Genomic DNA, 72089 nt, shown 5'->3' with positions numbered 1-72089 from the left:
TGTAAAGATGAAGCAGGAGAGCTTTTCGACAGAGGAAACAGCAAGAGCCAAGGTCCTGAGGTGATCAGTATAGAAAATTCAAGAACGAGAAAGCAAGGAAGAGCAGACTGAGTACAGTGCAGTGAGAAGGGAGAGTAGTAACAAATGTGGGCAGGGGCCAGAGCTCACAGGCCGTGGTAAGCAGTTCAGATGATAATAACTGCAATGTGAAATGAAGGTAATGTTTGCTTCACCTGTGTTCACACTGCAACTCAATTTCAATTAAAGGGCTTCCCAAACACCAAAATGAAGTTTTCTAAAATGGTAGCCTAAAGCAGCGGTCGCCAACCGGTGGTCCGCAGACTACTGGTGGTTCGTGAGGTCTGAAAGGTTGGCCACCACTGGCCTAAAGGATATTCTTGGCTGAACAGAAAACCATAGGGCAGCGAACCCTTTAGAAAGGAACCAGGATACTTCTGCGGTCTGATGAGCCCCCTTCCTCCCCAGCTCTTCTTAGTGCTAGCTAGCCTCCAACTAGTCCAGTTCACAGACTCAGACACAGACCTTGGGGTTGTTTTTTAGTCAAAGGAGACATTTATGGTTCTTAAACCAAAATGTTCTTTGAGGGGTATTTATTGCCCAATAATTAATAACTTAGCCTTGAGCAATGAGGCTACTTTGTGGTGGTTACTCAGAATAGCAACTACAACAAAAAGAGTTCTGAAAAAATACAAATGAATCCTTTGAAATAAAAATCACTATTATAAACTTTCTAGACAATTCTTTGACATCATCACAGCAGGTGAATACTATGTCTGTTAGCTTTTCAGCCAAACCCCATATACTAAAGCTCTCAAAACTCAATTAATTGGGGTGCCAAATGTTTTCTATTCTAGAACACTTTTCTTTTTTTTTCTTTTCTTTCTTTTTTTTTTTTTAGCAGTGTAGGCTTAAGAATGGAAGAAAACAAATGACTTTCCTGGGAATATGGGAAATACCATTTCCCCAACTATTAGGGTCCCCATATTCACAAGGCCTCTTTATTTGCATTGCTCTTCAGCGAGATACGCTCTCAGTATTTTGCTGACAGATGCTTTCAAGGCCACCTGTAATGGATTGTGTTTGAATAACAGGAGTACGTGTTCTGGTGATGAAAGAGAACTAAGGGGAGATCACCTTTCCAAGGAAATGTAATTATTTGTATTTTTTTTTCCTGGCAGAGCAGACCCAGGCTGATGTCTCCCTTGAGAGCTGGATGGCATTGTGAATGGTGGCAGCACTTCTGGTGGATGGATCTGGGGCAACCTTTACCCAGCAACTGATTACTTAATCTTCTGAAATATCTAAACCAAAAAATGGGAGAGTTCTCAGCAAAAACAGGCTTTTCTTCTTTCAACTCTATTGAAAGTGGACCCACTTGCCACAAACCACAGGTCTGAGATGGTGGATGGACATCTCGGGTTTCTTCCGGATTGGCCTGTGGGTTTCAATAGACCGTGACAAGTTATAGCTCAGGATTCCCTCATTGACCCAAAAAAGTTCTTTCTCTTTTGCACGTGGTTCTTACTATCGTTCGTGTGCCAGGACTCCTACCGCTAAGCCAGTGTTTCCCAACCAGTTTATCCCAGGCTCCCTAGGATGAACTGATAGTTAATTTTATGCTACTGCCCAAAAATTAGTTTGTGGAGTTTGAGTTTATAGTTTGTATTTTGAAATCGATAGGTATTTCGAATGTGCTTTTCCAAACTCCATGTGTCTCCCCCATCCTATATTGAGAATCACTGCTCTGAACTTGTGTTCTTAAACTTGACAACTCACAGACATCATAGGAAATGCCCAACAATTCTGGGAAGGGTCTGAGGGCCGATGTGAGAAGTGCCACATGAAACGTTAAGCACAGTGCGTCTTTCCTTGGTCTATAGAGCTCAGAGGTACACGTGCAGATGCTGTGATCATGTGGCAACACTGTTTGGTGAGATGATGGCCCAGGTACTCCTGCACAAGTGTGTATGAATTTGTTTAGATGATGAACAAAAGTTAAATTTAAAACATTACCGTAAAAATTTTGCAACCCCCCTCTCCCAAGACTGTCTATGAAAGTAGCTCTAATTGAGAAACACTGTCTTAAATGATTTTATCACCTTTTATCCCACACTCTATGAAAACTTAAGAATCCCTTATGAAATTTGTTCTAGAATTACAAAATTAACTTAACATCTCTTTTGCAGTCTCTAGGGTGAAAGGTTAATATATTTTGGTAATAAAAAAGCAGTCACAGATGACTGACTTTTTTTGTCCAATTCTACATTCTCAAGTCCTTAAGGAATGATATTAATGTGAACACCTCAATTTGAAGCTTTACTCATGTTTGTCCCCTGCCATTATAAATAAAGGTACATGCTATTCACTGAGAACAAATGGTTGATGTGATTTTTAAAATTCATATTGAAATGACAAATAATTTGAATATGTCAACGTTAGCCTATTGAATAATGTTTAGGGTTCAATCATTTTTTTTCCATTTCACGTTTCATGCTTCAATTTCTCACCAAATGTCCTTGTACTTTTGGCTTCCTCTCCCTTCCCTTATGGACCCTGGCCACTCCCTTCGACAAGCCTGTGGTGGGAGGTGCATACGGTTACTCACTGTGCAACTATGAATGCCACCCCCTGGAGGTTGTGCAGTGTGCAGCCTGCACAGCCCCTGATCCACTGCAGACCACTCACCTGCACTTGCTTTCACACCTCTGCGTCCTTGCTCATTGTGTTTCTTCTCTTCTGCTCTACTTTCAAATTCCTCCTTCAAGACCTCATTTACAGATGATCCCCCCTGTACATACCCTCTCTTCTCACTGCTTTTTTTTTTTTTTTTACTAAAAGCAGCTATTATTCCCTCTTCTATAATCCTAAAGCACTACGCATTTGGGTACTTGACAACTCTCCTCAGGTTGTACTGTAGTTGATCATCTGTACTGGTCTCCTGCCAGACTCAGAAATACTGTACTCGAAGACAAGAGCCTGGACTCTAATGTTGTTGCATGCCCAGTTCCTAGCACAGAAGTTCTGTGTTATCAAAGCAATAGCTGCATGTGGTTTAACGTGTCAAATGATACCAAAGTCTTTCCTCTCTATCCCTCCCAAATCCTAGTCCTTGCTACACATTTATCAGTTTCATGGGTATTTAATCCTATTATAAAATATCGTAAAATGGATTAAACATATTAGAGTGTAAGCAGGCAGAGTCCTATTTAAATGAACAGCTCGGTATCTACCTTCTGAGTTAAGAAATAGAGCAACCATACAACAGTGTTTCTAAAGTACTGACAAAGTGCCTGAGAGGCCACGTGCCCCTTCCCAACGAATCCTTGCCTTCCTCCACAGAGCAGTCTAGGTCGTGTCTGCTGTACTCATTCCGGTGCTTCTCTTTATAGTTTTACTCCTTACAACACCCCTAAGAAATACATTTTAGTTTTGAAAAGCACAGAGAAAGATAAGTATCACATGATCTCACTCATGTGTAATTGAGTGAACAAAGTAAACTGATGAACAAAAATAGGTCCAGAGACATAGAAGCATGGAACAGACTGTCTAACCTCAGAGGGAAGGCGGGGGAGGGTGGGTGGGAAGAGATCAACCAATGAACTTGTTTGCATGTATGCATAACCGATGAACACAGACAGTAGCATGGTAAAGGCCTGGGGTGGGGGTGGGGGCAGCTAGAAGAGGTCCATAGGGGAAAAGAGGGGACATATGTAATACTTTCAACAAAGATTTTTTTAAAAAAAGAAAAGCAATAGCAAACACCACCGTAACTGTGTAAGAAAAGGGCAATATCCTAGCAATCAGATGAATGACCCTGAGAGGAGAGAAGTTGAGCAGAGGCTCAGCTTCCCTGGAATTGATCAGAGGGGTGGTCCTGAGTGAGTCCCTAGGAACACCGGGCACCCGGTTGGGGAGGCTATTGTGTGAGCAGGGAATATATGGTCAATGGAAGTGGGCTGCTCTGCACTCTTTGCTTCCATGGCCACCTCCAGCTTTCAGGATCAGGTCAGAACAGGTGCCTCTTCTGGGGTGGGGGATACTCCCACGCCCCCTCAGCTGGCTAGTGTGCACTATGAATAGAACTGTCATTAGCACAAGGCAAGCAAAGTACAGATAAGGATCTGCTTCAGGCTCATTTGGGCATTCTGTCCTCGTCCAGCTAACACTCAGGCAGATATACACCTGAAGAAATTAGGGGCAAATGAGCAGATTGTGTCTTTCTCTTTTTTAGTCTTTTTCATTTCAGAGGACCATATATCCACCATAGGTTTAAGAGAGAGTGAATGGGAAGTAAACTTTTTGAAACCTTGCTTGTCTGAAAACATTTGATGCTGGTTTGACGGCTCCTAGTGGGAAATTATTTTCCTCCAGAAGTTTGAAGACACTGCTCATTGTCTTTTGCTTTCAGCATTGCTGTTAAGAAGTCCGAAGCCATTCTGAATCTTTTTTTTTTAAAATTAAATCTTTATTGTTCAGATTATTACATTTGTTCCTCTTTTTCCCCCCCATAACTCCCTTCCTTCCAGTTCCCACCCCACCCTCCGCCCTCACTCCTCACCCACTGTCCTCATCCATAGGTGCACGATTTTTGTCCACACCCTTTTTCCTCCCCAAGAATAGTCAGTCCATTCCCTTTCTATGTCCCTGATTCTATTATAATCAACAGTTCATTCTGTTCATCAGATTATTCACTTGATTCTTAGATTCACTTGTTGATAGATGCATATTTGTTGTTCATAATTTGTATCTTTACCTTTTTCTTCTTCTTCCTCTTCTTAAAGGATACCTTTCAGCATTTCATATAATACTGGTTTGGTGGTGATGAACTCCTTTAGCTTTTCCTTATCTGTGAAACTCTTTATCTGACCTTCAATTCTGAATGACAGCTTTGCTGGATAAAGTAATCTTGGTTGTAGGTTCTTGGCATTCATCACTTTGAATATTTCTTGCCACTCCCTTCTGGCCTGCAAAGTTTCTGTTGAGAAATCAGCTGACAGTCGTATGGGTATTCCCTTGTAGGTAACTGAGTTTCTTTCTCTTGCTGCTTTTAAGATTCTCTTTGTCTTTTGCTCTTGGCATTTTAATGATGATGTGTCTTGGTGTGGTCCTCTTTGGATTCCTTTTGTTTGGGGTTCTCTGCGCTTCCTGGAGTTGTAAATCTATTTCTTTCACCAGGAAGGGGAAGTTTTCTGTCATTATTTCTTCAAATAGGTTTTCAATATCTTGCTCACTCTCATCTTCTGGCACTCCTATAATTCTGATGTTGGTACGCTTGAAGCTGTCCCAGAGGCTCCTTACACTATCTTCATATTTTTGGATTCTTTTTTCATTTTGCTTTTCCGGTTGGGTGTTTTTGCTTCTTCGCATTTCAAATCTTTGACTTGATTCTTGCGCTCCTCTGGTCTGCTGTTGGGAGTCTGTATAATATTCTTTATTTTAGTCCGTGTATGCTTAATTTTTAGTTGGTTCTTTATCACAACATCGAGGGTCTCATTAGATTTCTTGTAGATCTCAATAAGTTTATTGGCGGCTTCTAGACAGTTCTTGTTCTGAACTCAATATCCTCCATTGACAATTTTGTCCTGTTTCTTTGTCTCCGCATTTTTTATGCTTTCTTGGTGCACCCCCTAGTGGTCTTTGTGCGCAGTCTTGTTGTAGTTAAGCCTTGATTGTTGTAGTTAATACTAGGGGGATTTGACCTCCAGGCCAACTGGCTGTGAGAATCAGCTGTGTCTGCAGTGGGAAAACTTCTGTCCTCTGGGGAGGTGCTAATCTAGCCTTTGCCTGAGACTATCCGGCAAATGGCTCTGCGCAGGGCTTGGGCGGGGCGGGTCGCAGGGGATCAACAGGGCGGGCGGAGGGAGCAGTTAGGGCTGCTCTCAGTCCCGTCCCCAGAGGCTCTGCCTCTCAGAGTCCCAGCAACCGCTGCAAACCTCGGAGCAAAAGCTGCCCTCGAGTTCCGACTGATGCCAGACAGTCCCGCTTCTCCCGTTTGAGTCTGGGTCCCTAGAGACTCGCCCAGAACTGGAGCTCAGAATCTGAGACTCCCACCCGATTGAAAATGACAACCTCGGAGACCAAGATGGCGGCGTAGGTAAACACCGGAGACCGCTGCCGCAAACAACCATTTCAAAAATACAACTAAAAGACTGAACGGACATCACCCAGAACCACAGGAAGGCTGGCTGAAGAGAGACTCTACAACTAGAAGGAAAGAGAACAGCAAATCGAGGCTCAGAGGCGGCGCAGTGTGGAAAATACAAAGGTACCGAGGTGCACGCGCAAAGCGGGCTGGTGGCTGAGGGCGCGGTTGTCGTTTTCTGCCGGGAGTGAGTCTCAGACTCTGGGCTCCAGATCCGGGCGAGTCTCTAGGGACCCAGACTCAAACGGGAGAAGCGGGATTATCCGGCATCAGTTGGGACCTGAGGGCAGCTTTCTCTCCGAGGTTTGCAGTGGCTGCCGGGGTTCTGAGAAGCAGAGCCTCTGGGAACGGGACTGAGCGTGGCCATAACTGCTCCCTCCGCCCGCCCTGTTGATCCCGCCCCGCCCAAAACCTGCGCACAGCCATTTGCCGATTGCCTCAGGCAAAGGCTGGATTAGCACCTCCCCAGAAGGCAGACGTTTTCCACACAGCTGATTTCCACAGCCAGCCGGCCTGGTGGTCAAACCCCTCTAGTGTTAACTACAACAATTAAGGCTTGGCTAGAACAAGACTGCGCACAGAGACCACAAGGGGGTGCACCAAGAAAGCATAAAAGATGCGGAGACAAAAAAACATGACAGAAATGGAGGATATGGAGCTAAGAATCGCAATTTTGAGGGCTTGCCATAAATTTGTGCAGAGCCTCACGAAAACTAATGAGACCCTCGATGCTACGATAAAGAAATTAGAAAGTAAGCATACACGGACTGAAATAAAGAATATTATACCCAATAGCAGACCAGAGGAGTACAATAATCAAACCAAAGATTCGACAAAAAACACCCAATTGGAAAAGCAAAATGAAAAAAGAATCCGAAAGTGTGAAGATAGTGTAAGGAGCCTCTGGGACAGCTTTAAGCGGTCTAATATCAGAGTCATTGGAGTGCCAGAAGATGAGAGACAGCAAGATATTGAAAACCTATTTCAAGAAATAATGGCAGAAAACTTCCCCCACCTGGTGAAAGAAATGGACTTACAGGTCCAAGAAGCGCAGAGAACCCCAAACAAAAGGAATCCAAAGAGGACCACACCAAGACACATCATCATTAAAATGCCAAGAGCAAAAGACAAAGAGAAAATCTTAAAAGCAGCAAGAGAAAGAGGCTCAATTACCTACAAGGGAATACCCATACGACTGTCAGCTGATTTCTCAACAGAAACTTTGCAGGCCAGAAGGGAATGGCAAGAAATATTCAAAGTGCTGAATACCAAGAACCTACAACCAAGATTACTTTATCCAGCAAAGCTATCATTCAGAATTGAAGGTCAGATAAAGAGCTTCACAGATAAGGAAAAGCTAAAGGAGTTCATCACCGCCAAACCAGTATTATATGAAATGCTGAAAGGTATCCTTTAAGAAGAGGAAGAAGAAGAAAAAGGTAAAGATACAAATTATGAACAACAAACATGCATCTATCAACAAATGAATCTAAGAATCAAGTGAATAAATAACCTGATGTACAGAATGAACTGGTGATTATAATAGAATCAGGGACATAGAAAGGGAATAGACTGACTATTCTTGGGGGAAAAAGGGGTGTGGGAGATGCGGGAAGTGACTGGACAAAAATCATGCACCTATGGATGAACCCAGTGGGTGGGGAGTGAGGGTGGAGGGTGGGGTGGGAGCTGGAAGGAGGGGAGTTATGGGAGGAAAAAAGAGGAACAAATGTAATAATCTGAACAATAAAGATTTAATTTAAAAAAAAAAAAAAAAAGAAAATGACAACCTCGCCCTCAGCCGCCAGCCCGCTCTGAGCGCACCTCCGCACCTTTGTATTTTCCGCACTGCGCCTCCTCTGAGCCTCGATATGCTGTTCTCTTTCCTTCTAGTTGAAGAATTTCCCCTCAGCCAGCCTTCCTGTGGTTCTGGGTGATGTCCGTTCCATCTTTTAGTTGTATTTTTGAAGTGGTTGTGCGAGGCAGCAAACTCCAGTGTTTACCTATGCCGCCATCTTGGTTTCTCCTCTCCATTCTGAATCTTAATCCTTTGTGGGTGACCTATTTGGTTATCTTATTTTATATTCTAGAAGCTTAGAAAATCTTTCCTTTGAGCTCTGTGCGCTGAACTACCACAGTGCTGTGCCTTGGTGAGGGTCTATTTTCATGTATTATGGGGGCTACTTGGAGGTTTGGAGGGCCCATTGGAAATCCTATTGGATTACTTTGTGGATACTTTCCTCCCCTCCATTTTCTCTGTGTTCTTTCTGGAACTCCTAGTAATCAGATACTGGCTTTCATGGACTTGTCCCTAATTTTTGTTTTATTTTCTTTCTAATTTTATCTTTTTTTCCTGATGGGTTAACTCATCCTTATCTTATCATTTTTCTATTGAGTTTTTAATTTCTGATATCATGTTTTTAATTTCCAATAGCTCTTCAATGTTATCCAAATGTTCCCTTTTTATAGAATTGTTTTTGTTTCATGAATGTAGTACCTTATCTCTCTGGTGTTATCGTGATCTTTTTGTTTCCAATTATCATTTTTTTCTTCTTTCCACGAGTTCTCAGTTATTTCCTTATTCATGTTTTATAGATGCAATCACTTATTTTATCTCTCAAAAGATATTAATTACAGTTGAGGTTTTTAAAAAAGCTGTCTTCTGATTCCTGGATTCACCCTCTTTTCTCTGAGTCCCTATTTTCTATGTCTGCTTTACATTTGAAGGCCTCCCAATGTTCTGCATTGAACACTTGAGATCTGGTTGTCTGTAAATATTTAAGAATGACACACAAAACACTGGTTGGAAGACCTGTATGTTTGGATTGGGCTTGTCAACTGGTGGACTTCACCCAGAGTCTTTGTTGAAATGTTACTTTCTACGCAAGGCCTTTCACATGCCTCTTGCTTATTTTTCTCTAATTTATTTACCACCTAATATATTGAATGCTTTACTTACTTATTTTGTTTACTGAGTGTCTTTACCCCTCAAATGGAGGCCCCTTGAGGCCAGGAATTTGTGTCTGTTTATTTACTGCAATATCTACAGCATGCAGAAGACTACCTGCATATAGTAGGCACTTGATAAATATCTGTTAGGTGTTTGAGTAAATTAATAAATGAATGAATGAACAGTCAGGTGCAGATCCCCCAACTGTTAGTGCCTGGACATTTTTCAAGCCCTTCAGTTTCTCCTACTCCTTGGCCAGAGGGTTGGGTCTTCCTTCAGTTCTGGCTGCCAAACTGGGGCGGGGGGGGGGGGGGGGGGGGGGGGGAGGAGGATTTTGGCAGCCCCTGGTCAGTGTACAGACTCTCTCAGAATCTTCTGTTTTCTGTTGGCTTCTTGCAAAGTAATACCATGTGAAATACAGGGATAGAAAAGACTATAATCCAAGAGAAACTGGCATAAGAGGTTGGCAGAGGAAAGCAACAAGAATAACAGGCAAAAAATGCATAGCCAAAGCGCCACTCCTGCTTGCTTTAAAAAGCAAGTGACTCACTCCCCTATGCATGTCTCATTTTAGTAACTGCCTACAGTCTGCTGCTTCCAGCCTGGCCCCCAATTCAAGGTTGTCTGTCCAAAGATGGCCCTTAAGGAGAAACACAGCCATGGGTACTAAATGGGCCTGTGTGGCTGAGAGCAGTGAGTATTGCTGGCCACTATCTTGATATCTGAATGTAAGAGAAAGCCATGCTCCCTAATTCACTGCACCATAGAAAGTGTTAGTGGTTCTGGAACTATGTGAAAGAACTTGACTCCTGATATATTTGAAATAAAATTCCTTTCTTAAATAGGACTATTTTCTTGTTAAATACATTGAACATTGAAAGGGGCAGAATTTAATCTTACTAATTAGTGGAAGAGCATTCTAGACTGGTCCTTTTAAGCACAAGTGGTATTTAAACATGGGCTTCTATCTATGCAGAGACTTATATTTCCTGTGTCCAGGTGACTTTTCTGGCGAGCCGTGCAGAATTGAAGAAAGAAGGGGAGCCAACGAAAGCGCAGAAGTTTGTGTAACTCTCTGGGCTGCACCTAGCACACCCGGGGTTTCATTCCCAGTGGCTGTTCCTGCCTAGATGGGCTTCTCCCTCCCAGCCAGCAGGACTGCCGCCTCGGGCAGCACCCACAGCCGAGCTTTCTGGGAGGGAGCAGAGCAACTGCCTTTTCACTTTTCTTTTGTGTGTCTTGTGAAACTTGCACTACTTCATACATAAAATTACAAGTTGTTTTTAAGGTAGGAATTTTGCACTGTCTTTCCTTAGGAATCTTCCAGGTCACCCTGAGGAATGGGTATGCATGCTCTTTAACACAATCTGCCCCGGGTTCTAACCAGAGGTGTCAATGGGTCCTCCATTCCCAGAGGATCCATCTGGGGAATAGGGGGCCAACAACTCCTGGGAAGGCCAAATTAGCTCAGCTCGAAGCTGTGGCCACAAAGTTGTCCCCCAACATCTAGAATGCATGCAATTAGTGACAGCAATCATGCACGGACAAGAGGGAAGAACTAGGATAATTTTGTTATTATAAGGTACTCACACTACCTGTGAAGCAATGTATTATTTGAAAGTGGACTTGTATTAATTGTAAATGTATACTGCAAACTCTAGGACAACTACTAAACAAATTTTAAAAGTTAAAAAATAACATGCTATGAAAGGAGAAAAAAATGGAATCATATAAAATTCTCAATTAAAACCACAAAAGGGAGAAAAAGAATGAAACACAAAAATAGGAATAATAAATAAGGGCAACAAATAGAAAGCAGTAGCAAATAAGGTAGATATTAATCCAAGCATATGAATAATCACTTTGAAGGTCTAAACACACCAATTAAGAGAGATTGTCAGAGTGGATCAAAAAATAAGACTCACCTAAATGTTGTATACAAGAAATTCACTTTAAATATAAAATGCATATAGATTAAAAGTAAATAAATGAAGAAAGATACACCATGCTAACACTAATCAAAAGAAAGCAGGAGTAGTTATATTGATTTTAGGCAGAGCAGACTTCAAGGCAAAGGAAAGTTACCAAGGATAAAGAGAGCTGTGCTACATAAAAATGAGGGAATAAATTCTCCGAGAAGACATAGCAATCCTTAACATGTATGTGCCTAACAAAAGAGCACCAAAATACATGAGGCAAAACCTGGTAGAACTTCAAAGAACAATAGATAAATTCACTATGATAGTTGGAGACTTCAACACCCCTCTATGAGAAATGGACAGATCCAAAAGGCAGCAAATCAGTAAGGACATATTGACTCACCAGCACCTTCCATCAATGGGATGTAACTTTATAGACTATAACCAACAATAGCAGAATACACATTCTTCCCAAGCTCACATGAACTATCCACCAGGATAAACCACATACTGGGCCATGACAAATTTAAGAGGATAGAATTCAGACAAATTTAAAAGAATAAAAATGATACAATGTGTGCTCTCAGGCTACACTGGAATTAAGCTAGAAATCAATAACAGAAAGATACCTGGAAAATCTTAAAATACATGAGGATTAAACAACACTTCCAAAACACACAAGTCAAATAAGAAATCTCAGAAGAAAATTTTGATCTAAATGAAAATGAAAAGAGAATTTATCAAAATGTGTCCAAGATCACACGTGAGAGGCGGAGCTGGGATCGGAATCAAACCGGGCAGTGTGGTTTCATCACCCTTGTATTTAGTTACCCCACCAGACTACTCTCCTGCACTCTACTGTCTAGTCTTCTAAAGGAAATAATACATGAAGCGTGCCTGGCATTAGTAACAGTGCAATAAGTGATAATGTTGAAACAGTAAAGAATACCTCAATTTCCCAGGGCCTCACCAGCCCATGGAGTTCATACCAACAGTAACGACAGAAATTTCACTTGATCACACCTCTGCTTGCATGACCCAGGTCCCTAAGTCTCTCGAAGTTACTGCTGGGGTGTCTCACCTGGATCTCCTGCCCTCCCACACTTGCCCCTCCCTGAAGGCCCTGCCCTTTAAGTCCCTTCTGCTGTGAGTGTCCTCCGTCCCTCTTCACAGGGCTAAACGCCCTGGGCCCGAAGCAGAAATGGGCCATCACAGTCAACACTGTCATCTTGGAGACTAGCAACTCTTGTCAACTGTGTGCTGACGTCTCTTAAGCAACTATTATGTTTTGGAAATGGTGCCAGAATACACACATACACAAGATACAAGCAACCAGTATGTCCAGACTGGTAACCTATAGCAACTCAGGAACCCCTGAAGTCTACTAAGTCCCATGTAAGATCAGCCTTTCTTACCATATTCATTAAAAATAGTGAGGGTTGTAAAATAGAAAGTTTTGTTGTTGGTGGTGGTGTATAGCTTAGGAAAATGCCTAGGCAATTCTTTACAGTATCGATTTACCTTATTTAAATGGTCTTTACATTTGAATTCTTGCCAAGGAAATGTCCTAACTTTTACTTCCATTTGGCCAAGCAAAGCACTGGAACCTCCCCTGGGCATTGCAGCATTGGAATCTGCCCTCCTAGCATCACCAGGGGTTCTATTTGTGGCCTCTCGGGGGTTTTGACATGTTTTAATTCACTTGAAGGCAATTCGCTCTTTGGAGGAAGTTTCTGTAAATTGAGAAAACCTCCCCCACTCCTCCTCCAACCAAGGGGACAGAAGACCCAAGAACAGCGATGTGTTGTCACCTAGCTGACCATGGGGCCAGACTCAGACATGAGATTTCTATGAAAATAAAAACCACCTACATAAATTTTATGAAAACTGGTACTGGGGGAATTGTAGTTATTTTCCTACAGCCTGAAAGTTACTAAAAGTGAAGGAAAAGCAAGATACTCCAATCAGGAGGAGGAAAGGAAAAGCACTCCGAAGCCTGAAGCAGACCTGTGTGCGGGGGCAGTGGCTGGTCAGTAATTTCCTGCTGTCTGTGATAAGAAGTCCTAGGGCTCACAAAACTGGTTTAACCAAACTTTGTCCTATAGGCCCTTTGGCTTAAAAGTTATTTACGACTGTGCTTCAAGATTGCTTCCAATTCTTAAGGGCAGCTGAATCTTTTTTTAAAAAGCAGAAAACGAAAAGGTCGACAATTTTCAGGCAAAAAAAAAAAAAAATAGTGTATTCTGAGATAGTAGCTAAATCTGTCATTGTAAACAAGACAGGCACTAAGTCATAGATGAGAGCCTATGCTGCCTTTAGGAAAAGGGTTTTGGTTTGTTTTTGAGTTACGGTACTCCCCTAAGGATCTTTCAGGCCAGGTTTCCCACAAAGGAGGAAGGGCTCAGATCCCATCTCCTTTCCACTTAATTTTAAAAGTAAGTAATATATCGCCGTAGCTGGTTTGGCTCAGTGGACAGAGCATCGGCCTGCGGACTGAAGGGTCCCAGGTTCGATTCTGGTCAAGGGCATGTGCCTGGGTTGCGGGCACATCCCCAGTGGGGGGTGTGCAAGAGGCAGCTGATTGATGTTTCTCTCTCATTGATGATTCTAACTCTCTATCCCTCTCCCTTCCTCTCTGTAAAAAAAATCAATAAAATATATATTTTAAAAAAATAAATAAAACAATAAAAGTAAATAATATACTGTGTCCACTAAGTTGCATGCTGTTTTCCTAAATGGGAGCAGATAAGAGAGCTCTTTGCTTTGAACATGTAAAAGAAAAAATGTCGCCGTAACCGGTTTGGCTCAGTGGATAGAGCGTCAGCCTGCGGACTGAAGGGTCCCAGGTTCGATTCCAATCAAGGGCATGTACCTTGGTTGCGGGCACATCCCCAGTGGGGGGTGTGTAGGAAGCAGCTGATCGATGTTTCTAACTCTCTATCCCTCTTCCTTCCTCTCTGTAAAAAAATCAATAAAATATATTTTTTAAAAAAAAGAGAAAATGTCAGTCACTCTCATACTAATGCTGATCATTAGCTCATTGTTGAGCATTTATCTGAACAGTAGGCCAGACAATTAAGGTTTTGAGGACATAGCCTGCTGTATGCCAGGGGAATCATTTGCATGCAGTTATGGAATTGTTTGCATAAAGTCAAACACGATGTTTAATACTGGAAGCCATTTCTGCCTCATTGTGTCCAATAAGAACTCTTCTGCGCCCTGAAATGCATCTTGTTGCCCAATCTCCAATTGAGACTCCCCCAGGGACCATTTTGTACATGTTCTGCACCCTCTCAATGGCCCAACACTTAATCACTTTCCCATTCTATGGTCATCAACTCCCCAGGCAGCCAGCTGCTCTGGTCACCCCAGGTCCCATGACTATTAATTCAAGCTACTCCTGAGACAGGGCACACAGAGCTTCAAGTGTGAGCATACTTTTCATTTGCATTTACAAGTTTTGACTATTCCAGCTGAGGCAATCTGGCCTTTTCAGTGCCATTTAACACAAAGCCTAAATCAGTCCCTGTGCTCAGTGGAAGGTTGGAGAGGGGTTCACAAAGAAAATCAAGACATGGTCCCTGCTCTCAAGATATTGCCCAGTAGTGACCACCAATACCTAATATGCAATAAGTACCACAAAAGAGCTAAGAAAGTGCTAGCTGGTTTGGCTCAGTGGATAGAGCCTGCAGACTGAAGGGTCCCGGGTTCGGTTCCGGTCAAGGGCATATGCCCGGGTTTCGGGCTCGATCCCCAATAGGTGGGTGCAGGAGGCAGCTGATCAATGATTCTCTTTCATCATTGATGTTTCTATCTCTCTCTCCCTCTCCCTTCCTCTCTAAAATCAATTTTAAAAAAGAGAGAGAGCTAATAAAGACACATGTAGAAGCAACTGATTCTTCCTAGGAGAGTCATAGAAAGCAAAAGAGAGATGATTTTTAAGCTGGGCTTTACAAGATATGTAGGAGTCTGCAAAGTAGACAGGGAATGGGAACCCAAAGCAAGCCATTGGAAGTGTACGAGGTGTGCAAGTATATAGATAATCTGGATAACGGTCCCGAATGTCCAAGTAGAAAAGATGGGATAGGTTATGAAAGGCAATGAGGACTGTGAAGATTCTTCCACAGGCAATAGGTGTCTTCTAGGAGAGTGTGTTCTCAGGTCAAATTTGTGTCAGGAACACTATTCCAAAGCAACTGTGGAGGACTTTATGGATATAGTAGCCTTTACTGACAATTTGGGAACCCCCTGGGGAGAGGTTGTAGTATATAGTACATAATCTATCCACGTGTTAGGGCTTCCTGGTCTCGGCTCCTCAGCTCTGGGAAGTTCCAAATTCTTCTCCTATTTTTTTTTAAACTTTTTTTTTTCTTGAGGATGATCCGCAGCGGGTGTGTCTTTTTTTTTTTAACTTTTAAATAGCCCAGATAGCATGGCTCAGTGGTTGACCAGTCAGGGTTGTGGGCTTGATCCCCAGTGGGGGGCATTCATGAGGCAGCCAATCAATGATTCTTTCTCAGCATTGATGTTTCTCTCTCTTTCCTTCTCCCTTCCTCTCTAAAATCAACAAAAATATATTTTAAAAATACTTTTAAATATGTTTTTAAATTTTTATGTATTGATTGATTTTAGAGTGAGAAAAGGAAAGAGAGAGAAAGAAAGAAAAAGAGAGAGATATATAAACATCAATTTGTTGTTCCACTTGTCATTGGCTGATTCTTGTGTGTGCCCTGATGGGGATAAAACCTGCAACCTTGGCATATCAGGACTACGCTCTATGAGCTACCCGGCCAGGGTAAAAGTTCCACAATCTTAAGTCCATTATGCAGAGCCAACATTCAAGCCTGCAGAAGGCTCATTTCTATGCTAAAGAATTATCAAAGCACTTTTTCTAAATAAAGGCAGTTATATTGTTAGGAGAAATGGTGGGAACAGCTGCTAAATATAATTTTCTATAGAAGTTATAACAAATTTCTTTCATCACATGCATATGAATCATCTACAATATCAGCAATAGTCTAAAAGTTTTACACACAATGGAAATTTTCTGTGAAACATAATTATACTTGATAAACACAAGGCAGTATTCCCAAATTCATTCCAGCATTTCAACATCCAAGATAAAATAAGGATAGAACACTAAGGTAAACTTATTTTTTTTAAAAAGGTTTATTTGTTACAAAATGTTAAATACTAAAGCTAAAAACATATAAATTCAGATCAGGCTATATTAAAATACACACATATCCTTCTTTGCAAAATTATTAAAGATTGAATTAAACAGATGCTTTAAATAAAATAAAATACTCTTGAGGACTTTTTTGTATAATTAACTGTATCAGTGTAGTGTAGTTTTAAAAAATAATAGTTGAAAAGTTTATCTGTCTTGAAAGTCAAATTTATTCAAATCTTCAGTTTTCTGCTACTGCCCAATACGAAGCCACCATGCTGGCTTGGACTAAATGAATTTCGGTTATGTTGCTGAAACTTCTATATTACAAGCCTGCTTTCGTACAATATGACACAGAGTAGCCGGAAGTAAACAAAGGGTTACATAAGGTGAAAACCTGGCCCAGAAAGAGAAGGCCTTAGCTCTACCATACAGTATCTTCTCTAATTAAAATGATTGGTAACTATATTGAAGCAGAGATGAGCACAGAGCACACATTCATCTAGAAATAATCTCTCAATTAAAACCAAAACCAAGAGAGTACTCATTTTTCCAAGATAGCTTAAGAGTATTTTAAAATGTCTGGCTATTTTAAATTGAGTGAATTCAAAGATTTTAATCTAGATTTGAAAACTAATTTGATTACTATTCTGAACAGCTCTCAAGAGCCATAACATTTGTGTATTTGAGTCGCTCACACAGGCGGTAAAGAACTTTTATAATAAAAACTACATGCTGAACACCAACAGAGCATCAACTTCCACACTCAGCTCCAGTCGAACAACCTAAAACCTGTATGTAGTCCATTTAAATGTTAAATAGTATTTGCAAGAATACATTTTGCTTTAGAACTTCTATGTTTCAATTTCCTAGATTAAAAGTTACTGATTTAGAATTTTAAGTGCTCTAATTCATATAGGGGTAAGAATATGCTTATGAAGAATAAAATGCTGTCACTGCATTTTAAAAGTTCTTGAATGTGAATGAATTTCTGGAAATCCACTACAGTGTCTATTCTTTACCATGCTAGTGCATGCCCTCTGGGACTTGCCAATAGTTGGTTAGCTCAAGTGACTAAAATTCAAAAGACATAAAATGCATTCCAGTAATCTTCATCAACACAATTCAGTTAAAATCAGGTTTTTTGAGAGAAATATTTAGAGAATTTTTATTTTTCCTCTCTGACAAACAACTCTATGTGATTCTAATACTATAGTATCCAACTGTCTAATCAAACCTTTGAACAGTTGGGAAACTATATGTATTCTAAAGTAATTGAAAATTAAAAAACATATATATCCAATACTGAATTGTATTACAGATGAAAATAATGTCAACAATGACACAGTAATCTGGTTTTCTCTCTCTCTGCTTGTGTAATTATTTCTGTTGACATGAAACACAAGAGAAACTAGAATTCTGTCCTCTATCCAAGTACCATTTTCTCTACATGGAACAAGTATTTCATTTATATCCTTTCTTTTAACTTACTGGGTAATCTTGAAGGACAAAATTCACGCTACTCCTCATCAAATAGCTTTGCGGTCCTCAAAAGAATTCAAATAATTCAAGCCACTGACATCCTAATTTTAGTAAATACACTAAAACAAAAACATCTTGAGCCTTCGATAGCAAATTCTCTAAAAAGCACATTTTTCTATGAGCATCTTCATAAATACATATAAAAGTCATGCTGGTCAGTCACTTTTACCAATACCCTGGTCCTACAGAATGATCAAGAAAGTACTGGCTCGTCTGGGACAGAGGCACAACTCTGAGTGTCTTAAAGATAACACAACACAACGCATTTCTCACTCGCTAGTCGAGGTGGCACAGAGGCCCTGGGAGGAATAGATTTCCCCAAAGCTCCCAGAACCCCCACATGCCCTCTTCCCTCCAGAAAGCTTCCTTCTCTTCCCTCAATATCAGTGCCTCTTTTCTGCTTTCAGGAACAATGATGTTTGAGCAAGAAAACATAGTACATATCCCACTACAAGACAGACATAATTTTGGAGGCCCAGCACAAAGTGAAAATGCGGGGCCCTTCCTCAAACATTGTTATGAATTTCAAGATGGAACCAAGCAGGGGTCCTTCTAAGCTCTGACCCTATACGACCACACAGTGCCCTGGCCATACAACCATCCTGCCTTAGGTTTCCTGCCCAATCTGAATCCCAGGGAAGAGACAAGGTGGCTCAGTTGGGTTGTTCAGATAAAAAACAGATTTTTTTCATGATGGTTTTAACACTGATGTGAAAACAGGTGTCATTTCACAGTCAAAATGTCAGGCAAAATTCGATTCCTAGAGTCTCTGATTGATCAGTCGGCCCCTAGATTTTTCATTATAGAAATAGTCACACTGGGTCTTTACATGCCCTTAATTTTAACAAAGCCATTAATCAGACACGATGAAATTTCTGTATTAATCCTACATGATTTTTAAAACATTTTAACATTTCTTAACTGGGAAAGGTATTAATATTGCCAAAGCAACAGGTCATCTTAAAGGGAATAAGTATCTGCACAACAGCTTTATACACTTTGTGAAGCCTTAGATTTAGCTTGTGGTATATTTTGTTCCCTTTTAAGATCACAACCATAGTTTTTTCAAGGAGAGCTAGTAAACACATTAAGCTGTATGGTGACTCCCCCCCCCCACACACACACCCATATATATATTTTAACGCCCATGTTTCGGTCACAAGACTTTTACTGGTACCCAGAGGTATCCCATTCTTCGTAATGATAATAATTTTAAAAGTGTGTGTACATAAAAGCGCCAAGTTACATGACTAAGCAGCGACACTTCCGGGAGTGAATATACTTCCTGTATTCCGCAAGCTGCTTCAAGTACAGATTCGATGGCCATCTGTGCTTTTCAACAAAACTGCGTTCTTCCACTAAAATTTTTAGAAAAAAGAATGTTAATTGAATATATTTTATTTGGGATCGAGTTTAGATATGAATTATTGGGTTCCTGTTGAATGGATGACATCCAAGCTCTTCTATATACTCCCTCCTCTTCCCTCAAGCCTTTCAAAATCATTAAATACAATTTTCGTTACATCAGTCATCAGGATACATCTTTCCATTCATCAAGTAGTATTTGATAATGTTTTCTTCTTCTTCTTTTTTTTTAATTTGACTTGTTTTTTTCCTGGAGATGAAAATGGACTTTTTTTTTCATGTAATTGTTTCATTTCCCTTTGTAACTAACAACCTCCCAAAAGCTTTCAAGTCTCCTCAATTCTATCTCCCACCAAACCAGAGTTATCAGGTAGCCCACCATCCCTGCAGGGCTGGGGTGCTGCCTTGGAGACCCTTTCCTCCCGAACTTGTACCCTATTGCTTCCTAGGCCTGCTTCATGCTTTCGTGCTGGTCCATACACTCCTGACGCCAGGTCCTTCCCTTGATTCTCTAGTTTTGGTGAAGCAGAACCTTTCTTAGCTTCCAAAAAGGGCAGGCACATAAGAAGCATTTCTGAGATCTTACTTGTGATGAAACATCTTTCATCTCCTCACACACAATTCGTAATTTGGTTTGGTACAGAGTTCTAGGTTGAAAACTTGGCTCAGAATGCTGGAGACAGCACTTAGCAGATCTTTTCAATCTGCTGTCTCAAGGCCTTCACTACTGGGATAACTCCTTGTATTATTTCTTGATAATTTCTTCCCCACTGTTTTTTATTATCTGTATTAACTTCTATTATTCAGGTATTTCACTTTCTGGATTGAGCCTCCATTTTTTTTTAAACCTTTCTTTCCAGTCTTTTTGTTCTTCTTTCTGGGAGATATCATTACTTTTGACTATTTTATTCACTTGGTTTTTTCACTATTATATTTGTAATGTCCAAAAATGATTTCCTATTCTTGTATTGCTTTTTTGAAAATTGTGGTAAAATACACGTAAAAGAAAATGAACCATCTTGACCATTTTTAAGTGCACGGTGTATGATAAGTGGTGTTAAATACATCCATGTTGTCGTGCAACCAAGCTCCAGAACTCTTCATCTTGCAAAACTGAAACTGGTGTCATTTCACATTCAAAATGTCAGGCAAAATTTGATTCCTAGAGTCTCTGATTGATCAGTCGGCCCCTAGATTTTTCATTATAGAAATAGTCACACTGGGTCTTTACATGCCCTTAATTTTAACAAAGCCATTAATCAGACATGATGAAATTTCTGTATTAATCCTACATGATTTTTAAAACATTTTAACATTTCTTAACTGGGAAAGGTATTAATATCTTTAAACAACTCCCTATTAAACAACTCCCTATCCCTGCCCCCCCACCCCACCCCTGAAAACCACCTTTCTACTCTCTGTCTTTACAACTGTAACCTTCTATCCCTGCTTTTTATGGCTGCCTATCTCTTATGCTTTGAGGATATTAATTTTAAAGGTTTTTGTTTGTTTGTTTTCTTCTACTCCTTGTGCTCTTGTGTCTCTTTATTCCTCTAAGTTCCTTCTTGTGAGATAATAGAAAATATATATTGGTCTCCGCACCCAGTTCTTGACACAGAGGCTCCTGAAACCCTTGTAATTTCCTGGGTGGTAGTATCGTCTTTTATTCTAATTAGGCAATTCTGGGTGGGCTCCTGATGAGGGCTGGTCATTGAAAAGACATGATTAGAAGTTTGGCCCTAGCTGATTTGGCTCAGTGGACAGAGCATCAGCCTTCGGACTGAAAGGTCCCAGGTTCGATTCCAATCAAGGGCACATGCCCGGGTTGCAGGCCTGATACCCAGTAGGGGATCAATGATTCTCTCTCATCATTGATGTTTCTATCTCTCTCTCCCTTCCTCTTTGAAATCAATAAAAATATATTTAAAAAAAAGAAGTTTGGACTTTCAGCGTCCCCCCTTCCTGACCCCCACCATTCTCTTAAGAAGGAAAAGGACGGAAAATGGAGTTGATCACCAATCATGCCTACATAAATGAAGTGTCCTTAAAAATCCCAAAAGTACGAGGGTCAGGGAGCTTCCAGGTTAGTGAACACATCCATGAGCTGGGAGGGTGATATACTCCAATTCCACTGGACATGAGCTCCTGCACTCGGGACGCCCCCCAACCAGACCTCACCCTATGTATCTCTTCATCTAGCTATTCATCTGTATCCTTTAATAAACTGGTAAACTTAAGTATATATCCTTTATAGGTAATTGTATAACTAATAAAAGAAAATAAAAATTAATAACTCAAAGGATTTAAAGAGCATCTTTCTCCTAGGCTGTTAATAGCATTCTCCATGTGTCTCATGCATTTATACAATATAGTAAGTGGAAAATAAACCTTATTTTTGTTTACAAGTGAAGGTGACCTAGGTAGCATAATGAAGGTAGTTCTAAAATCAAAATGTTCATTCATTTCATTTTAATTGACTTCTGAACAAATAACTGTGTAAGAATGTCTATACGAACAGCAAGCAGAATGTACTTTTTGTTTCTTTCTTGCACAAAGTAGATGGTTGTGTTGTGCTGCTTGGATTTATTTTGTTACTCTACAGCATTAAGAGTTGAATTCTACATAACGAGGCTTCCACTAGCCATTCAATGTTTGTTGTCTGGCTATGAATGTCTGTCAAGCCGTCTGCCTAAAACTGACTATTTCTCGGTTTCCTTAACTGTACAAGCAGTTGCATGAAACCAGGCACTTTCACTTTGCTTTAGCAGCAGATTCTCTTATATACAAGTAAACTTTTATGTAGAAGCTAAGATATAAAGCAGATAAAAGTGGAATTACTCTGGCTGAAGGTGGGAGGAAAATATCCAAGAAGCACAAATGTAGCCTTGTCTTCCCTCTACTTCTCTTGGCTCCCTCCTCTTTCCTCTCTCACTCCCCACTCTCCACCCCACCTCAGAAGATCTTCAAGCATCTCCAAGGAGAGTTCTCTGTTTAGAGTTTGAGAGTACTTGATTAGGTGATTTTTAATTTCCTTTCCCTTTTAATCTGATTATTCCTTGAGTCTATTCTAGGTAATAACGTGAGCAAACCACTGTATCTAAGTAATCATCTACTCTGATGACTAGTCTATTTTCATTTTCTTTCCTCTTATGTAACGCCGAGAAGCTCAACCTTTGATTGGTTTTTATCTTTATAATTTATCTTAAAAATCACACTACACATACTTTCTCTGCACATTAAGTTTCGAAACACTCTTTGATCAATAAAAAATTACTACTCCCAGATAACACAGTGAACTCCTATATAGATAAACTTAATAGATATGGGTATTACTACAACAGAACTATATATTATAAACAATACACAATAGATACAATTCTTATATTAAAAAACGTTTTTCAGTCAATACTTTTTAAATTTTGCTTCTGACTTGGGTGGTTAAAACCAAGATCTTGTTTATCAAAACCAAATGCTAACAGAGGCCACTTTATCACCACACTTCAGGGAAAAAATGCATTTAAAAATGATGGGAGCTATAAAACAATCATTAGAAAACTTCTTGTGTAACACAGGTCAAGCTACTTACGTAAAGTGTCCTCAATGACCACACTGCGTATTTAAAAGGCATGTATCACATTGATTTTTTAATTTTCAAAAACTACTACTCCTATAAATTACGTTTCATATCTAAGAACAAAGAGCATAAAGTTTTCTTTCAACACAATAATTGCAATCTACCTGAAAGATCCTGAAATTCAGGCTTTTGACTGAAGATGAGGTAGTTAGTGGCAATGAAATGAAGTAGCCAGGTTGAAAGGCAATCAGAGTGGTGAAACTGCAAGAGAAATGGAAAGTGAAACAGTATTGTAAATAATGACCTTCAATATGATGATTAGATAAGAGAGAATGGTCTGGAGAACCCATGGAGAGCCCCAATCCATGTTTAATGTGTCTGTATATATGATGCAGCCTTCAGCCTACTCTGACAGCAGAAAGGAAAAGGGAGCATTAGTAACAAATAATAATAAAATCACATCAATGAAGAAACCAAATCAAATAAATAACAAGTTACTGCTGCTGCAGTGGCTGAATATCTTTAAGCAGATGTATGGTTGCATCCGTGGTTCACAAAGGCTATCTGAGGTTCTCAAAGATTTAATTTAAGCTTTCAATCTAAGGCCATGGCCTTCACTAACTGCACTTGTATCTGTGCAAGATTATAGCCAGCAAAGGTATTCACTTGTCCATATCTAAAGAAATTCATCTGAGGAGCAAACTAAAAATTATTTAGAGGAGGAAGTGTTATCAACCAAAGGTTATGGTAGCAATGTGTAAGTATTTCTATGAGAAGGTTATGTTTGAATAGTTGCTTTTAACTCAGATGTACTGTTACACTGAGCAGGATTCCCAGCATACTTCTCATTCCGTTTCAATAGCTAATGGAGGGGGAACTCTGAGCAACTTGGCCATGACATCATCACCTTGGTGCCAATCCAGTGACACTCACTGATGTATCTAACCACTCACTTCAGAGTGTGGTAACTTGGTGGCAGGAAACTTGGATATATGAGTGTAGTTCTTTTTATTATTATGAGACTGATGCGCTGCCCACTGCGCCAAGAGGGCCGCCGGCTCTTTTTATTATTATTACAGTAAATTATACATAAAATTTACCATTTTTAAGTGCAACCATCACCACTATCTATTTTCAGAACTTTGTATTATCATAAACTGAAACTTTTTGCCCATTAAATAATAAATCCCCTTTTCCCTTAGCCCCAGTCCCTGGTAATCACTATTTTATTTTACCTTTATGAATTTGACTATTCCAGGAACCTCATATTAAGTTAAATTACACAGATTTGTCCTTTTTCTGTCTGGTTTATTTTACTTAGCATAATGTCTTCAAGGTTCATCTATGTTGCAGCATATATTAAAATTTCATTCTTTTTAAGGATGAGTAATACTCTATTGTATGTACATACCACACTTCATTTATTCTTTCATTTGTTGATGGACATTTAGGCTGTTTCCACTTTTAGGCTATATATAGCTCTGTTAAGGACAATCAAAAATATGTAAAAAATAAGTAATACTAAATTGAAGAAAGATTTGTAATCTCAAATCTTAAGGAAAAAACTCAAGTATTGCTCTTTTAAAAAGTTATAATGTGGGAATATTTTTTAACATTTCAATTCATAAGTCTCTCTGATTCTTATTAAACAACATAATTTTTGAGTTGTATGAAACTTTATAGTTTATCTAATCCCACATCAGATTTTAACCATCTTTTTTTCACCTTGCATTTTAGCAGATGAATGTGAATGATCTGAAGGAAATAGAGCAAGAACATGTAGCTATTTTAACAGAAGCCACCAACACTATTAGATGATTAACCAGAGCAACTAACCTACCAACAGAGTTCAGAACACTGCTGATGGCTGTGACTCTGAAAAAGAAGGGAGATCACAGAAATAAATAGCTGCCTACAAAAACATAGTTCAAATGCAGAATTTTATTTTTGACCGAAATTTAAGATATCATAATTGTGGGCTCTTGGCAAGAGATGGAACCCTATAAACTACTTATGGGCAAAAATGTATGCTGAACTGAGAAAATAGGTTTAAACTTAAATAAAAAAATAAAAAAAGAATAGGCATTAAAAAAACCCTGTAAACCAAATGCTATAGCATTTAACAACTCTGTAAAGAATAATAATGGTGCAGAAAAATACCTAGAAACTCACCAGGAAAAGGTCAGAAACAAAACTGGTGGCCCGAAGCAGCCAAATATTAATGCACAGATTATAAAGAAATTGAGTTTAAAATTTTAATATGAGAGTAAATAGGACTTCACAGGAATCACAAAGTTTGGCTAGAAAGGGTTAAAAGTGGAGTAGAGATAAGGAAATTTCTACCTCAATCCAAAGGAACTGGTCGATAAAGGGAAAGAAGCCTGTGTTATATGTTAAAGTTCAACTTGATGGAAATGTATGGACCTAAAAAGTGGAAACAAGGTAAAGAATTTAGAGAGTTTAGGGACAAGTGGAAGCAGAAATGAAAAAATACCAAAACTGCTAATCTATATTGAAGGTATGAATGATGCTTTCCTGACACACAGTACACAGCTGGCAGAGATGATGAAAGGATTAGAAATTTCAATTACTAAGAGAGCTACTGGAAGTCTAAATCTGCTAAAACAATTTCACCTTTAGAAGTCAGAGAAACAATGAGGAAAAGGTTAACTAAATTCTGACTGGCTAGTGAAGGAGAACCTCAAACTAGAAACTTCAAAGAGAACTTAGGGAGAAAATTATCCTGTTATCTGGGACCCATAATTCCAAACTAGGGACCATCAGGAATAGAATAGAGGAAAACTGACAAATGTAGGCTTAATCTTAGCAAACAGAAAAATCATCAGAAACAAACAGTAAAATTTAAAAGGAATTATTTCAGAATTTTTAAATTCAAGAGAAAAATAAGTATAATCACATAATCAGAAACCACACAGTTGAGGGAAATAGGGCAGGAAGAATTTATGACAATGCAATCACAAATGATGCTGGTGAAGTGTGTGTATGTGTGTTTGTGTATGTGTACTTGTGGGGGAGGGGCACTTAAAGGAAATCAATGCAATCATACTGGAAATTCTCTTATGTATAAACTATCTACTTAAAGGATATTACAAGAGGCCCAGGCCAGGTAGCTCAGGTGGTTAGAGCATCATCCCAATATGCCAAGGTTGCAGGTTCAATCCCTGGTCAGGGCACATACAAGAATCAACCAACGAATGCATAAATAAGTGGAACAACATGAACAACAAACTGATGTTTCTCTCTCTCTCTCTCTCTCTCTCTCTCGCTCTCGCTCTTGCTCTCTCTCAAATTAATAACAAGAAAGGATACTACAAGATGAGGAAAGAAGAGCTCATATCCAGTTTTTTAAAGTATGACAGACTTGTTAGAATAGTCTGAAAATGATACATCAAAAATGAACTGAGATTGTGAAAATACTAGACAGAATAAAAGTGCATTTTAAAATTAAATCTAGAGGGTAGCTATTTATCCCAAGCTCACTGTAAATATATTACAAAGAAGAGCGATCAGGGTTACTAAATATTTTCATATTTGTGTTTATCTCTAATATTAACTATGTATGATCTTATGACTTGATTATGGAAAAAAAACCTCCAAAATAGTTAGAGAGTAAGGAAGACCTGGATGCTTTGAATGAATTCCATTGTATGCCTAGAAATACATGTTGATTAATGAATTCACCTCAGCACACGTTTAGCTGTCTCAGAGTCTGTCCTTTTCCGCATTATGTGGCTCTATTTCAGCTACTTGGATGAAGACAAATTCATCATATTTTTCTAATTCTGATGTCAAAGTTGATAGGAATAGCCAATACGTTGTATGCCAGATAATATTTCACAAAGTTTTGATAGTCTGTAATGATGGACTTAACATATTCCTGTGAAAAAGACCTAGAAGTTTCAGTTTATTGCAAGGTCAATAATCATCACTGTGTGCATGACTGCTGCGGGCCCTGAAACTGTCCCAGGGAGGGGGTGAAATGGTAGAATAGTCAAGGGCTGGACGACTCATCTGCATAAACTTCTTGCTCCCAGAGATAAAAGACAGAGAGTGGGAGCCCGGCCAGCGTGGCTCAGTAGTTGAGCGTCAACCTGTGCACCGAGGTCATGGTTCGATTCCCGGTCGGGGTACATGCCCAGGTTGCGGGCTCCATCCCCAATAGGGGACGTGCAGGAGGCAGCCGATTGACAATTCTCTCTCCTTATTGATGTTTCTATCTCTCTCTCTCTCTCCCTTCCTCACTGATATCAATAAAAGAAAACCAACAACATATTAAAAGAGTGGGAATAAGGAGATGGTAAATGTCTGACTGGGACAACAGGTGAGAGTTCCAGAAGCAGAGTTCCAGAAAGTAGACCTACTTTATTTATAGACCTAGCCTGCTCCTTTGTCAGGTTCATTTTCTAGGGTCTTTGTAACTACAATTAGTCACAGTAAGTTGACTGTGTAAAATCTACCTGTTCCCTAGAATGTGCAGCAATACAATTATTAAAAACAAAAGGGTCCTGAGCTTAGAAGAGGCAAAAAATTCTGAGGCGAGAGTAGGTGTACCAGAGTGGTTCTCAATTCAAACATTTTTACTAAATATATTCCCGATACCATGAGACATATCAACAAAAGGAGGTTTGAAAGGATTAATGAAGTGCACCTAAACTTCCTACAAACAACTGAAACTTCAAAACAGGTTCATAAAGTGAATGAATGGATGAGCAGATAAATGAGTTCAGCCTAATCATCCTATCAGTTTGCAGGGACCAATCCTGTCATTTTCCTTTCAGAAACCCTAAGATATGATCATCAGATGTGATCATTCGGGGGAAATTCAATGTAAATTTTATTTCCTATAATGCCTATATGACTCAATATTGCACCACACTCAATGGTTCTAATAGTGGCCACCATTTAATTGAAAAGTTCCCCATCAGCAAATTCTACCTCCTTAGAAAGGGATTGCTCAGAAAACCTATCTCCAAAATTACCTGCCCACAGAAACTGTTGTGAGGGCACTTTAGCCTCATTTAGCCAAACTTTCAAACTAGGACAGGTACTAACATATCTCTTAAGAAGATTTTTACAAATTCAAATAAGCAGATACATAGGGCCAATTACCTTGGCTTTCTTGAGCAGGTCAACTATATCGAGGTTCATGGATGCCAGCTCCCTGCTGGGCATGCTCTGCAGCTGGGTAATGATGAACAGCTCACAGATGTGCTGCAGTCTGGACACCTGGTACATCTCAGCACAGATGAGGAGACACATGGCCTGGAAAATGCCAGCTGATGCAAGGAGGGAAAGAAAAGAAAATGGATAATAAAACCATTTATTTTATGGCCCAAAACAAACAGAAAATGCTGACTCTATCATTCAATGCAGAATAGAGTGCCCAGAGAAAACCTTGAAGAAGTCAGCATTCTGAACTCCATTTAAAAAAGGAATTAATGTAAGCCTTCATACTCAGAAGAGAATGCATGTGTTGTTGTTTTTTTTTAATTATCCAGACATGGAGATTCTATAATTGCCCTTAATAATCAAGTCCAGAGCTACCGGAGAATTCCTTCTGCTCCCTAACCTAAATCCTTGCAATTTTTCTCCTTCTGGCTGTAGTTCCAGGTTTGTTTGTTTTGTTTTAATTGTGGTAAGATAAACATAAAATTTACCATTAAGCATTCTTCCAGTTTTACAGGGAGATAATTGACATACATCATTGCTTAAGGGGTACAGCACGATGGTTTGATTCACATATACTGCGAAATGATTACCACAGTAGGTTTACGTAATATCCATCATCTCATTATAGATACAATAAAAAAGAAAAGAAAAAATGTTCTTGTGATGAGAAAACTTGGGATCTACAATATTAACAGTTTGCCTATATATCATGCAGCAGTGTTAGCTACAGTCATGTTGTACATTTCTAGAACTTACTGATTGACCACCTTCCTCCAATCCCCCCGACCCTACCTTCAGCCATTTGTAAGTGTGCAGCTCATTGGTATTAAGTCCATTCACACTGCTGTGCAACCATCACCACTATCCATCTCCAGAACTCTGACATCATTCCAAACTGAAACTCTGTGTCCACAAACAATGACTCCCACAGCCTCCTCCCCCAAACCTGGCCATTAACCCTGGTTGTTGTTTTAACACTTCCTTGTAAGTTTGGTTTTTGATGTAATTCTCTTATCCCTCCTTAAATGCCTACCTGCTTTTATAGTTTTAGGAACCAAGAATGCTGTGCATGGTATTTAACATAATGAATAGATTATCTTTCTTTCTGTGATTGTCCCCATGTAAATAGTCCAGTGTCTACCTTAACTTTAGATTATTCATTCTGACTCATGTCCCCCTACACCTTTTACCAACTTGTAAAGTGCTTTGTCCTATAGTTATTAGTGCTTCTCTGAACATTTGTTCTAATTAACAGGCTAAAACCTAAAAATCAAAGCATCAATTACTCTAGTGAGGGGATGATTGAGAAACCAAATTTTCTTATTATTTCAAATCTGGCCAAGTTTTTATTTAACATACATATGTGCCAGTATCAATACAACATAAACAATAACAAACACAGGATATCTTCCAAATCTAAAAATCAAGACACCTCCATGTCTAGGCTGCCCACGGCGGCCACCACACTGTTGGTGCTGGCGGGGACACCTGAACGTATGTCAGACTCAGAGCCCATAAGAGGTACCCAAACACTGCTCTTCCACCTGAACTGACTAAAAAGTCATTGTCCCAACACTACCTCCACCTGCTTAGCACTTTCCATGACGTCACCTCTGATAAGCCTTAAGTGAAAACAGATTTCACAGAAAGCAATTTATTTAAATGGCTGACATTTCTAAAAGAGAGAATTGTCACATATTACCTAACATTTATACTGCTTACCTGGGCAACAGGAGTCCGTGTATAAGTACTCTAAGAATGACAAGAACGTCTCTTTGGAAACGCCGTAGACTGGAATCAGAACACTCTTTGCTTCCATATAATTGCCATTGAACATGGCTGCCATCACCTCACACCGAGCCACCAGGATGGCCCTGTGGGCTGGCACCGTCGTACCTGCACAGTTCAAACGGGAAATAGAATTAAGATAAGCTTGCAGAGTTGTTATTCTAGCAACTTTCCTTGTGATTAGACTGGTATTGCATTAGGTATAGCTAAGCTAATATATGGAAACCAAATTTGGAGGTGGTAGCCAGTATTAATTCAGAAACTTCATTTTTCATTGAAACATAGAGCATTCAAAAGTTGCCTTTGGACCAACAATTTGCAAGTTAGGCAATTATTTGTTACTTAGTTTATACTTCATGAAGATAGAAAACACTGAAATGAAATATTTTGCTTCATCCTATCCTACATAATAAAAGCCTAATATGCTAAGTGTCTGGTCATCTAGTCAGCCACTCAACCAATCAAAACATAATTTGCTAATGATATGCTAAGGCCACTCAATTGCTCACTATGATGTGCACTGATCACCAGGGGGCAGACATTCCCACTGGTAGGTTGGCTTGCTGCTGGGGTCTGGCCAATTGGGACTGAGCGAGAGGGCCAAACACACCCTGGAGCCCTCCCACCATCCCTCCCCAGCTAGCCAACCTCTGGGGTCCCTCCCCTGCCCCGATTGTGCACCAGTGGGGTCCCTTGGCCTGGCCTGTGCCCCCTGAGTGCACAAATTTCATGCACCAGACCTATAGTGTTTATAATGAAACATCTATTTTTTATCTTCTCCAATTGGCCTGAAATACCACTGCCCATCCTTGTCCATGTGCCTCCCAAGAAGACAATGCCATTCTTTTCTTGGCCAAGTCATAGGACAGTCTTGGCCAGACTTCCCTTATCAGAAAAAGGAAATAAGCCATCCTTGGCCTAAGCAGTCCATACATCACAAGAATGCCATGGGAAACTCCGTAAAGCCAAGGGGAGCATTTCAGATCTTATGGAAAGTTTACAAGGAGACGGCCTAGTTCCCTGCTGTCTCCCCAGCATGCTGCCTTCCAAGGGAACCTCTTTCCTAAATGAACGATGCCTACTTCTGGGAGAGACAGAGCTACTTTAAAATTTTAAAGGCCCCTCAGCCCACACCTCTCACTGACGCTCATTAAACTTGACTGACTCTCTAGTAAAAGCTGCTTCTCCAGCTCTTGGGCCACCACACAAAGCTCCAGCGGGACATATAACCCCAGGCTTGTGGGTGGAGAAGCAGCTCACACCACTTCCAGCACAATGGGGAGCCATGGATCCACAGCCAGCCCTCAGGTTAGTCTAGATCAGTTCAACAGATCATTATCGAGCACCCATCACCTGCTAATCGCTGTGCTAAGTACTGAAGATACAAAGATGAGAAAGATAAAGCTGCCCAGCTTAGAAGCCAAGCTTTTAGATGGAAGCCACCACAGCCAGTATGAGTGACAGGGCTGTCCCCTTCCGGAAAGTAACTATGAGCCAAACCACCCTGCTATGACCAAGAGTCTTCACCAAGCATCCCTCAGATCTCATACTCTTCAGGAGCATACATTCTTCTCTAAAATATTTGCAGTCACTGGATTCTTTGCTCTCTGCAAATCCAAGCACAACATCTTTTGGCTCAGAAAAAGTTCCATCTAAGCCCAGTAGCTTTCTCCAAAGGCAATAATCCCTCAGGATTTGCAAGCAAGTCCCAACATCGCCAGTTCTGAGCTCACTGCTCGGCACTGTGATTTGCCAGGCACACCTCCCACGGGACAGGAAGAAGGGGCCACAGCCAGCACTCCTACCAGGTCACACACACCTGCTAGCAGACACCCTACCCTCTCGGCCCTTTCTCATCCCTGCCTCTTTGCCTTTAGGCCACCTGCCCTCAATATTATCATCCATCTATGGAATGACCGGTCTCCATACTCAGTGCCTGCTAGGTATCTACACTAATAAAAGAGAAACATGGTAATTGGCGTACGACCGCTACCCTTCCCATTGGCTAATTAGCGAGATATGCAAATTAATCACCAGCCAAGATGGCGGTTAACTGTCAACAAAGATGGCGGTTAATTTGCATATGTAGGCACAATGCAGGGAGGCAAAATGGAAAGCACAGAAGAAGTCCCCTGGCACTGACAGTGATCGGAAACCCAGGGGGGAGCTAAGAGCCAGGGGGCAGGGCAAAGGCGGCCCCTAGGGCCGCCTTTGCCCTGCCCCCCGGCCATGATCGGAGAATCCTGGCCTTTGCCGCTCTGGCCAGTGATAGCAGGAAGTAGGGGTGGAGCCAGCAATGGGAGCTGGGCAGAGGTGGAGCCAGGGATCTCCGGGTGGCTGCAGCCGCTGCCCGGAGCCCATGATCAGGGAGCGGTTGCAGCTGGGTGGGGGGGGCGGCTGCAGCTGGGGGTCCCCGCTGCCCTAACGCCTCGGCCAGAGGCATTAGGCACGGCAGGGGTGGAGCCCATCAGGGGGCGGCTGCAGCTTGGGGGATCCTCTGCCCGGGCCTCACGCCTCAGCCAGAGGCGTAAGGCCCGGGCAGGGGCGGAGCCCACAATCGGGGCGGGGGGGGGGGGGGGCGGCTGCAGCTGCGGGGGGTCCCCTGCCCAGCCTAATGCCTCGGCCAGAGGCGTTAGGCTGGGCAGGGGCAGCTGCAGCTGGGGGTCCCCACTGCCTGGGCCTCACGCCTCAGCCAGAGGCGTAAGGCCCGGGGCAGGGGCGGAGCCCACGATCGGGGGGCGGCTGCAGCTGCGGGCGGTCCCCAGCCTAGCCTAACGCCTCGGCCAGAGGAGTTAGTGAGGCGTTAGGCTGGGCAGGGGCAGCTGCAGCTGGGGGTCCCCACTGCCGGGGCCTCACGCCTCAGCCAGAGGAGTAAGGCCCAGGCAGGGGTGGAGCCCACATCGCAGGCGGCTGCAACTGGGGGTGTCCCTTGCCCAGGCCTAACGCCTCAGCCAGAGGAGGTGTTAGGCCGGGGCAGGGGCAGCTGCAGCTGGGGGTCCCCGCTGCCCGGGCCCAACGCAGAAGCGTAAGGCCTGGGTAGGGGTGGAGCCCATGATCTTGGGAGGCTGCAGCTGCGGGGGTCCCCTGCCCAGGCCTAATGCCTTGGCCAGAGGCATTAGGCCTGGGCCGGAGCAGTGCCAGTGATCATGGGGAGCAGGGTCACAGTCGCTGATGGTGGGAGCTTGGGGTCCCCTGCCCAGGCCTAATGCCTTGGCCACAGGCGTTAGGCCTGGGAAGGGGTGGAGCAGGAGGTCCCTTGGAGAGCTGTGGGTCCCCTGCCCAGGCCTAATGCCTGGGTGAGAGGCATTAGGGCGGAGCAGTCAATTGCAGGGAGCAGGGGCCGAGTTGATGATGGTGGGGAGCTGGGGGTCTCTTGCCCAGGCCTAATGCCTTGGCCAAAGGTGTTAGGCGTGAGCATGGGCAGAGCCAGCGATCGCGAGCAGGGGCGGCGTGGGCGATCGTAGGGAGCTGGGGGTCCCCTGCCCACCCTGATCTGGGACACCCTTCAGGGCAAACCAGCTGGCTCCCACCTGTGCACCAGGCTTCTATCCTATATAATAAAAGGGTAATGTGCACATGCAATTTTTTTCCCCAAATATATTTTATTGATTTTTTACAGAGAGGAAGGGAGAGGGATAGAGAGTTAGAAACATCGATGAGAGAGAAACTTCGATCAGCTGCCTCCTGCACACCCCCTACTGGGGATGTGTACGCAACCAGAGTACATGCCCTTGACGAGAATCGAACCTGAGACCCTTCAGTCCGCAGGCCGATGCTCTATCCACTGAGCCAAACCCGTTAGGGCGGTAATGTGCAAATTGACCCTAACAGCAGAACGACTGGGAATGACTGGTCACTATGACACACACTGACCACCAGGGGCAGAAGCTCAATGCAGGAGCTGCCCCCTGGTAGTCAGTGCACTCCAACAGGGGGAGCTCTGCTCAGCCACAAGCCAGGCTGAAGGCATCACATTGGCGATGGTGGGAGCCTCTCCTGCCTCCTCAGCAGCTCTGTGGATGTTCAACTGCAGCTTTGGCCCGTTGGCAAGTGGACATCCCCCAAGGGATGTATCACTGCCAGCTTAGGCACAATCCCCCGGTGAGCAGGCCTAAGCCAGCAGGTGGACATCCCCGGAGGGGTCCCAGACTGCGAGAGGGCACAGGATGGGCTGAGGGACCCCCGAGTGCACAAATTTTTGTGCACGGGGCCTCTAGTATTTGTATATAACAATAACAAAGAATTCAAACAGGTAATGCAATTTGACTTGCAATCTTAAGGTTTTAAAATCTTAAATAGGTTACTATGTAAACAGAAAAGAAAAATTTGAAGCATGGCTTACACAAATTAGTTACCCTTTTATTTGGGTTAAGCAGAGGAATGTAAGATTGGCCAATCTGACAGGTGTGAGATGGTTCCTCATTGTTGTTTTGAAGTGCATCTCTCGGATGACTAGTGACTTTGAACATGTTTTCATATGTCTCTCAGCCTTCTGTATGTCCTCTTTCGAAAGGTGTCTACTTAGGTCCTTTGCCCATTTTTTTATTGGATTGTTTATCTTCCTTTTGTTAAGTTGTATGAGTTCCCTATAAATTTTGGAGATTAAACCCTTATCTGAAATAGCATTGGCAAATATGTTCTCTTATGCAGTGGGCTTTCTTGCTGTTTTGTTGATGGTTTCTTTTGCTGTGCAGAAGCTTTTTATTTTGATGTAGTCCCATTTGTTTATTTTCTCTTTAGTTTTCATTGCCCTAGGAGCTGTATCAGTAAAGGTATTATTACAACATATGTCTGATATTTTGCTGCCTATGGAGTCTTCTAATATTTTTATGGTTTCCCACCTTACATTTAAGTCGTTTAACCATTTTGAGTTTGTTTTTGTGTATGGTATAAGTTGGTGATCTAGTTTCATTTTTTTGCATGTATCCGACCAAGCACCATTTATTGAAGAGACTGTCTTGACTCCATTGTATGCTTTTGCCTCCTTTGTCAAATATTAATTGAGCATAATGGCTTGGGTCAATTTCTGGGTTCTCTATTCTGTTCGATTGGTCTATATGTCTATTCTTGTGCCAATACCAGGCAGTTTTGAGAACCGTGGCTTGGTAATATAGCTTGATGTCTGGTATTGTGATCCCTCCAACTTTGGTCTTCTTTCTCAGGATTGCTGCAGCTATTCGGGGTCTTTTTTTTTATTCCAGATGAATTTTTGGAGAGTTTGTTCTAGGTCTGTGAAATACAAATGACAAGTGCTGGCGAGGATGTGGAGAAAAAGGGACCCTCGTGCACTGCTGGTGGGAATGCAGACTGGTGTAGCCACTGTGGAGAACAGTATGAAGTTTCCTAAAAAAACTAAAACTGGAACTCCCATTTGACCCAGTAGTCCCACTTCTAGGACTATATCCCAAGAAACCAGAAACACTAATCAGAAAGAACATATGCACCCCTATGTTCATAGCAACACAATTTACAATAGCTAAGATTTGGAAACCGCCTAAGTCAGGGGTGGGCAAACTTTTTGACTCGAGGGCCACAATGAGTTCTTAAACTGGACCGGAGGGCCGGAACAAAAGCATGAATGGAGCGTTTGTGTGAACTAATATAAATTAAAAGTAAACATTATTACATAAAAGGGTACGGTCTTTTTTTTATTTATTTTAGTTTTATTCATTTCAAACGGGCCGGATCCAGCCCGCGGGCCGTAGTTTGCCCACGGCTGGCCTAAGTGCTCATCAGCAGATGAGTGGATTAAAAAACTGTGGTACATCTATACAATGGAATACTATGCTGCTATAAAAAAGAAGGAACTTTTACCATTTTCAACAGCATGGATGGAACTGGAGAGCATTATGCTAAGGGAAATAAGCCAGTCAGAGAAAGATAAACATCACATGATCTCACTCATATGTGGGATATAATGAACAACATAAACTGATGAACAAAAATGGATCCACAGACAAGGTGGCACTGAGCAGACTGTCCAACCTTGGGGAGAAGGCAAGGGAGGGGTGGGGTTAGAGATCAACCAAAGGACTTGTATGCATGCATATTAGCATGACCAATGGACACAGACACTGGGGTGGTGAGGGCTTGCCCTCAGGGGTGGGAGTGGTGGGGAGGTTAATGGGGTAAAAAAAGGAGACATGTAATACATTAAACAACAAAAGTTGGATTTTGAAAAAAAGAAAAAAATGATTGGCCAAAAATACCAAGTGGATAGTAGATGGGGAAGGAATTTGATAAGTAATCTTGGAATTTTAACAGAAAATTTCCATTGATAATGTGTACAAAATCAGCAACAAACGGCTCAATATCTTAAAGCATTTTCAAGCTTGGAATTTAGTTTACAAAACCATTATACCTCCAGTTAAGGAAAGATCAACTTCTCTTTCTCATCTTTTCAAACTACTGTTTTGATGTTATAAACTGTTCTGTTGTGAAACTAATATAAGTACCTCACTATAGCCACATTTCTAAACATTGTATATAAATTAAATAAATATGTAAACACTGCACAAAACTTGCTGAGCAAACATAATGCAGTGTTTATATACTAAACAACAGTAGATTAGAGCTGAAGAATTACTCAGGGAGGAAAAAAGACATCAATTTTCTAGTTAAAAGATAAATATGTTCTTTGAAAATGTCAAGGCTAAAAGTGTTTTTCCTGTAGTAACTAACTGCTGTTATAGTTTTAAGAAAGTTTTTTTTAAGGAAAAGAGTTTTAAGAGTGAAACAAAATCTAAAAGCCCAAGTTTTCTAATAATTTAGCATAGATTATCAAAGGTCTTTGTTTTTATTATATACTAAAATAAAATGCCTCATTTGTAATACTTCTTCATATTACTTGCCAAGTTTTAAAAACAAAACTTTTAGAGATGTTTCTGTTTTATTCTGAAAATTGTAAACTTGCCTACTCCAAGGGAGATTTAGAATATGTACTACTTAAGTAAACAGGGACAGAATGTAAAAGTATTTTTCATGAGACACAGCTTCCAATGTCAAAGGAATGTCTTATCTTTCCATGTCACGTCTAAATGTTTACCAAGACTAGTTTTAGAACTGCCAGGGTGGCTTCTTTAAAAATTATTTCATGGAAAAAGATACAAACCCACACAACACATTGCGGGTGGTAGTATTTATTTTTATTACTATCTATTGCAGGGATAGTAAATAGGTTTTATATCCCATGTCATCTCCAGCCAGTTGTTGATGATGGCTTAGAAGAGTGGTTCTCAACCTGTGGGCTGCGACCCCTTTGGGGGTCGAACGATCCTTTCACAGGGGTCGCCTAAGACCATCGGAAAACACATATATAATTACATATTGTTTTTGTGATTAATCACTATGCTTTAATTATGTTCAATTTGTAACAATGAAATTGGGGGTCACCACACCATGAGGAACTGTATTAAAGGGCCTCGGTATTAGGAAGGTTGTGAACCACTGGCTTAGAACATTTTAAAAGAAGGATTTGCTGAGGCCCTGGCTTCTGTAAGAAACAGCACAATGATCCATCAGAGTTGGCTGCCAGTGCAGGGGGAGGGAAGGGGTCCAGCAGGCAGGCCTCTATCTACACCTTTATACACACCGTCTCAATCCCTGTGACCACGCTACCAGGTGGAAATTGGTATCCCCATTTTATAGGCGAGGAGACAAAGGATCAGGAATGTAAAGTAACACAGCCAAACCTATTATACAGTAAATACGCACCCAAGCAATATCCAAGCCAGGTCTTCTAGTCCCTGCCACGACCACTTCATCAAGCTCACACTAAAAAGGACCTTTTTAGAATCGATAGGTTTTACCTTCTTCCCTTTGTAAATAAGAAGACTTAAGGCCAGACGTGTTGAGTGACTTGTCCAAGGACACACACACCGGATGGAATGCAAAGCCAAGGCCGGAGCTAGGGCTCCAGCACGAGGCCTCAGCCTCCTCTGGGAGACAGCACTGCTGCCCTCCACCCCTGCACGCTCCCTGCCACAGTCTTCAGAAGGGAGGCTTGCCTTTTCTCCAGATGACGTCAGAGAAACTGCCGCGTACCCTGTGCCCACCCATCCCTGCCTCTCTCTGCTCCCGACTCCCTGGGGGGCCTGGGCTTTGGAGCTGGAGAGGCTGGAAGGAGCCCCACAGCCGCTGCTGGGCACCAGCACAGGCACACACACAGCCAGCCCTTCCGGACACAGGCTCGGACAGGTGGCCTAGCAGGTGCCTGCGGAAGAGTCCAGAGGTGGAATCATGGAAGAAAAGCAAGAAAGTATGAGGAGAAAGGATTCTCCATGTCACTACCTATTCGTTTTCTTTTAAAATAACATATTTTCATGGTTTCATATTCCTTTTGAAAATTTTTTCAGTAGGTTACACTGACATAATGTTTGGTGTCAACGCCTCCTGTGCAAATATTAAGCAGGTGTTAATGACTCTTGTGTAAAGAAGCAAATCTGGTCTCCTGTTCGCTTTCTTTTTCCCCTGAAATCATTTTTCATGTATTTCAAGGTGACTCTTATTGTCCCATTTTCAGCGTCCCATGCTCACATTGCAGACAGTGCCAACGGTAGCTTCTCAGGAGGCACTTGGGAAAATTTCCAACTCACTGTTAGTCTTGGTAGGTGGCCAAACTGAAAAGTGAAACGGATCTTTCCGGGGAACATTTTTAAAAAGTAAATGACTGTTGGCTGCCACACATTTCTACCATAAAACAGAATTATATCTTCCTCTTAGTAATAATAGCCCACCTGACGTTCTACTTATTTCATTTAAAAACAACTCTTTCTAGCCTTGCATAATTGAAGGTATCTGATAATTCATTTTTAAGATTATGCTCTTAATCTACTAACGTGACAAAATTACCTAAGTGAATAATCAATAATGGGCTTTAAAACAGCTCATCGTAATTAAAATTAAGTAGCATTACTTTCCTACAGAGATAAAAAGCAGCTCTCAGTTCTGGTGATAATTCTCAGAGTCCTTTTCTACAGATGCCTGATGTAAGCCAGGCATGACCCTCAACCCATGGCTGTTCCTTTTGCTAAAAAAAAAAAAAAGAGCTGAATAAGAGAAACTAGAACTAATATAATTTTAAGAGGGCTGGTTTCAGATGATTAAAAAACCAGGATCTTAAAGAAATACACAAACAAAAATATTTTATTTCATATTAAAGATCACCTTGCTGGTCCCTAAAAGTTAATGAAACATATGGTAAAGGGGGAAAAAAAACCTAAGAGAAATATAAATTTCTTTTCTTATTTTAATAAAATCCTTCATTACCCCAGAATATTTTGTTGAAATTCAGGCAGTGTTAATATATATCCTGCAATAGAGAAAAGTCATTCCTATACCCTAAATATTTAAAGCTGAAACAGAAAGGTAAGAAAACAGGGAATAAAAATGAACAATCAACTTTGTAAAAACCGAAGCATACCTTGTATTTCAAAGACAACATCAGCAAGCATTGGTTTATTGAGGAAAAACTTGAGGGAAGTGTTATAAAACCATAGAGGTTTTCTGGCTTGATAGGTTTTGCAATTCCTCAGGCAATTAATCTGTAAGGAAAAACAAAAATACAAGAGTAAATATTATATACCAAAAGCTTTGATAACATATATGGGCTAATTAGAGAATTTGGAAAATGGTGCTAAGTGTTTAAATGATTACCTATGGCCTCTTTCATCATAGCTTTAACTGTATCTTCTACCTGCCAAAGAGCAACACTGCACTAGGCAGCATTCACAGCAACGAAATGAACTGGCTAAGTGAAAACTCAACTCTATGGCTGGGGAGCTGTGGGGTCCTGAGTCCCTGGGGGTCTGTTACCTGGGAAACAGACAACAACAATCCAACCTCACATGACTTCCTAGAAAAATATGATTACATATACAACCTGCTCATCCGTTCACTAATTAAGAAAGTACATACACAAAATTCAATTTGTGATTAAGAAAAAAATACCCGACCTAGCCGGTTTGGCTCGGTGGATAGAGCGTCGGCCTGTGGACTGAAGGGTCCCGGGTTCGATTCCGGTCAAGAGCATGTACGTTAGTTGCAGGCACATCCCCAGTGGGGGTGTGTGCAGGAGGCAGCTGATCAATGTTTCTCTCTCATTGATGCTTCTAACTCTCTATCCCTCTCCCTTCCTCTCTGTAAAAAAATCAATAAAATATATATTTTAAAAAAAAGAAAAGAAAAAAATACCCATTCTCCCCGCCCCCCCAATCATACCATGTTCTATTCTAGATCACTATGAAAATACCCAAGAGTGAAGAATTGGTTCATCGACAATTTTATAATTCGAAGTATCATGCCCACCCACAGCAGGGACTGCTGAAACCTGTAACAGGTGGCTGGGATCTCCAATCTAGGGCCCCAGGACTTCTCCCAGGACTGCACTATCTGTCCTCCCGCACCCTCACTCCAGCCCCCGCCTCCAGGAACAGTGCCCACCTGGCCTAGTGGTCCCCAGCCTTCCTCGGCTCGCAACTCGGGCTTTTGGTGCTTTGTTTATCCTTTCTGCCATCTTCCCTCACCCTCCACCCATTTCCTCTGATGACTCTCACAACCTCACTCTGGCCTCTGCTTGCCTAGCTGGGGAATACAGAAAGATTTATCATTAAGAAAATCATCGGGCGTATAATTTTAGTATTAAGAATAAATGTCACCGGCCTCCCACTCCGGATTAACCTACTGCAGTGAGACTGTAAAAAATTTGGTGAGGAGGAAAAAAACATTATCCTTCCTCACAAGGAAAAAGAAAACATTCCAGAATGTTATCTGGGAGCAAGACAGGAAAGCAAACAGGACCATACCAATGCTGGTCCCACAGAGAGCGTGCTCATTCTGTACACAATGCACCTTCACACACACTGAAGGGGCTGATGGAAAGCCTTCAGGTGAGTGTCACACATGAAAGAGAGCAACAGTGAGAGCATCACAGAATTGGGGAGCTAGCAGGCCCCCCAGAAACCACCCGCTTACCTCTCATTTTATAGACAGCCCTGAGAAGACTTGCACAAAGCCACAGAGATCATTTGTGGCAGCACAATTTAAATGTACCTTTCCTGATTCCCAACCCCTGTGTCATTCTCAAAGAATGAGAGACCCTTACCCCTGGAAAGCACAGGAAGAAAGCACAGAACACCTCTTCTTTCCTCCCAGGCCAATGGGGGGATTTAGTTCAAAATCACAGACTCATAGAGCCTCAGCCTTCTTTTCCCCAACAAGAATTCATTTTATTCTTAGTACTCAAAGGAATGACTGTGTTCAGACACAAACCCAAGGAAGGCTTGGCTTAGAACCAACAACAACACTTCTGTCCTAACCCCTCAGATATAAAGGGTATGAGTTTGTATACCATGAAGATCCCTTTGCCACCTAGGCCTTGAATGAGAGGGCACAAGTTTGGATGTACAATTTTCAAGGGTCCATAAACTAGATAACCTAGAAAACTTTTGAAAAGTGAATGCAGGTTTATGTGCACATTTCTATAAAAGCATTAAAAACATATCCTTGGGTGGGGATTAAAAAATGTTAATTACTTATAGATTGTAGAACTGACAAAGTCATCTGTATAAAAAATTAAAGAAATAATAACGGTTCTTACATTTAACATAAACCTATATTCTGCTAGGCATTGCACTTAACTTACCTTTTTATCTACTGTAGCCAATTTGTTTATCACAGAATCTGAAATAAGAATACACCGGCTAAATTGTGTAACGCAGTTGTTCTAAAATATAACAAATTTACTTTTAACGCCTTGCAGACTCTGCACAGTCGGGATGACTAGAGGCTGAACGTGCACAGCATCTGGCCGTACAGAAAGTCTGCATTTTATAACCTTTGAATCTAACTTATACTTTTGAACCTGTATTAGATGAAAAATAAACCTTTAACTGTTCACTTGCTCAAAGAGATTTCTCAGAACTCTTGAGAAAGGCCCACACAGAAACGGCCTTGTTCCTGAACATTCCGGAGCATCAGGGGAATGTTTCAGAGGATGGAATCCACAAGTCAGCATTTTCAAGAAATGACTTGCACATATTTTAATTCTTACATGAATTAAAATGTGAGACGGTGAGAAATAATATGTTTACATTTAAAATACTTAAAAGGCAAAAATATACTTAAGGAAAACATTCGTAAATTATTAGTCTTTTCATGACTCAGTATCATGTTCATTATAGTATATCACTTACAATTCAGAGAAAGTAAAAATAAACTTACAAAAAATGAACTTACCTTTCCCGGTGTTTTTAAAATGCATTTAACTTTCTCAATTACATTTGAAACATCCCCAGAATCCTTCAACTTCTTCCTGATATCTTCTTCCAATTCTTCCCATTGGAAAGCACCTGTAACAAATAAACATGCATATTGACTTTTTCTGTTAAAGCGGGAAGAAAAATAAATATCTTATTAGGTATCAATGTTCCCTCTTTTTTAGTATTCTAATTTTCCTTTACCAAATATATATCCTCGTAGTTACACCAAAACATTGAAACAACTCTCACATTTTAAAAAACATCAGTTTGCCTTCCCTTAGTTATTAAAACCTAGTCTTCCTCCTCGGAGAGCTGCCACATTTCTGTAGTCGGTGGTCAGCTGGAGAGAGCAGCAATGGCCAGAAGATGAGTTACCATCACAAGTGGTCCAACACCCAAATTATTTTTTTTAAATATATTTTATTGATTTTTTACAGAGAGGAAGGGAGAGGGATAGAGAGTTAGAAACATCGATGAGAGAGAAGCATCAATCAGCTGCCTCCTGCACACCCCCTACTGGGGATGTGCCTACAACCAAGGTACATGCCCTTGACCAGAATCGAACCTGGGACCTTTCAGTCTGCAGGCCGACGCTCTATCCAGTGAGCCAAACCGGCTAGAGCAAAACCCAAATTATTTACTTGCCCTGGGCAAGGAGGCCGGCCTGGTCTTTCCTAAGGTTGAATAACTCATAGGATCATGGAGAGCAGTGACTGTCACCAGGCAGAGGAACGGGCAGAATGCACTCAGGTCTCATGCATGTCAGGGTCACGTTAAGATATGTTCCACAGCCACCTCTACAGACCAACCAGAAGAGGGGGAGCTAGATAAATTTCTGAGGAGCCACAGGACTATGGCATTGGAGCAAAATCACCCCACCTGGTCCCTCACTCCTCCGTTCTCAGTTCTCTTCCAAGTTCTCTCTTCCTGGACTCATTTCCATTCTTTCTCACACTCTGTCAGCCCTTGCACCTCAATGTTTTGAGAAATTCCTACTGTATGGTCAGCGTAAGCTCATGTTGTCCCCAAGCACTCTTCTCACTTGGCCTAGAGCAGCCTCCCTGATCCCTAGTGGCCTTTCCCATCCGATCTATCCCATGATTCAATGCTGATGTTTCAATTCTGACCATATATTCTGGGAGATTATCCTCATCCACTCCATGGTTTATAGGAAGTCCTACCTCCTAAAAATGGAATTTAAAAAGAAGTGGTGTGGGAGTTGGCATAGTTGGGGGACCCAGTTTCTAGTTCTATCTCTGCCATTAACTACTGGTGTGACTACGCAAGTAACTTGAGGTCCTATTCTATATGCTCTCAATCTATCTCTTCCGACGGTTCCCTTTATGTATCCAGAACTTTGCCAGGTGCCTTCATAGATATTGGGGACTGTGGAGGGCACATGGTGTATAGAACCATGAGGTCAGGCAATTGCAGCCAGTGTGTCCCAACGAGATCCAAAGCTAATCTGAAGAGCCAGATTGAGAGTCCAGCCGCTCTCGGGCTTTGGACAGCAGAGCCCTGCAGCACTTGGTACTCTAGCGTATCTTTAAACTTCTCCTCCCCTGACCTTTATGATTACTACAGTGTGCCTTGGTGGGATGGGGCAGGGGAAGAATAGCCCTGATTTGAGGTGTGTGCTGTTTCTGTGGTGAAAATACTCTCACCAAGGCCATATTCCAGCTACCAATGTGACACCTAGAACACAGAATTATGAATAAACACAATCGGTTCTCACACACCGGTGCCAGCTGGCCAGCACACCATGCTACTTCCTGCCTTAAATTGCTATTTTTCTGACTTCACTGTTAGCTCCCCTTCCACCTCAAATTCCCAAGGGTGTGCAGTCCAGAACCAATCTATAGTGTTTGTTTTCCTCTTCCTGCACTAATGATTTTTAACTTCAAGGTCACACATACTCTTTTCACAATCTGATAAATTCTTTGCATTGTCTCCAGAAATTGCACATGCACAGATAGACATTCAAGTCTATATAAAATGTCAGAAGTAGAAGAAGCCAAGGGATGCCAGCCCAATAAAATTTATTCTATGCTAGTGATTCTCAAGTCTTCCTATGCATTACATTTACAAACCCCTGGTCAGTTTTGCTCAGTGGTTAGAGTGTCAGCGTGGCCCGAAGGCTCCCAGGTTTGATTCCTGGTCAAGGGCATGTATCTCGGTTGCAGTTTCCCCAGTTCCTAGTGGGGGCGCATGTGGGAGGCAACCAATCATGTGTCTTTTATAAAATAGATCATTTATAAAATACTATTGTAGAAGGTCTCAGCCTCAGACCAACTGAATTAAAATTGCTGGTGCTGGGTCCCAGACATTGATTTTAAAAGCTTCCCCGTTTAATCTAATGTGTACTTCCCTTAGACATTTCACCCATTATCAAAACCCAGGGTTAGTGGTATGCAGCAGAGAGTAAGTGCAGGAACTTGTGATTGTTTATACTCATGCTATTAAAGGAGAGCACAGACATAGTCTCTTAAAAGTAAAATTATATTAACTGAAGAACACCTACACAATATCTCTAGTCAGAAGGTCATGTGAAAGAAAGCAATCGTCAAATCTAAATAGATGGGATCAGTGGCAGGTAAGTCCCCAGAGGCCACGGGTCTGTTTAAGAACAGACACAGAAAGATCCGATAACCTACTCCAGAACGAAGACCAGTTCATAAGGGCACTCTTTTAGTAATTAGAAATGCTAACTAATCATCTTTGACACTTTAAGGTCCTAATAAAGCAATAATCTTTAGACTGGGATTTGTTTTTTTGTTGTTGTTGGTTTTTTTACTTTGGTAAAACTATTTAACATGAACTCTCTCCCCTTCCCAGAATTTTAAGTGTTCAATACAATCTTGTTAACAATGGACATGATGTTGTATGCACAGATCTCTGGAACTTACTTGTCTTGCATAACTGGCTGGAATTTTCTTTACTTAACTTCTCAGAGCATTTATTTACTGTACTTAGACTCGTAGAGAGCACGGTATTACCTGTGTATCTGAAGCTGCGTTTTTATGCAGTGCAGAAAAGAGCGTGCCGCAGAATAATTCCAAGTGCTGAAGAATACTATGCAAACTGAAGAGGAAAATGTGCTTCCACACATTCATTTACCCTGACGGCATCTCAATAAGTGATGTGAAATTCTGAGGGCCAACTGTGGCAGGAAGAGTTCAAAGCTAAATTCTTGAGGCTCTTACAAATATTTCAATTCATAGCCATCAGAGATCGAGTGACTCAGGAATTTGCAAGCCTAAAGACTGTTACCGCGGGGAACAGTCAGACTGTAAGAATGTTACAGTTGTATGCCGTTTAAGGAGTGCTCCATGAAGACCAGGAAACTGCTGCCCTCACTGTTCAATCACTCCTTTTTTAGTGTTAGTAAGTACTTACATGTCATGCAGTGTTAGCTATTGTCCAATGGAAAATGAACATCTACAGAACACACATACTTTTACGGTATCTACTCAGAAATTTGAAGAGAAAAATAAACTGAAACCTCATAGGTGTAATTTGTTAACCCGACTATTACACAGGCCCTTCCTAAATATAGAACCCAATTGTTCTATATACAACATTTTGAATTCCTAAAGATAAAAAAGGGGGGTTATTTTTTTTAAATTAAGATAGTCTTTGTAATTTGGTTCATTAAAAATAAAGCTAGGAGGGAGATTTTATATGGGTTTTCAGCCACGTTTGCTCAGGGCAAATATTCCCAAGTGTGCCACGCCATGGACTTCTACCTCTGCTTTGCCAACCCAGCTAACGTGAGTACAGACAGCTCCTACTAACGTAACTGTGGGTCGGCTTCCGTGAGGAAACCATTACATAACTGGGTCTTAGAACCTGTGCTCTGTTCAAAAATTTTTAAATGTTTAACACACAAGAAAAAACAAACAAAGAAAAAAAAAAACTACAGCTCACGAACCTGGCCTCCTTACCGAAGTCTCTAAAAGAAAAAAAAAGTAGGTTTAAATTTTTTGATTTGATAGAAAAATATAGTAAAATAAAACAGTAACCAAGTCAAAACAAAACATTAATAAATGTCTAGGCATTTGATAGTGGGAATCTGGTTGATTTTTTTTCTCAGTAAATTTTCTGCATTTTTTAAAAATTGTCTTTACTATGGAAATACAGCCTTAATATCTGTTAAAACACAACTCAGATAATATAACTTTTGCTTGAGTCTGAGGTTACACTTTGTAAATAATTAGAGAATAAGGCACAGGTACCTTCTGAAGCATCAGGGTCTCCCTACAGCCCCAGGTCAATGGCCTGTGGCCCCGCTCAGACCTGACACCACCTCTTGCTGGGCCGTGACGCACAGGAGAGATCAGAGCAGAAATGCAACAGCTCAGTGTCAGACTAAGAAGCCAGGGCACTGAACTGGTCAAGGGCCTGCAGACCAGCAAGCTCTCCTGGCCCATGGCCCGAGGCCCTCTCCTCACTATTCCGAGGCTCACTTAGTTTCCACCCAACCGCTAAGCATCCACTCGCCCCAGCTTCAGGAGAGACTATACCAGGGCACTGAGGGCCAGAGCTCCAAAGAGTTCTGCATCAGTCAGCCTTGCAGCCGACCCCGTTTTGATTTTGGCACTAAAAGGGAGAACTGGGCTCCTCTCCCGGGTCTCTGGGGTGAATTCTCGGTCCTTATCCCCTGGTTCCGGCTGGTACCCAGTTCTTCCAAGAGGTGTTGCAACCGCTGTGGTCAGTCACCACCTGGGAGACTTGGGAATGCAGACTCTCGCGCCCACCCTGGGTCTACTGAGTCACAACCTGAACATTATCAAGATCTTGTTTGCACTTTAAGGTTTGAAAAGCACTGGCCCAGATGATGGACAAACCACAACCCCAACGCCCCGTTGTCAGAATGTTGGCCTTCTGGAGGTGGATCTCGAGTGAGGGGGCCTCGGGATTGGACTCCTGTCTTATGTGCTCTATTCACTCCTCCCTCCATCACCAGAGATGAGTTTTCTAAAGCCCAGTCTGATGATGCTTAAAACTCCAGAACCGCTTGTAAGAACGGCAAACACCAGCCTGACCAGCCTCATTTCCTTCCAGCCATCACCTCCCACTCTGGCTCCAGCCACGGGGAACTGCCCATGGTTCCTGGAAAACAGCAGTTACCAATGATTACATTTTCATTAATGCAAATCTCCCAATATGTAATTTCTTTCAAACAGCATTAGGGTGAACATGTGAAAAACCGGTAATAGGTCACTGACTCTGGGGAAGGAACTGGAGGATGATGAGTACTTTTCTTTTTCCTTTCTCCCCCCACCTCCCACCCCTTTCCTATCTGCATGTATTAATTTTGCAATTAAAAAAATCACTCCCTAGGAGAAGACAAGCAGGTCTGCCACTGGAGAGACAGCTGGCAATTTTACCGCTACAATATTACAGGATATAACTGACCTCAAAGTGTTTATGTGCCTTCAAAAGTATGCAGTGTGTGGGAAACTTGCTGAATAATTCATAATTACAACAGTAACATCATTGAAAGGGGCAGTCAACACTTCCTTCATAGTTTTCTAAATATATTATTAAAGTAATTTTTTTAACATGTAAACATTTTGTTCTTATACAGTTAGTCTTACATTATGCATTGTGAGATTCTAGGTTTAAACATAAAAATCTGTAGAACTAAATGAAGTCTTTAGTCTGGTTTAATCATATGATTCCCCGCTACTGGAGCCTACTCATTAGTTTCACTGACACTAGCAGAGAACCTGCCACGCTAAAGGCACCATGCAAGTGTGCCCTGTCGGAGTGACTATGCCTTTTCCAAGTCAATATTCACTGAACAATGGATTTAACACCTACCGCCACATTCTACTCCCATACATATATATTTTTAACCCACTAAAATCTGCATGCTGCAAGTACTTTTCACAATCATTTATTTATTTCATTCATTCATTCATTTATTTTTGTTAATCTTCACCTGAGGATATTTTTTTTCCATTGCTTTTTCAGAGAGAGTGAGAGATAGGGAGAGAGGGTAGGGAGAGAAGAGGGAGGAAGAGAGAAAGGGAGAGGGAAAGAGAGAGAGAAACACTGATGTGAGAGAGACACATCAACTGGTTGCCTCCTGCACACACACACCCCGACTAGGGGCAGAGCGCAAACCCGCAACCCAGGTACGTGCCCTTGACCAGGAATCATACCTGAAACCCTTCAGTACCCAGACTGATGCTCTAACCACTGAGATATACAGGCCAGGGCCATAACCATTCATTTTTTTTTTAATTGATTTTTTACAGAGAGGAAGGGAGAGAGATAGAGAGTTAGAAACATCGATGAGAGAGAAACATCGATTAGCTGCCTCCTGCACATCTCCTACTGGGGATGTGCCTGCAACCCAGGTACATGCCCTTGACCGGAATCGAACCCGGGACCTTTCAGTCCGCAGGCCGACGCTCTATCCACTGAGCCAAACCAGTTTCGGCACCATTCATTTTTAATTGAAAATTATATAACTACTAGAGGCCCGGTGCACGAAATTTGTGCACGGGGGAGGGGGGCCCACTCAACCCAGCCTACACCCTCTATGGGACCCCTTGGGGGATGTCCAACAGCTGGTTTAGGACTGATTGGGCCTAAACCGGCAGTCAGACATCCCTCTCACAATCCGGGACCACTGGCTCCTAACTGCTCACCTGCCTGCCTGCCTGATTGCCCCTAACTGCCCCCCCGACTGGCCTGGTCACCCCCAACTGTCCCCCCTGCGGGCCTGCTCGCCCCACATAGCCTGCTGCTCGGTCATTTGGTCGCCTCGCACCAATCCCCCCTGCTGGCCTGGTCGCCTCACGCAGCCTGCTGTTCAGTTGTTTGGTCGTCCCTCACTAACCCCCCTGCCGGCCTACTCACCCCACGCAGCCTGTTTGGTCGTCTGTTCGGTTGTGATGGTCGCTTAGGATTTTATATATATAGATAGCCACAATGGAAAAAGTAAAATCTTATTTTTAGCATCAATTATTTCAACTGAAGGCTACTCAAAACTTTCTTACCTATAGGAAATGATACTTCTCTATTTGCAAACCTTTATAAACTTCTTATCTGTCCCCAATTCTGATGTCTAAAAATGGACTATAAATGTTTCTCCAGACACATTTGAGAGAAGGAGTGACCTTAACCTAATATTTCATCAGCATATGATTCTAACTGGGGACAAAAATTAAAGAAGAAAGAAGTCCTCAGAATACATGTATTTAGATGCTTTAAAAGTCATTTTACATTCGTTCTTTTCCATTCCCATATGGAACACTTAGATGTGAGACCTTCAATTCAGTCGCTAAAATGACTGTGGCAAAACTTCTATTCTTTAAAATATAATTGCTACTGGGTTTCTTAAAGGATAAGGAGAAAAATAATGAATAAGCTGAGTCCTAAAAGAGTAAGAGCACAGTAAGAAAAAAAAAGTCTAAAATAGTCATAGCCAGCCGTAACCGGTTTGGCTCAGTGGATAGAGCGTCGGCCTGCAGACTGAAAGGTCCCAGGTTCGGTCAAGGGCATGTACCTGGGTTGCGGGCACATCCCCAGTGGGGGGTGTGCAGGAGGCAGCTGGTTGATGTTTCTCTCTCATCAATGTTTCTGACTCTCTATCTCTCTCCCTTCCTCTCTGTAAAAAAATCAATAAAATATATTTTAAAAATAAATAAATAAAAAATAAGATAGTCATAGCCAAAGTTGATCAGATCTCAGTTTAAACTACCTGACAGTGCTATTTCCAGTTCCTAAACAGAATGCAATGACCCTGCTAATTTCTCTCCTCACTCCCTTCCCAAATCTAAGTGTCAAACAGAAAGGGGAACATATGGCTAGGTTTTAAAATGCAGACACTTATTTTGATAAACACCTGGACAATTTTATTTCTTTACAGTTAAACTGGACAATAACTTCTTGTACTTTCACACGAGGTATTTCTTGCTTAGTATGAAAGGTTATTTTTTATACAAGAGGATGTAAAACCAGGCCAAATAAACCAGTAAGGAAGATGGAAAGCCTGAAACAATTCATGTGCATAAAGCCAATACTATTTCATGTATAATCTCCACTCCAGGTAACAGGAAGACGATAAAATGTGAAAACTCTTGAGGACCACTGGCATACTTCATTTCAATAGCCTGAGAACGTACCAGAACCACTGGACAAGATACCTGAATAAATGAAGCGCAGAATGTCCGACAAACACGAACAGAAGAGGGCGTCTTTAACGATGACTCGGAGTGGTGGGTTGCCTGGAGAATCCTGGCTAGCACCTGGACACACAGCCTCCCGGTTGATAGCAAAGAGATCCTGGGCCGTGCGGATGATACTGGAATCCTGGATGTCAGCAGGACTCTTCACATTGAAAAGCAGCATGAACACGTGGCTCACGGCGCAGAGGACGATCTTGTGGGCCTCCACCACCTCCTTTAGGTCTGGGTTGTAAAACACCACGTCCACACACTGGCAGCAGAACAGCAGGTTGTGCAAGTCGGAGTTGTAATGCGACGCTTCGGCCTTCAAGACGGGCATTTTTTCTGTTTCAAGACAGAAAATGAAACTAGTAAACTACTCTCTAGGTCTACAGACCAATCATTTCAGATTTACAACAAAACATCTTTTTAAATATTATTTGGCTGAATCATGCAAAATTGCCAATATTGGCCATTTTTTGACCTACAAAAATGGCAATTTTATATAGTTTAACCTAATTAAAAACATAAAACTAATTATTGAAGGACTGTAAAATTTCGTAACACAGACACAGAAATGCTGTACTTTTACAGTGCAAACAAAAAACCTATTAATGCCATAAGGAGCAATAAAATAACATTTCTCATTATCTGTGTGCCCCCAAATAAAACACTGCTCCAAATAATGAATTTTAGTATGTTTGATAGTCATCATTCTTTACTGTCACCTGCCAAAAATTCAAACGCATTATTAAATAAGTCTCAAAAGTGACATGGGAAGTCATTTTCCTCCTGGGACTAGAAATGGGGAAATAAATCATTAAAACTGCAACTTCTCAAAGCCAGGGCTCAGTGTCTTGGGCTTCATTGTTTAAAACCACCTTGACCATTTTGTGTTGATCCTAAAATTAGTATACTGTTCCTCCCAGTAAAGCAATATGCTTCCCTAGAATCAACTTTTCCCCCTCAGCACATCTGAGTGTTGGCTAGGCTCCCTAATTTCCAAAAGAGGAAACAACTTTCCATTCCCTGGTTTGATCACTAACAAAAATAGATTAGCCTTAAATCGATTCAAATATCCACACAGAGTCTGCACCCTAGGCTCTCATCATTGGCCTAATTGTAAAACTCTGCTTTTATCCAAAGCTGAGCTGAGGGAAGTATTATTTGTGAAGGGTTGCCTGGAGGATTTGCAATCACCTGAGTCAGTGAAATTCAAACTTCTTTGGCAATGAAAATGTTTTATGCTAAAGCAAAACGCTATAAAATGAACAAACTCTATAAAATAACATGAAATGGCTTTGCTTTCTCTGAGGAATTTGTGTGCTTTTTCTTCTTGATTAAAAAGGACTAAGAAATTATCTATCTGCATTATTTATTTGGCTACTCCCCACCCATCTTCTCATCCAGAAGTATCTAAGGCAGTGGTTCTCAACCTTGGCTGCACATTAGAATCACCTGGGAATCTTTTTAAAATCCTGATTTCTGGGCCTCAACCTCCGGAAATTCTGTTTCTTTGTTACTAATGTTGTGGCCCCACCCATAACAAAGAAACAGAATTTCTGGAGGATGAGGTCCAGAAATCAGGATTTTAAAAAGATTCCCAAGTGATTCTAATGTGCAGCCAAGGTTGAGAACCACTGATCTAAGGCCTCAGTGTTTGCTACATAATAGACCATGTCTCTCTTTTCCCTGTACAATAGAAAGTTCAAAGCCAAGTATGTACCATTTATGGCAGCAATCTCCAACCGGTGTGCCCCAAGCACTTTTAAAACAGGCAATACGTGACTATTTAGTCAGGCACTGACCTCTTTTTCCTTAGATTGTCAAAAAAAAAAATGACAGCAGCTAACACAACAACAGCTCAAAATTACACCTATTTTATTTTTGTTAGATCAGCAAAAAATATATTTTTGGTGTGTCGCAGAATTTTAGTAATTAGTTTCTGTGTGCCAGGAGATGAAAAAGTTTGAAAATATCTGATTTATGGTATAAGTATCTCTATATTTGTTTTTAAAACCTGGAATTGACTTCCCATGCTAATTTACATTTTCCTGATTTTAAATTTACATTCATTCACTCAACAAACACTTATCAATTACTTACTTTTTATACAATAATATCCTACTACATCTATCACAAAATAATGCAAAAAATTCTGATAACAGTTGATGTAATTTTACTAATTTTTTAACTTTATTTTCTATCAACCTTTATTGTGAACATTTTCATTTACAAAAGTTGAAGTATATAATGAGCACACATATACCCTTCGCTTAAATTCCGCAATTATTAATATTTTGTCATTTTTTGCCTTATCTCTAGATATACACACATGCATACACACACACTCTCACACTGCTGACCCATTTAAAAGTTGAAATCATCAGGATATTTTGGGTTTAAGTACTTTCACATTTATCTCCTAAGAATAATGACATTCCTCTATTAACCACAACGGCATTATCATACGTAAGAAAATTAATGATAATTCCATTATTATCTAATTTCCAGTCCATATTAAAATTTTGCCCAACTGTACCATGAACATCTTTTAGATGTTTTTATTGAGCCAGTAGCTAATCAAGGTTCATGCATTGTATTTGGTTGTATATTTCTCATTAGACTACAACACACATATGTTTAAGAATCTGTAAGTTCAAGTTTTAAGACAGTAGTCCTCAAAATATGGCCCAAGTAACACCTGCTTCCAAATCACCTGGGAATCTTATTTAAAAGGCAGATTATAGGCTTCATCCGAGCTTTACTGAATCACAATGCCAGGTAACTCCTAAACATAGTGAAACAAATTGAGAACAATTGCTCTAAGACCTGTGAAATGATCTATAATAATTATCAACAGAATATCTGGACACTGGCTAATAAATGCACCTGGTTGTTCAAGCTGAGGTGGTCTAATTCCATGAAACGAGTTGCTCATTTTCCTTTTCTTCATTTTTTCACTTGTCTTCTGATTTAAGGCTTGAATCATAAAATACTCCAACTAAAACATGAATCAAATTTTAATTAAAGCTCCAATAAAACTATGTATGTGACATGATTATTTGTACCCAAATCACATTTGCCAAATGTTTTACATGTCCAGACCATCCACATGTGAGCTTTAGCAAATACTTTCAAACATTATTTTTAAAAATGTATCAGGTAAAACATATTATGCCTTGTGTAAACATAAATAAGCTATCCATTCAAGAAGGAACTGTTTATTCTCTTGAATAATCAAGGAAGCCTAGCAATACAACTGTGTGTGTCAATAACCATCTCTCTGGTAACCATGGCAATTAACATGAGAGATAGTCAAGGCAGGAAGAAATATGCTATGTCACGTATGCTCATATTAGCTAGGGAAGTTCACGTGCTCTTTTTCCTGAATAAATTACTTAGAAATACATCCTTTATTTTATAAATTTAAAATCTTGACCACATGTACTTACACAGCTCCAGGCCTATGCTTTACATTGTGAGGTCTGGGGCAAAAGTACAAATGCAGGTCTCTGTACCACATACCTAAAATTTAAACTATAGAAATAAAGAAAACGGACTGTTATGTAAAAATACTGTATCCTCCTGCTTTGACAAATATGTCACCATAAAAGCCTGGAAGGCCAGGTTCAGCTTTGAATTCTGAGTCCTCAGAGTTTCACGCAGCACAGGGAGAGTTGGGCCCTAACTCCTGGGCCCCAAGATCACCCCTTCTTTTCTCAGCCCCTGCTCCATCCCATGCCTCGGGGAGGTTTATGCACACAAGCTACACACCCGAGCTCCATCCACTCTCCCTTCCCCAATCCTCTTACACAATACCCCCTCGGCCACCTCTCAGGTCCAGGGGTGCACACACCAGCACTGAAGTCCACCTGGAGGAGGACGGACCCAGTAAAGAGTCCTGAGCAGGCCTGGGACACAGACTCGGGCCAGCGACCCAGAGAATTCTGGGGTCCTGGGTTTTGGAGCATGGTCAATACAACCCTCTGCTCTGTGTTGATGAAAATGTTCTGAAATATCTGTGCTAATCAGTACAGTAGCCACACGAAGCTATTATAAAATGTGCACCTGAAATGAGACAAGTGCACTCAAGGAACTGAACATTTTAAATTAATTTAAATATAATTAGCCACGTGTGGCTAGTGTGGCTACCATATTAGATGCTGTGGGTCTGGAAGGGGCTACCAGCTCTAGAGGGCACATCCCTTTGGCTCCAGCATCTCGTGCCCTGTGGGGAGGGTGCACTGGAGGAGGGCTAAGGGGCTCTCTAAAGCTCAAGGGCACAGGCTTGCCTTGCCCTGATCTGAGGTAATCCTGCACAGCTCTTCACCCCTGACTCTCAAACACAGGGTTTCAAATGCTCCTTTCACTCTGAAATTATCACCTCCATCCATATTCTTACAAGTATCTTCATTTCTTACACTCAAGATCTCCAGAGTCTGAGAAGAGACCACTCTGATCTTATCTACATATTCCCATTGAGTTAAGAAAAAAACGAGTTAAGGAAACACTGAGTTAAGGAAAAAAGAAACTGCCATGTTTTTCTTCCAACCTTGGCCACATCTTCAAATCTCTTTATACCTCCAGCCCTAGCTGTAACACTAGTATTAGGAGCCAAGAGGGGATAGAAGAGAAAGTGAAAGTTGGGAGGTGGGAAGAGAGAGTTTCAGGTTCAGGAACTTGAATGGGGAACAGGAAGCCTGAGTACCTCCCCAGACCCCTGTCCCCACCAAGAGAACCAGCCCCTCTTCTCCAACAAATGAAACGAAACTATCTCCCCCCCCCCCCCCCCAACTCCATAGGTATTTCAGGACATTGTAAGGGTATTAAACCAAATTAAGATTTTTTTTAAGCCACTATCATATCTGCTTGACAGGAAAATTAGGTTTCACCCCTCCCAGTCTTTCTACACACTGCTTATCAATATAATTAAATAAGATGAAAATTTCTCAGTCATTGATATCAATATTGTGAGTATATCTCCCATAGTGGTTTCTTATTAATGTTTCCTATATTACTGGATGAATAATAGCCATTATATTTGGTAGAAATCAGAACCATTTATATCTGGTCCTGATTTTAGCTTTGGTTCTTATCTGGAGTTTAGTGACTCCAGAACAAATGAAATTTCTATAGTTACCTGTGGAAACCTCAATGTCTCAACATAAATCTACATAATGAATATTCTGATTTATTGGAAAGGGTACTTGATGAGGAGCTAGGGAACTGAGGGTAAAGTCCAAAGTGCTACTGCTTAATGCAGGATTTACTTGGTGTAAACCTCTTGTCAAGGTTGACTAAATTTGTCTATTCAAAGAAGCCACTTCCTAGAGCAGTGATGGCGAACCTTTTGAGCTCGGCGTGTCAGTATTGTGAAAAACCCTAACTTAACTCTGGTGCCGTGTCACATATAGAAATTTTTTGATATTTGCAACCATAGTAAAACAAAGACATATTTTTTATATTTATTTTAGATATTTAAATGGCATTTAACAAAGAAAAATGAACCAAAAAAATGAGTTCGCATGTCACCTCTGACACACGTGTCATAGGTTCACCATCATTGTCCTAGAAAGGTTAATTCTCAAGTCAGTGAATACTTAAATGACACAACTCCACAGCACTCCCCAGGGACCCTGCAGCCCTAGTCAGTAGGGTAGGGGCTGTGTGCTAGAAGCTGGCCCCTGAAGTGCCTGCAGAGCCAATCAATGTCACTGCCACTGAGCAACTAACCCTGGCTCCCCACACATCCAGCGAGAAGCTGCTCTGTAAGTAGTTCCTCAGTTTTGAGCACCAAGATCAGAAGTGCATGGAGTCTTGCTGAAACATACACACAGAGAAAGGTAACTATTCTTTTCAAGTAGACAAATGAAGGAGAACTTTCCAGGCCCACCGGTTCAGGGTGCCAGGCTGGTTGAGCTATTTAAAGATGACTATTAAAGCTGACATCATGGGTTTGTGTAAGTAAACACACTTTAATCAAGTGGCACCCAATGGAAAATTCCAAAACATCACACACAGACAATAGGAGATGTTTCATTTGGAGAGAAAAATAAAATTATAATTGTATTCTGACAAAACCTTTTTTTCTACTTACACTCGTATTATTTCTCAAGGTTAAAACTAATCATGGCTTTAAAACTAAAGTTCAAATTGAGGTTCTGGAAAATAGCTAAAGAAACACCCGACAAACGCCGTTCATTTGTGTAACAGGAATTTCCACTCACCACTCCTCCAAAATACTTCCCGATGTAGAAGTCATCCAGGCTGTGCAGCTCCAGGTAGGTGGCCCCTAGCTCTTTAGCAAGTTGGATCCCTTCGGTCGTACTGACACAGCTTCCTCTGTCTGAGGTGCACAGTGGGCACGTGCAAGGTAATTCTTCTGAGAGAAGGAATGTGAGCAACAAGGAGCTTTGAGTTTAAATGGGGTAAAAATGTACAGACGATCTGAACATTAAACAACAAATTAAACGCTCAGAACCAGCTCAAGGGCACTTAGTACATCCACGATCCACTAAGACTCTGAATAAAAAGTGTCAATGAAAAGTGCCTAAAATAAACAAGCTTTAACTGCAAGAAGAATAAACAGTATTTTAGAAAATAGAAGAATTTAAAAATAGGTTTATGGATATTACCAAGTATTACAGTAACTGTACCGTGAGTCAGTAATGGCTGGCCTACTTCCTTTGACGCAACCTTGACATCCTAAGTATCAATACAAATTTAACAACGTGGTTGCCCATAGAAACCATGGAAAACAGTGGGTTCTCTCTTTTCTTATTACATTTTAAATATATTCACCAAGTTTGAATAGACCTTATACTTTCATTTTAATAGAATCCTCAATTTGACCTGAATCTTCAAGGCTGTTAAACTGCCCCCTCTTTGTAGATTTCATATAAAGTGTATTCTTATTCATCAAGGCATTTCAATTATTAGATTCCAAAGCAGAGACCAAATTCAATCACTCTACCTTTTTCTTCAAGGTTGAAAAAAATAAAAAATAAACTGACGGAATAAGAAGTATTTACGCAAAATGTGCACTGTCCCAAGGTTCATGTCTGTAACATGTACAAATCTATGACTGGCAAGGTGCCAAATTAACCTACTATTAAGTACACTCCTTAATAAAGCTAAAAATGTATGTTCAACTCCGTATTTGTCAGCTGGCTTCATTTTGTTTCATGCCAAAACATGGGATATGTCACTGTTCAAAGGCAGCCAAGTCAAAAGAGGGTAAATCTATTTCTAGAAATGCATGCTGTTATAGGTTGGCTTCCCTGGGAAGACGACTTTGAGATGGAAATTGCTGTGCAGGTGGTTTGCTGGGGGGTGATCTTGGGAACAACCCTTCTTAGGAGTGAAGGAAGTAGGACTGGGGAGAGGAAAATTTCAAACTGCAATACAGTTGCAACGGAGACCTCAGCTGATCCTACAGGGTGTTCTGGAGCTTAAATGGCCCTTAGAATGGTTCCCCTTTGGGGAAAGGCAGCTGGACCTTTGTATCCCTAAATCCACCAGCACTCAGAGGAGGCCCACGGTGTGCAGGAGCCATAACCTTGGGAAAGCAGCCTCCATAGGCAGAGGGCAATGCCTCCATAGGCAGAGGGACTCAGCTATGTGGCATCAGCAGCCAATGAGCCCAGTAACAGGGGGAGTAAGAACAGTGGCCTTGACAGGGCATTTGGGAAACTCCCCACAGCCTACATAGCAAATTTTCTACCAAGGAGCTGCATATTGACAGAGCACACACGTGTATATATAGATGTATTCTAAGGATGTTCAGTGCACGTGTATACTATGTGTGTAACTATGCGTGTGTGCACACATGCCAGATAATTTTAGCTTCACTGAAAGCATTTTAGAGCTCAGAGACCATGTACATATTCACATCCTCATTTTATAGAGGAGGAAACTGAGGTTCATAGAGGTTAAGTGACTTGTCCAAGTCTCTTTGTGGTAGAAATGGAGAAACAATAAAAAAGTGTTACTTGCTCCATCTGATAAATAAAGGGACATCAAAAAATAAGCTGAAAATTTAGTTTGAATAAAGAATTATAGATTCCAAACATATGGTGATTTTACAGTTAAACTTGGATTCTCTAAATTATGGTATAAGTTCTACTCTGAGTTTCTGCATTTACTTTTTCCAAGATCATTTTAGGTTTGAAGTAGATAAAGTTTTCACACAGAATTTAGCCTACTTTGAAAAACAATGGTATTTCACATTCTTTACAAATCGTTCATAAACAGCGCCTTTAATTTTCTGAAAACAGAAGGTTTTTTATGTCTACAAAGCTCTTCTTATGTTGATGGAATGGGGTGGGCAGGCATTAAACTTTATTTCTACACAAAAATAAAGCAAAGTCAGTAGTTTTCAAGTGAAAATTAAGTGAACATAATTTAAAATACTTTTTAACAAATAATCTGATTTGAAGGAAAATATAACTAATTTCAGGTTTAATCCAGCTCAGTAGGGTTTCCCAGTGTGAGTAGCCATACATATCTTAGTGACACTAAAAGCTCCTCCTTATATCTAACCAGAGGCCCAATGCACGAAATTCGTGCAAGGGGCTTGGCCCTTGCAGCCCTGGCTTCATCTGGAAGATCGTCCAGAAGGTTGTTCCGCTGTTCAGCCATCCGGTCTAATTAGCATATTATGCTTTTGTTATTATAGATTCTTATATAGCCTCTTAGTCACAAAAGATATTTCTCTTTGCTCACACACACAGAAGGAAAAACGTCTAGGCATTATGTGTTGGGTAGGAGAATCAACAAAACATTTATGGATTAAATAAGCCTTCATTGAGCATTTCATCAGGAACAATCGGAGGACCCAAAATAATTTTAAACTGTGGAGTCTTCTTCAGGAGCTTACTCCTACGAGCCTACCTCAGGGTCAAAGGGACTTTGTGAATAGAGTGCTATGCTTCCAGTCAACATTGTAGTTTTTTTCTTCTATGTTATCTTTTTAGTTATCACTAAATGTCCATTATTTTAAAGCAAACACAATGTAACTCTGCAATTCAAATGAATGGCATCTCTTTCAAAGAGGTGGCTTTGTGAATCTTTAGGGTGATTCTTACAATGTTGCCAATGCTTGAAACTTCCAGAAACCCTTGTAATGCCCTGACCAGTATGGCTCAGTTGGTTGAGCGTCGTCCCACACACTGAGAGGTCACTGGTCGGATACCCAGTCAGGGCACATGCCCGGTTTGCAATCTCAATCCCCAGTAGGGGGCATACAGGAGGCAGCCAATCTAAGTGTCTCTCACATCAATGTTTTTTTCTCTCTCCCTCTCCCTTCCTCTTGCTAAAATCAATAAAAACACATTTAAAAAAAATCCTTGTAAGAATTCTAGTACATGGCAATGTACTAGGCTATATCAGAGCTTCAAAAAGAAGATAGGATGCCAATTTTCAGGAGCTGAAGGCTATGAATACACCCTAGGCATGTTTGGAAGATCTTTTTCCTACTTTATAGACTAATTCAATATTTAGTAAAAGCCAAAAATGTATTCAGAGCCAAGAACAATGAAGAAGATATACACAGTCAAGCTTGTCAAAACATGTGTAACAAAGGAAAAAGCTGAGATTGACTGTATTTGCTAAACTAATTCTAAAAAGAGACCAAGAGAGGAGTTACCTGGAGTTTCATGTATTACAAGGGATTGGCAGGGGGAGGGGAGACAATAAATGTCCTTGAATAGATAAATTTAGCTTTGTAAATACTTTGTGATCAAATTTTATATGGTAAGTTAATTTCATTTTGTCAGTGAAATTTTTTTCACTCATGTATTATCGTTCATAAAAAGATTCAAACAAATACGTAGTAAGCACCTACCACATCAAATACTAGGGATATAAGGACACACAGATAAAAGAAATTCATAATCAACTGAACCAATATAGACATGACTGCAAACAATTATAATGTAAGTACCAAAATAAAGGTAAACAAATTCACCATGGAAATTGAATTAAATGAACTCTGCCTGGGGGATTATGGAAGGCTGCATAGAAGAGACACTGATTTAAAAGATAAACATGAATTTGCTATGCAGGTAGGATGGGGGTATTCAGAGGAGCACTCCAATCAGAGGATGTGGCATTCGCAGAGGCCTGGACGTGAGAGAAAAAATAGAACACATTCACTTCCAGTTTCAAGATGACTAGCTAAGCCCACACTGCAATCTCTTCTCCCTGTTGAATCACCAAATGATAAAATAAAGAGAAGGAGCGGGTAAGAAGAACGAGGGAGAAAGGAAGAAGGGAAGAAAGGGAGGGATGGGGGAGGAAGGAAGGGAGATATGTATATACAGCAACATAAAAAGCAGAGGAGAGATTCTCGCCCAGAAACTGGAGTGCATGAGAGGCCAAAGGCTGATGGCACAGGACCCAAGAGGAAAGCTGAAGCTTGGAGTACTGGTGGGTCATGAAGTTCTGCACTGTGTCAACATCAAGAACGCTCCCTGCTCAATGACCAGGGAGGGAGGGAGTCCCAAGGGCGACCCAGTGGAGATCAGCCGAGTATCCTTGTGAAAGCTGCTAGGCCTGCAGATCCTGTGTGTACTTCCACTCCCACACCTACCCCAGAGAGCAGATGGGCAGAGGAGGAGAAAGGCATCAACAGGGAATTTAAACTGCAAATGTAGGCAAATTAAGAACTATCAAACATTTGAGAAGCATCCATACCATGAAATAAAATCTCATCAAATGGAAAGACTTATAAAATGCCCCCCACTCAAAACCAAACTTAATAGAGCAATCAAGACAGAATCTTAAAATAAGTATAATCAATTGAGAAAGGTTTTTGTTGTTGTTTTTTTCAAGTAGTTATATCCTTAGAACAGGAATAAGAAATTATGAAAGAGAACCAATTAGAGATCTTGGATATGAAAAGTTGTTGAAATTTTTAAAAAAGCAAAACAGCAGAATAGACCCAGAAGAACTAATTTGTGAGTTGGGGAAGAAAATAAAAAAAGACCAAGAATTCTCCCATAATGTGACAGGGAGAAATAAGGGATAGGGAATAAAAAAGATAAGGGAAATGGAGGCAAGATCCAGAAGTTTCAACATCGGTCTCCTAAGAGTCCCAAAAGGAAAGAATAGAGAAAATGAAGGGAAGGTGATATCTGAAGAAGTGAGGAAGCTGGACCTTCCCAGACCTAAGAAAGACGTTAAGTTCTTCACATAGTTCAATGTGATGGGCATATGACACAGAGGATACACCTATCTTGTATTTTAGGCACAACTTTACAATAGAAAATTATGGAAATAAGATTAAAATATCAGATTAGAATAAGGGTATCAATGATTTAAAATATATATGCCTAGAAGCCCTGACACCTAAAGTAATGAACACCCCAGAGCCCAGATCTTGGTTTCTAAACATCATTACTCATTATCAGGAACCAGGGCTCCTTGAAGAAAGAACTGATTCCAGGCCTGGTGCAGGCAACGTGTAAGGTGAGCCTGGGACATCCTGTGCCGGAAAATAAGGAAGAACTCAAAAATTAATTAGAGCTAGCTTGAAGAGGCTCAGGAATGTTCCTGCCACCCACTGTGCTGATTTATCTGATGCCATGACACAAAGATGCCAAGCTAAAAGGCGAACACAACACAAACTATAGTGCCCAGCACTACTGTGGACAGTGAAGAAATATACTGGAAGAAAAACTGACTATCAATTTCTTCTCTCTATAGAAAACATTAAAAAGTGGTTATCATATAAAGAGGTGATCAAAGACTATGTAGCCCCCAAAATATAAGAAAAGTTAAAGAAGTGTCAAGCAGTTAAATAATAGAAACATTGTTTAAATATTTTGTGGTATTTGACCGCTGTTTCAGATTTGCAATCTGCTTGTTGCTTTTCTCTTTCATAAATATTCACACTTGTGTACATATATGTATCTGTGATTTTGTAGTTGTTTTTCTTTTTCCTTACAAAGAACCTCTAAAATTGTGTAAGTTTCAGGTCCTACAAAATCTGGAACTGCCCCTTTAGGAGATCAAAAAGAAGGCTGCTATGACAGAAAATTAAATGTCTAGGATCTGAAATCCAGTGAATATGGAGAACATGAGTTTGAGAACCGTTTAAAATGTAAAATCTAGAGCTCCTCAGTCAACTGGATATAGGGGATGGGAGAGAAAGCAGGATTGGATGATTCTAGTTCGGATGAATGTATAGATTTGAAATTATTCACCGAGACAGGGAATTAAGTAGAGTGAGGAAGATGTCTGGAGCTATGGGTCATGAGGGAGGCTGGAGCCAGAGAAAGAGACTGGGTAATCATCAGTGTTGATACAGGACAAGCTGGGGCAAGGGATGAGTGGGTTCCTGGTCGGAGTAAAGAGCAAGAAAAGCTGGGGCAAGGGATGAGTGGGTTCCTGGTCGGAGTAAAGAGCAAGAAAAGGTTAAGTCAACGGATGGAACGGGGGAGAGGCAGTAAAGAAGATAGAACTAGAATAATTACTCAAGTACAAATAACTTTATTAACAAAAGGAAGAGGTGTGTTTGAATAATTTCAAAGAGCGAATTATTATTGAAATGTATTTATTACATTTGGCAATAAGCACATAACCTGGCAACCCTGAGTGAGAACAAACTCAATGTAATTGTAAATGGCAAAATTAGACTGTAGCACACAGAAGAATGAATGGGAAGATATTTTCAAGAATCATGGCCCGCAGTAAGCAGAAAAATAGGGAAATAGAGGGGGTGTGGGGTCACGGAAGGGTCAAACCTACTTTATTTGTATCTACTAATGTTAACCATGTACCTACCCTATGACTCAATAGCCCCACTTGTAGGTAGAAACCTAAGCATCATCAAAAAGAGCATGGATAAATAAATTACAGCATATTCACACAATGGAATATGCAGCAATAAAAAGAACAAATTACAGATAAGCACAACCTAGATGAATCTCAGAAGTATTATGCTAACTGAAATTAGACACCAGTCATTACATTTGTATGAAGTTCAAGAATAGGTAAAACTAACCTATGTTTTTAGAAGTCAGAATAGCGGTTACCTCTGGGGAGGGGTGTTATTATAACTGGGAAGAGGAGAGAGAGCCTTCCTACGTGCTGCAGATGTTCTGTATCTCCATCAGTGTGATGGCTGCATGCATGTATACATATGTAAAAATGCTGTACTCAAAGATTAGTGAACTTCATGTCCTTCTCTCTGCTATATCTCAATAAAAATGAATAAATGAATAAAACTAAAAATTTAAAGACTGTTTTACTGAGAAAATACTAGCACTACTAAGAAATATAAGGTATCACCAAATCAAAGTGACTTTTGAGTTGGCCCTGAGATATTTGATGCATGGTAATCACAGCAGTTTTCAATACTTTCCTTTGATATCTCATGATCATATCCACTGGTGAAGAGATAATAACTGGCATCTGAACCCACAATCATGTAGGCTTTTTTAAATAAAAATTTTATTAATCATTAATAAACTTAGCTCTATTTAAAATTAATATGGTACTCTCATTATAAAAGAGAAAATGGAATACTTACCATTTTGTCTGGTACCAACAGCAGCGATGATTACTGGAACGGAATTTAATGCTCTTTTTATCACCGGAATATAATTATCCTTCACTTCATGGAATGAAAACTTGTCATTTACGTTGTATTTGATCACAATGATGTCAGCACCCCCAATCAGATTTCGAGAACTGTACCAGTCACTGTCAAAAATGTCCTAAACCAAAATGCAAAGAGTAATCTTTAGTCTGTCTTCAAATCAATCATGTAACAGTAGTTTAATTTTTTTGTTATATTTTAACTTTTGGAATTCATTAAAAATTTTATTTTGCAAAAGTAACTACATAATTTTTTAAATGTTTGAAATCAACCAGCTTTTTATTTACTCATTTAGCCTAGACAACTAAGTAGTGGTAGACAATCTAGAGAATTCCTGAGAATTTAATGAAATAAACAACCTCTTTCAATATTTGTGTTTAAAAATAAGCACTTTGTTTTAAAATGAGGCCTTATTCTCATCACCTAATAATTTTAAAGACATAACGCTATACATTAGATGCAAAGCATCAGCATGAGTAAGGGAGCTTCAAAGGATTTTCCGTGACCCAGTTAGACACTGCGGAATTACTCAGTGTTTTGAATTGTAATGCACTGTAAATTCTGTGGAGCTCCATGTATTTTATTCATATTTTCAAAATTCATATGTACTTTCATGTATACTTTGGACAGCACCGCATGCATACAGTGTGTACATGCATGTGCATGGTGGGAAGGGTGTCTCCATAAAAAGATACTGTGTATTATAAGATGCTAATATGGTAAGAACTATACTTGCAGTTCATGTATTTTGCTCATATAAATTAAAAACTTAGGCCCTAGTGGGGTAGTTTGGTTGGTTGGAGTGTTGTCTCACGCTCCAAAAGGTTGCAGGTTTGATCCCCAGTCAGGGCATGTACTGGATGCAATCAATGGATGTTTCTCTCTCACATCAATGTCTCTCTCTCTCCCCCCTTCCTCTCTCTCTAAAAATCAATGAAAACATATCCTAGAATGAGGATTAAAAAAAATTCAGGATGCCCTGACCAGTTTGGCTCAGTGGCTAGAGCGTCGGCCTGTGGACTGAAGAGTCCCAGGTTCGATTCCGGTCAAGGGCATGTACCTTTGTTGCGGGCACATCCCCAGTAGGGGGTGTGCAGGAGGCAGCTGATCGATGTTTCTCTCTCATGGATGTTTCTAACTCTCTATCCCTCTCCCTTCCTCTGTAAAAAAATCAATAAAATATATTAAAAAAATAATTCAGGATAAGTCTTTCTAGTTTTGAAATATTTACTTTTGCATGAAATTTCTAATATTTACATTTAGAACTGGGGCCAAGAATAATTCATTATAGACCCTAGCCCTTAAAATTCAGTGCTTTAATATTTTAAAAATAAAATAATTTTTCAAAGTTTTTGGTGTACATAGTACAAAGAAAATTTCTTTCTGTGTCTTAATACCACTGCTAAATATGCATAAATAATTTCATCTCAAATTCTAGTTAAATATTCATCATTATTTGTCCTGTCAATGTGGCCTTTTCTACGTATTTCATGGATGTAATAAAGCTGGATTAAGAAAACAGACAGTGATGCAGGCAAATATGGCCCAACGCCTATTTTTGTGTGAATAAAGATTTACTGGAACGCACAGACACACACACACAGAAATAAAATAGGTAGATGTGGCTAACTGGTCCAAAAACTGTTGGATTACTAAAGTGTTCATTTTGACATAGGAGTCTAAAACAAGGTTAATAGTGTTTGAATCAATCAATCAAGATCTGTGTCTGTGTATCAGGGCTCTTACCCTATGATGGAAAATTCTAGAGAAGTGTTACCCAGCAGTGCCCTTGGGCAGACGGCTTCTTCTCACCAGTATCTCCACAGCCCCATCAAAACCTGTGTCGATTCCCTCACCTTCCCAACCCACCCATTTCCTACAAGTACACTCAGAATAACAAGGATTACAGACTTTTTAGGTATGCCTACCCTGCTGAAAGTAGGATGAATACCACATTTTTAAAGGAAGATTAAAACAAAAAACCCAAAGGCAAAATATAAGAATATAAAGTGCAAAGTCTTGCACTTAGTAGAGGGTGTAAGATGGGGGAGAAGTGAAGTGGGACACAGATCAAGAAAATGTGAAAGCTTTCCAGCAGAGCTCTGGCTAATTTCCAAATCCCAAACCACAAAACCCATTCAGTTCCAATTGTGTCTGTTATAGTATTCAAACTCAAAGTATGTAAGTATTAGAGGGGATGTAAGTATAACAATGAAAAAGGACGTCAGAAGAGGTAAACAAAAACTAAACATAAGTGGAATCAATAGTAAGCAGCCATTTAATTCTAGGAGAACAAAACAAAAGTAACTTGCTCTTTGCATTCCAAATAGTTCAAAATTCCAGTTACTGGAGAGATGTAAGGGGGTTGGGGGGTGGGTAGGGAGAGAAACATTTAAGGGAAAATATCATGAGAAAATGGGCTTTGGCATCATTAACACTATGGTACTGGGAATATCAAGACATAAATCATTTTATTTTTAATACAAATCAGAGTTTCAAACCTTGCACAAGAAAACTGCATGCATTACTTCACTGCTTCTTATGGAATTATTTTTGGTAAACAGGAAAATATCTAGAAATAAAATAACTGCAACAAAAAAGGGTGGGTTTCAGGGAGACATACTAAATACTGAGCTACATAAAATGAATCTGAAGCACATATATTTCTAAAATGCCAAGTTTATATGGCAAGGATCCAGAGTAAGGCTACAGATCTAGAGAAGAAAACTAGAAAAGAGAAGCACAGCTATCTCATTCTAGCTCCAAGAAAACACTACATTTCTTCTCAAAGAGAAAAATGCGCCACTGGTTCTAGACATATGAAGGAAATAAAATTTTCCCGCCCCTTGTAAATCAGTTCCAGGATTTCCTCTAGGAGGTTATGTAACACAAGGCTTGGAGTCACATTTGGAGAATCAAACTCATCTTTTTAAAACTAAAACTAATCTGAATTTTTACAGCAAAACAACAATTTTATTCTACTTGATTGTGGGGCTGCAAATACAATACTAAGTACTAGCATTTCTGCATCGATGTACTGTATTTGTTTAAATCTTGAATGATGTATGGGAAAACTACTTTGGCTTAGTATAATGATACATGGCTACACTAAAGTCGTAATAAATACTCTATTATTATAGTAGCTTGCACTTATTGAGTACCTGCTACATGCCAGTTTCTATACGAAGATCTTTACCTGAACTATCTCATTACTCTCCAGCACAGCTCTAAGGGGCAGGGATTATTATATTTACTTTATACATAGGGAAAGTAAGGAGCAAAGAGGACAAGTGACTTAGCAAGGAATACAACCACTAAGCAGCAATGTGAGGATCTGAAATCAGGTCCTTTTGATATCAAAACCTGTGCTGTATCTGCTCTGTTATATTTAACATTCTGACTCAGTACATGTCAAATATCAGCTGATGAATACAATCAGCTTTAATATCTCTGATGTGCTTTTATTGAACACCAAGAGAAGAAAAGCACCTTATAACGAATAACTCTACAAATGTATTCTACTATGTCTGCAAACCATTATAACCTAGAAAATTATACCTGGTTACAAATTCAGTGCCTTAAATAGGGCCCGAGTCTAACCAAACAAAAGGTGATTTTATGATAAAACATAACAATCAGTAAATGGCAGTAAAAATCACTGGGGCTTATTTTAATCTATTTGGAAGATTATTTTGGATCACAAGTACTGCTGTTTGCTAAATTAACAACATAAACAGGAAAGAGTTAACAGCTCAAAGAAAAAAATGTAAAAGGTAATCCTAACATCCTAATTCAGCTTATTTTATATTCCTGACATATTTCCTCTTTGCCCTCAATGGTTGATCAAGTTCATGTAGAACCAATGAGTTTTTAGACTGTAAAGTCTTTCACAATGAAATACCAAAGTTAAAAGCAGTGTTTTATTTGTTTGCATGGACTTCAAACAATAAATTCTCTATCAATGCTTCTTATGATCAGCGGCATCTCTTTCATAACTAGGAGTTTAATAGCATCACTATTATTGAAAAGGCCTGTTTTTCATTTGTTTTAGTCTATTAATGTAAACTTCCTTTAATCACAAATTTATTTGGAGAAGTGATCTTTTTCCACAATATAGAAATTTGTACATTCTATACATTTCCTTAGAAAGGTATATTGGTTCCTTATTGCCCCAAATTCGGTTTTTAAAACTTGCTAAATGTAAAAATCTCACATAATGATAATTTGTATTCTCTTTTTCAGACACTAAACTTTGTTCTGTTACAAAATCTAATCTTTAGTAGCAATGTAACTCTAATACCACTAAAGAATCAGGCATTTTCAAATAAGATTAAACGAAAACATTAAAAAAATATGATGTGACTGTGTACTGAAAACATTTATATGTGTCAGGGAGTAGATTCCTTTCTCCCTCTATCAAACAGTCAAGAATCGAATTAGCATTTATCAATTTCATTACCATTGCTGTCAATTATCGCAAAATTTAAAGCTTTTAAAAAATTCCAAGCATATTAGTAATATCATTTCTGATTTATGGATCACTAAAATCAAATGCCTAATATGTCAAGAGTATCCGTATTATTAAAATTAAAAACACTAGTTAAAAAATGTCAAAGGTACATAGCAATATGAATGAGTTCTTTAAAATTAAGTCTCAGTCGCTTTCTCCTTCCAGGTCCTGTTTCTGACCTGCCCAGTGGAATGCATTTGTGCCTGTGCGGAGCTTCAGAGAGAGGGTTTATTTTTAGAACACTAATATTACGCTATCACTCCCAGGGCAGGCATGAAAACATTGCTCTCTGCTGGCGACACTTGGTGACCCCGTCCCTCGTGGTTGGCACTCTCAGCTGTCAGCGTCTACCAAGGGACAGGGCACAGGCGCGAGGTGTGAGCGCTCCGCTTCCCCTGGGCTTTGCGCCTTCTAAGAGTGCGCTTGGGTCTGCTCCCTGCCCGACGAAACAAAGAACCAAAGATTTCCCCTCAAATGTTCGAAAACGCTAGCCGGTGATCCGGTCACTTCACCTACATAAAGAGGGGGTGGGGGAGGGGGGAGGAAGAGGAAAAAAATGAAAGGAAAGCGGTGTCTGCCCCATCAGAGAGCAGCGCCGCGCCTTACCCAGACGGGACAGTCGTGGACCACCAGCTTGACGTTCCCAAACGCGCTGGCCTGGTACTCGGTGAACACGGGGCGCGCCACGGTGCTGGTCGCGCTCAGCAACAAGCTGCTCTCGTCCCCCGAGACCAGCGGGCTCCTCCCCAGGTACGTGCGGATGAGCCCGGACGGCCGGCTGTCCTGGTGGAAGGAGTCCCCCTCGTTCCCCAGCGCCACGATGTGGATGGACCTGCGGGGCACAGAGGGGCCGAGCGAGAGGAGCGCGCGGTCAGCGCCCGGAGCACTGGGTCCGAACAGGAAGTGCGGGGCCAGCGCGCGGAGGCCGGGCACCAGCCCCTGCCCCGGGGCGCAGCACGCGCGCCGGGGAGAGACAATGGCAGGACCCCGCCGCGTACGTACATGATCTCAAATCCCAGGGCCGGGCGACGACTCGGAGAAAGGCGGCTCCCCGCGGCCTCCCGGTCCGGTGCGCGACGCGCGGACTCGCAATCAGCTCATCCCCGGCCGCGACCCCCTCGCGTGCTCCACCGCTGCGCGGCCGACGCAGAGCGGGCCCCGCCGGGCAGCGAGCACCGGGTCGGGGGCGTGCGGGGCCAGCCGAGTGCGCGGGGCCGGCCGGTCAGGAAGTGCCCGGGAACATCCAGGGCGGCCGCGCCGCTCCCCACCTCCGGCCACCGCCACCGCCGGCCCAGGAGCCCTGGGTGCCCCGGCGCTGCAGCCCGTCTCCGCCACGCTCCCTCGGCCGGGCAGCTGTCGCTGTCTGCGGCTTCTGCCGTTTCTTCCGCTGCTCCTCCTCCTGGCCGAAGGGGGTTCGGAGAAAAGCTGGGCCTCCGCCCCCTCGGCGGGGCGGGCGGGGAGGGCGCAGCACGTGCCGGCCTCGGGGGGTCGGGCGGACGCGGGGGACGCGCAGTCGGGGAGGCCCCGGAGGCGGCGGAATATAAATGAATAAATGCACCGCCCAAGCCGGAGCTCCCGATCGCCAATCCGCCCGCAGCAAGTTTGTTCAACTCGAAAGGCTGTAACCAGAGCCAGGGAAAGGGGGGTGGGGCGCTGAGGCCCCGCTCCCTGAAGACTGGAAAAAGGAGGTTAGTGAAGCAAGGGATTCACGCCCGGCGGCCTCTCGGGCGGCCCGACGTTTCCCCCTTGGCCTGGACACAGAGTGTTTCACCACGTCTGCCGCTTTGTCGTTTGTCAACACGTACTTCAGCTCTTTTCTAAATTCGCGCTTGCGGGGTGCGGTGGGGGAAGGCGGCATTCATGCTGGTGCAGAAAGGGCTCTTTGTTCACACACCAATTGGCTAATATCGCTCTGGGGGGGATTATTTACAATTTCAAGCTACGTTTGGCATATTTTACTAAAAACTGCAGGATATTAAGTGCTGGGGTTCTTAGTGCCGTGGTTTTAAACAAATTATGCATGAGGTGTTCGACGCTTTTACAAGCTGAATGTTAGTTTTCTTGGAGATTCCCCCTCCCTCCCCCCCCCCCAGCACACATTATGGCTACGTATTTCATAATAGTCCCTGGACCAACTGCAAAAATAATGTTCATGCTAATGCAAGGATACTTTAGATTCCTTCATGAAAACGCACTGTAGCAAAGGGCATGAGTGTCTCTAAAGGGCCTCACACTACCTCGGTGCAAACGAACACTGGAATCACTAATACCAAGAAGGGCAGAGTTCCTCGGGGCTCAGCTTCTCCATAAACATGAACATTCTTACAAGTGCTCTGTGTTGAAAGAGTTCTTGTTTATCCCTTTATTCATTTATATCGCCCTACTTTAAAATTTTACTGCTGCTTTTCTCAACAGAGCTATTTTGAGGGTATGAAGTAGGAGGTACTGGGGAGAGCAGTGAGAAGACGAGGGTAAGAGGACTTTGGGAGATGGGCCCTTGTTGCTCCCATGAAAAGAGTGTAATAGTATCTTATGCTCAGATGGGGCATGGTAGGAGGCATTCTTTCTGTAGTCACTGATTTAAAAAAAAAAATCTAATTTCCCTTTGCACTTAGTATAATTTATCTTTTAGTCTCCAGAACCTAAGCCATCCTATAATATTTAAGTACAAGTAAACCTTTTCTCTTGGGTCAATAGAAAATATATTTTTTTCGTAGCCCTTTCCAGTGACCACAGATCAAAATCAAAGACACATAATGGATGCATGGATAAATAAAAATGTGATATATACACACAATGACATATTAGCCTCAAAAACAAGGAAATTCTGTCATATGTTCCAACATGAATGAATCTTTAGGGCATTTTAATAAGTGAAATTAGCCAATCACAAAAGAACCAAATACTGAATTTTCCCACTTATATGAGATAGTTTAAGGTAGTCACACTCTTAGAAACAGTGGTCACTAAGAACTGGAGAGAGGGGGAAGGGAGGAATTGTTTGTTCAATGAGTATAGTTTCAGTTGCAAGATGAAAAAGTTCTAGAGATCTGTTGTAAACAAGAGGCATATAGTTAACACTACTGTAATGTACAGTTGAAAATGGTGAGGATGCTAAATTTTCTTGTGTTTTTACCACAATACCAAAAAGAGGGAGAGAGATACTGGGAAGTGGCAGGAAGGGAGACAGGATGCATTTCCCCTCAGTTATTGTGTGAGCCAGCCCTGTGCTGAGTAGGCATGGGAGCTACTAAGATACATAAGACTCAGTCTTTACCCTTGAGAAGCTAAGTCTACTACTAATGGTCACTATATTGTGAATATTAATGCACCCAATTCTTTTGAAAACATACTGGTTCCTTAAATAATTCTAATACAGGCTAATGAATCTAGTAATAGAAGTGGAACTACAAGAGTAAAGTCCAGTGAACATTAAGTAGAGATCTGTGTCTTCTGTATCATTAGAGCAAGTTCATAGAGAAGTAAACATTGTCTTAGGTCTTAAAAGATGAAGAGGAGATTTGGAGGAAGAGGAGGCTGGAAGGGAAGGAGTACTGGACATGATATGCAAATCACATGCAAAGGTCTGAAAACATGGAAGATCGGGACTTGTTCTGGCAACAAGAGCTGAAATGAGTGCTGTCAAGCAGATTCCTTTATTGCAGCAGGTCAAAAAGAGAGTGGTAGAGACTTCCCAAGAGATTTCCAAAGGCAGATCTGGTGATGTTCAAATTATAGATTGGGAATCCCTAGACCAACCTCTGAATGTATGACAAAGCCTGGCTAGATGCTAACCAAAACCCTTTTTCTCTTCTAGGACCCATAGCTAGACCATATTTACCAAAGTTTTTGCATGTAGGTAGGATCATATG

The 72089-nt window shown here is 41.0% G+C and overlaps 2 protein-coding genes across 4 annotated transcripts in view; one reads left to right on the top strand and one right to left on the bottom strand.

Moving 5' to 3' along the window:
- GLRX (glutaredoxin) overlaps nucleotides 1–2397 on the top strand; it is a 9935-nt gene extending 7538 nt beyond the window's left edge. The window contains exon 3 of one of the 2 annotated variants that reach the window (XM_070412361.1): nucleotides 1205–2397. The gene's annotated coding sequence lies outside the window, so the exon portion shown is untranslated. Of the gene's footprint in view, nucleotides 1–1199 lie in introns of both variants that reach the window. The other variant, XM_070412360.1, reaches the window with a different exon arrangement.
- A 13796-nt stretch (nucleotides 2398–16193) lies between these two features.
- RHOBTB3 (Rho related BTB domain containing 3) lies at nucleotides 16194–69778 on the bottom strand. 2 transcript variants are annotated; one of them, XM_070412350.1, is made up of 12 exons: nucleotides 69220–69776; nucleotides 68824–69049; nucleotides 63639–63825; nucleotides 56332–56486; nucleotides 52994–53105; nucleotides 50081–50446; nucleotides 41896–42008; nucleotides 39083–39203; nucleotides 29596–29769; nucleotides 27814–27980; nucleotides 22848–22944; nucleotides 16194–19102 (listed from the first exon to the last, which is right to left on the bottom strand). In XM_070412350.1, coding segments are annotated over exons 1-12 (1836 nt in total). In that variant the 5' UTR covers nucleotides 69222–69776; the 3' UTR covers nucleotides 16194–18986. The 2 variants fall into 2 exon arrangements, with proteins under 2 accessions (XP_070268451.1, XP_070268452.1); XM_070412351.1 differs by having other exon boundaries at nucleotides 19010–20299; nucleotides 69220–69778.
- Nucleotides 69779–72089: the final 2311 nt, after the last annotated feature.

Source organism: Myotis yumanensis, unplaced genomic scaffold, assembly GCF_028538775.1.
Source record: "Myotis yumanensis isolate MYYU_CA2020_CCGP unplaced genomic scaffold, mMyoYum1.0.hap1 SCAF_4, whole genome shotgun sequence".
Classification (NCBI taxonomy): domain Eukaryota; kingdom Metazoa; phylum Chordata; class Mammalia; order Chiroptera; family Vespertilionidae; genus Myotis; species Myotis yumanensis.
This window is presented reverse-complemented; position numbering and strand designations above follow the sequence as displayed.

What these genes read in the sequence shown, in the direction of transcription:
- RHOBTB3 (XM_070412350.1), bottom strand. An exon ending in TGTTGTCTTTGAAATACAAG is followed by an intron (nt 29,770 to 39,082) that starts GTATGCTTCGGT and finishes TGAACTGTGCAG; the next exon opens with GTACGACGGTGCCAGCCCAC. An exon ending in CACGGACTCCTGTTGCCCAG is followed by an intron (nt 27,981 to 29,595) that starts GTAAGCAGTATA and finishes TCCTTGCATCAG; the next exon opens with CTGGCATTTTCCAGGCCATG.